Source organism: Scylla paramamosain, chromosome 19, assembly GCF_035594125.1.
Source record: "Scylla paramamosain isolate STU-SP2022 chromosome 19, ASM3559412v1, whole genome shotgun sequence".
Classification (NCBI taxonomy): Eukaryota; Metazoa; Arthropoda; class Malacostraca; order Decapoda; family Portunidae; genus Scylla; species Scylla paramamosain.
Genome location: NC_087169.1, coordinates 8,878,259 through 8,950,347, shown reverse-complemented (window position 1 = coordinate 8,950,347; position 72,089 = coordinate 8,878,259). Strand labels below are relative to the sequence as shown.

General features: G+C 40.7%; 1 protein-coding gene and 1 long non-coding RNA gene across 2 annotated transcripts; one reads left to right on the top strand and one right to left on the bottom strand.

Annotated features, from left to right (window-relative positions):
* The first annotated feature begins 31,377 nt into the window (after positions 1-31,377).
* On the top strand, positions 31,378-32,352 carry LOC135109467 (zinc finger BED domain-containing protein 4-like). The gene has a single exon (XM_064020846.1). The coding sequence runs from the start codon at positions 31,378-31,380 to the stop codon at positions 32,350-32,352; it is 975 nt and encodes a 324-aa protein (XP_063876916.1).
* Positions 32,353-34,418: 2,066 nt separating this feature from the next.
* On the bottom strand, positions 34,419-46,816 carry LOC135110057 (uncharacterized). Its single transcript, XR_010273067.1, has 3 exons — positions 46,723-46,816; positions 36,967-37,133; positions 34,419-34,578 (listed from the first exon to the last, which is right to left on the bottom strand). It is a non-coding gene; the product is annotated as an uncharacterized LOC135110057 (long non-coding RNA).
* Positions 46,817-72,089: the final 25,273 nt, after the last annotated feature.

Below are 72,089 nucleotides of genomic sequence, written 5' to 3'. Positions count from 1 at the left end.
CTGCACTCGACAACCCGTTCGGGCCATACTGTGGTGGATTACTTCAGGACGTGGCGAGCGCTTCGCGTAATCATCTGTAGTATCTCGTGGTATGAGTGAATGTGTGGATGAGTAAATGACTGTCTGAGTGGAAGGAACCGAGTACTGGGGTGGCCGAATCTCGTTTCAGAGAGTGACGGAGTGACTTAAGGTTAAGTCCTCACACCACAGGAGGTCAAGAGGCTGGTTGGGGTGGAATTTCTTTTCTTTTTCCTTGAGATGAGAGAAAGAGCCGAGTTATGTCTCCAAGGGACATTGTGGTGATATGGCCCACAAGCCATTGTATGGGAGAGAAGGTCAGAGTTATTTCCCGACAGAGATCACGTGCAGTTCATCAGTCTGGCTTGGTTGTGTGGTGGTGAGGGGAGGTTCTAATTACTCGGATGTGAAGGTGTTATTTTATTTATTTTTTTTTTGGTAAGGAGAAAAGAGAGAGGTGAAAAATTCTAGAACGGATGAAAGGCTCGTGTAGTGCTGAGAAATTAATTATGTATATTTCTACTTTTTTCCTAGGCTAAGACCCATGGAGTGTGCGGGGGTGACCAGAATCTCAGTACCATGTGACTAACCCCTCCCCTTCCCCTCCTCTCCTCAGTGTCCTTTTGTCCTTGCTTTTCCCCCCCCCCCCTCTCAGCGTCACTGTGTTGACCACTTCTATAACAAATTTACCCCGTGAATAAACGTAATTTCTCCTGCTTGGCCAGGTTATAGAGGCGAATTTTTCATCTAATCCCAGAGAATGGGGAGCCCTTAATACGATAAAATTAATTCTATAATGGTAAGGTCTTAAACCAGCCCAAACAAATCCCAGATAATTACGCCGCGCCAATGAGGTTGACGAATCTGATAAGTCTTCTTTGCTTCGCTGTCCTTGTTACCACTGTTGCTACGCAAGCCGGGAAGAGATACCAGACTTTGACTAATTCCCCAATTGATTTCAAAAGTCCATTGAATTAAACTTCTTAAAGTAACAACTATAAAGTAAACAGTAACTTAATTATTCATATTTTTCATCCCTGAACTCACAACCTAGTCGCTTCCCCCCTACTAAAAACAAAATTATAACTTAATAAATTTCCCCATTGGAAACCTTTATCCTTAGTTTCCCGCCGATTCCCTCACAACTTCACAAGCAAAGCCAGTCTCTCTCGGATTCTCCTCAGGTGAGCATGCGGTCTGATAATCTCCCCCTCCATTCCTGTAATATTAAGTAAGTGTTTATTTAACAATAATTTTACTAAAGCCAGTCTCTCTCGGATTCTCCTCAGACCCTCTTGGATTCCCCTCAGATATTCCTGTTGATAAACTATTTCTGAGTGGATAGATATTCGCATTTTTTTCGTTCTGTTTTTGTTGGTTTTCTCCACGGGACTAGTGAAACCACCTGGTTCGAGATCACCGTGTGAGACTGTCCTCAGGTCTATACATACTTTTTGGGTATATATATTTGTTATTTATTTATTTATTCTCTGGTCTCCCCCACAACTCAGTAGTCGCGAAAATATCTCCATCGTAGTTTTTATGTAATTGAAGAATACGCTACCATTTATTTTGTATTTCTGAATTATGTAACTGAAGAGTACGCTACCATTTATTTTGTATTTCTGAATTATGTAACTGAAGAGTACGCTATCATTTATTTTGTATTTCTGAATTGCTTTCTTTTTATTATTATTATTTCGGATTATTCCATTATTTATTAAAAATCATAAAAGTGTCAGTATTTGTATTTCTCTTAATCCAGTGATAGGATTTTGTAATTATCGTGTGCCACAAGGGAACATCACACCCCTTAGAGGGCACTAAACTTTCACTTGTAGCTCTTTTTTTGTCAACATCATTACTCCACCACCCTGTTTATTTTTCTATTCTTCATCCACATGTACTTCATCAGTATTAACTGCAGTAACTTCATCACTTAATTTATATTCAGTAACTCCCATAATGTCAGGCTTATTTTGTCTTAGAAAACCATTTAACTCTTCTTGACCAATGACAATGGTGTATGTCACCTTTACCTCTTTCAACGCCTCTCCCTGTTTCCTGCAAACCACTTCTTTAATTTCATGTCTACTGCTTTCCAGTAGAATTTCTTTTTCTCTTCTTCGGTTTGTTCCCCATTTTTTGCCTTTGCCTGATTCAACATATCGTTCATTTTCTTTCTTTCCTCTTCACTTAAGTCTCTTCTTATCCATATTTGTTTAAAGTCGTCTTTTTTTGACAGTTTCCAGGCATTAGACAGAACTGTTTCGGCTGCAATCTGGGACCTAAACCTAACTTTGATTGGCCTGTTACCTCCTTGCACATATTTGCCAATCCTTGTCACTTCAGTCTCTTCCACTGTGCTGTCACCTTCCTCAACAGCTTGACTAATCACTTTCTTGACTGACTCTTTATCAAATTTCTCTCTTTCATATTTGATAGGTTTCACTTCATCCTTGACATCAAACACTAATCCACACTTTTTTTTTTTTTCTCTCTACTGTGTCTCTAACAAACTTCTTTTTATTGATTACTTTCACCACAGAATTTTCCATCTCTTCTTTCAACTGCATTTCCATAATGTCTTTAATATTCACCTTCTCATCCTGGTGTTTTTTTTTTTTGCCCAATTCTGTTGCCTTTTATTAATTTCGTTGATGTTTTGTGTATTTACACTTACTGTCCTAACGCAGTCCTTAACTTTCTCCGCGTAACTGCCATAGCTTTTCCTTAATTCACAATTTTCTCTTTCTAGAGAAGCTATCCTAACCATCAATTCATGCACAGTATTCTCGAGCATCAGACACTTTCTAAACACGGTCGTTCTTGGCATTTCTGTTTCTTCTGGTCTAAAGAGTAAGTCCTTCATACCTGGACTATTACATACTTTTTCTGACCAACTCCATTCCGTCTTCGTCTTCGTCGGCCATTTGTTTACGCTCATCTGTTCCACCTGTCGCTCCGGCACCACCACCCTCTGTCATCTCTCTTGTTTATTTAATTTTTTTTTCCGAATACAAGGCGGGACAGTACATATAGCATAGCTCCATGCCTTAGGCCCTGGAGATTGTGTTTATTCCAACTTCTATCTGGCAAAGCTGTATTTCTTCTGGATCCCTCTCACAACACGTCTGCTCAAGGCGTGTGCCACACGGTGTGTGTGTGTGGCTGCTTGCGTGACAAAGGTTCATTCATGCAGAATACATTGATATATATTTTCATTTGTTGTTTAATGCAGTATGTCTCTTTGAGTAACTTTTGCTTATTACTATATTGGTAACAGTAGAGTTTCTTATGAATTTGTGTTGTCATTACATTTATTTTCATTAAGTAAATCATGGTTTGTCCTGTTCCTACAAATGGTGATAATGGTGTCGCCTCCATGAGACACTTTGCCTGCAGATGGTGCACACATTACCAATTTATGTGTCTGCCACACCTATATACATGTGCTAGTGGTTGGAATGCAGGCTTCTGTCGCCAGAGACAAATTACTTGGTAGTTTGAGGCAATATTGAGCCATTACTTGCGGCTGAAACTGGCTAGGCTAGATGAAAACTGTGGTCTCTCATAAAGCCCTCAACAGTCAAGTGACAGTGTGGGCTCTCCCGAGGCAAGTGTACACCCTGTGAATGTACACACTTGAAAGCCACCGTGACTGACGCATTGCCCGTCCACCAGGTGGTGTGCCCCATCACTGAGCAGCAGCTTGGGGCAGCAGTTCAGACACCACTACAGCCTCGCCCCAAACCTGGTGACTGCTGTTATTTGTTTCACAATGTTGTAAGTGCTATAATTGTATATTTTATCGAGTTTTCCGCATTAGTTCACGTTTGTCTTTGAACCGTTGTTATAATGACCTGACCTTTGTTTAGTTTTGTGTGGAAACACCACTTTCCAGAGGCAGCTAGCTACAAATGTGAATCTGAAAGACAGATTGGAGTTTTTGAAGTTATCATAATTATCAACAAAACAGCTGAAATATTTGTGAAATGTTTTCAGGGCTTAGAAAAATCAGGTTGATGTAGAACATCATCAGCAAGCTCAGAAAACGAGTGAAGGGATTGAGGTAGACGACCCTGAAGAGTCCACAGCAGCTGAAAACTCCATTTCTCCATATGCAAGCCCTGAAGTGCAGGAGTTTATCAGAGGACAGGTACAGTAAACCAGTAAATCTGCGCCTGAATAACAGAAATAATTATTTTTAATTTTTCACAAGAAATAAAGTGAAAAGTGACAGTGATGAAAAAAAATAAGTAATGAACACAATGTCACAGTGAATGAGTTCTTTATAAACATTTTTCAAAGGTAGAGTGTTTTCTTTCTTTCTTTCTTTTTTTCTTTTTTTTTTTTTTAGTAAGAATGGATATTTATTTGTAAAGAGATACAGTCAGTCCTCTGCCGGTGAATGACGAGAAAGTATCGAGTCTTGAATCTGGCTTCCTGTCTTAGTAGCGTTCTGTATTTCCCAGTGATTTTAGCACTACTTATTCACACATGACTTACTTATTCACGTGTATCATTAAATCCCAATGCACCAAAGCAATATATTTCACGGTCTTCACTTCCGTCACTTATTCTTCGTCGTCCTCCTCCTCCTGCGTCTCCTTCGTTAGCGTTGCTCTCGCCTCGTGGCCACGGGTAATATCGATCAAACGATTGCCCTTCAACGTGGTGAGAGTGGCAGGAGTGGAGCAACGCTCTGCCTCCCTGTCACGTCCACCACACTACTACAGGAAGCAGAGGAGGGGACGGTGTATTCACGTGTAAAGTGTCACTGGTCACGTTATAATCCAGACAAGGAGTCATAATAATAATAATAACAGTCTGTCCCAACACCCACATAAAACAACAGTTACACCATTACATACATCACATTTCCTTCTCGTCTCCACAGTGATTTTTCCTCCTCCAGAAATCCCGTTCCTATCTCACTGTCCCTTCACTCGCTTATCTACGTTGGCGGATACTTCTTACTTGCCGTGGGAATATTTACCAACATTCACGCAATATTACATGCCACACGGAACGGGAGAGTCAGGCAGGTCTGAACCCGGTGGGTGGAGAGGGAAGAGGGGGAAGAAAAAAAAAAAAAAAAATGGAGCAGAAAGCTAGTAAATTAAAGCTGTGGTTAAAAGAAAAAATGAAATACTCATATATGCACCATTATTGGACAGTCTACTAATTATTATTGAATGGAACTTGTGGTATCGTTATTCGGTTCTATTTATTTATTTATGTTCACGTATTCGTTTGTGCATGTGAAGATTGTTCCCTTGCTTGTTTTTGTTGTTATTGTTGTGGTGGTGGTGCTGGTGGTGCTGTAGGGTGGCGGTGGCAGTGTGGGGGTGGTTATCCTCTTCTCCTTGTTCTTTTCCTTTCCTCCCCTCTCATCACCTCACATAACCTCACCTTTCCCCTTCGTCTCCTTTCCTCTCCTTCTGTTTCGTTTCCTCTCCTCACTCGTCCAATTCCTGTTTCACCTCATCACCGCAACACCGGAAGCTTTAAAAACATCGAATAATTGATATTAACACGAAGCTTCAAGAACTGAATACTTAGAAACACTACCGCCGCCATTAGCGCTATTTATAGCTGAACCACTTAACTCTTGTCCACGCACCCTTATGTGTTATCCAGAAGCAGGACAAGCGGGCCTTTAGTGGCGTAAATAAACTAAAGGAACACACTTGAAGCACACGTGGGGATCAATTAGTTGCAGGTGGCCACCTCAAGGTAATGCATGAAAGGTACTGAACATTTGGTCTCCTTCCTCGTGTGTCTTTGGCTCAGGTAGTCAATGCTCTGTGTATTAATGTGTGGTGTTGTGCATCTCCCGCTTTTCGATGCGTGTGTTGAAGCTACTGTACCATCCTCATGTACTCACTCGCACGCAAGCACACACACTACGAACGCACGAACACACAGGTCAATACTTTCCTTTCCTCTGAAGGCACGAGTGAAGCGAACGATGGTGACAGTGATAATGGGGATAATGATAACAACAGCTACGAGCGAAGCGAAGTTCACTATGGAGGTTGTTGTTTCATTTTGAGCGGCCCTGTCCGGCCGGACCGTAACGCTATTCAAACGCTAATACCTCCGAAACTACGCGGCCGATCCTAACGAAATTAGCACCACATGATAGCACAACCTAGCAATTTTACTTGATAATTATACTCGTAGATCTCATCTTTCTATTGGATAATGTCAATGGATTACTTGCAAAAAGTACAAGGGTGTCGAAAATGAGATTTTTTTCAAAATTTCTCAATTTTCACCTCTCTCTCTCTCTCTCTCTCTCTCTCTCTCTCTCTCTCTCTCTCTCTCTCTCTCTCTCTCTCTCTCTCTCTCTCTCTCTCTCTCTCTCTCTCTCCCTCAGCAATAAGGGACACACACCACTGAACGCACAATGAAATTTCCTATGCAACGGTATACAACACAACCATTGGGCTCACGCAGAGTTTTGAGCGAGTGATTTTTTTTTTTTTTTTAATATTAGGCTAGTGCGCGATGTGCCGGGGGCCTGAAAGTGCATCTCTCTCTCTCTCTCTCTCTCTCTCTCTCTCTCTCTCTCTCTCTCTCTCTCTCTCTCTCTCTCTCTCTCTCTCTCTCTCTCTCTCTCTCTCTCTCTCTCTTATTGAAATAACCTTTCTACTGATGCATTACTGATAGCTTCGCTCGTCATTCGCCTTTCGAGGCGTTTTTATGGCAAGATTCGGCACTTCCAGTAACCCAACTCCTTTCACACATCATCCACACTCTCATTCACACAACCATTCATTGTGGTCAGGGAATACTAAAGTAATTTACGAGAGCTTACCACGTCCTGAAGTAGACTAATACAGTGTGACCCATGTTGACTGTTAGTTACAGTAAAAGTCTGCGAAGTAAAATGGTAACAACCTCTCTCCTCCCTCATTTACCTTATCTCTGAGCCTGGTTTTGTTACTATTATCTAGGTCAGGGCGTGATAATGTTAAAGTAGATATTATAAACTTTACAGACTTCTATTCATTCCACAACCTTCACTACCCTCTAACACTCCTCTATATAGCGTCTTGGACGGTGACGAACCCGAGGAGGTAGTACTTCCGTTTCTAAGTCGGCTTGAAACACTGTGTCTTGGGGTTCCATCACATATTTTTCACTTCCACCGAACAGTTTCACTTTCTCAGCCGCTCTTTGTAACATTTGTCCTGTAAATGGGTCTTTTACTACATAACCTCCACCATCTCTCAATACTTCCATTACTTGGTATGGACCATTCCACTTCACACAGTTCCTTACACATTCCCGACTCATTTACTTCCCGTTTTATCCATACCAATACACCCGGGTTTACCTTTTGTTCTTTGCGTTTTCGATTAGCAACTCTGCGATATTTTCTAGTCATTTTCTTCTGTGTTTCCTTAATAACAAAGCGAGTGATGTCAATATCGTCCTCTTCACCAGTTATAGTGAGTAATCTAGTACCCACCACTCTTGGGGCATGTCTCGAAAAGAATGCAAAGTAGGGTTGCTGAGCGTTACTGGTATGAACAGCAGCGTTCATCGTGGCTTGGCACGTTTGCAGTAACCTGGGCCACCGAAGAGGATGACCTTGGCATAGTGTGGCCAAGATGGTCTTGAGGGTGCAATGGAGTCTTTCAGTGATCGCGTTCCCTTGGGGATGATTAGGTGTCGTGTAGTAGAGCTTGATGAGGTGTTGCTGACAAAATTGCTGTAAGGCCTAGGATGTGAACTCGCCTCCGTTGTCAAGGACGATGCTATGTGGGGCTCCAAAGTCTGTTATGTACTGTGCTAGTGCCTCAATGAACCCTTGTGTGTGTTTGGATTTCAATGGATAAAATTTCACATACCTACTGAAATGATCTACAACACTAAGAACATATCTGTAACCTTGACTTCCTGTGTTCATGTCAGTCAGGTCAATTCCTACTCTCTCTAGGGGTTTTCCTACTGAAGGTAATTCTTGGAAAGGTTGTTGTAATCCTGTTTGTCCTTTGAATCTCTGGCAAGTTACACATTGTTTTACATAGTTAGAAACATCAACCTTCAAATTGCACCAGCAGAACAATTCTTTAGCCTTCTTTATGGTTTTCTTTTGTCCGAGATGACCAGACCTTTCATGTGCTTGTGATATAGCTTTCTGTTTTAGACTATGAGGGACTACCAATGTATATTGTATACTGCCATCAGTTGCTTCCTTTACATAGTATAGAATCTCATCTTTTAGAGTGAATTGTTCCAAGATAGTTTTGTGACATTTCTTTGTTGGGATTGAGCCTCCTTCCAAATACTCAATCATTTCTCTCCACTTTACTTCTTCTGGCATTTTATAAATTCTTCTGAAGTGAGACCTATGATGGTGGTGGTTGGACAACGTTGGACTATGCTGACTGGTCATGAGAGTTGATCTGCCACATAATTGTACTTTCCCTGTACATACTTTATTTCATAGTGATATTCTCTCATTTCCATGATCCAGCGATTCATTCTAGCTGATTTTATTTTCCTCTTGAATATACTAATGAGGGGTTGGTGATCAGTTAGGATGGTAAATTTAGTACCCCATAAGTAATGATGGAAGTGGCGGCAAGATAATACTACTGCTAGAGCTTCTTTATCTGTTGCGGAATACCTGCTTTCAGTTGAGTTTAATTTCTTAGAGAAATAACCAAGAGGTTTAGTCTCGCCATCATTTTGAGTTTGACTTAGGACACCTCCTACGTGGGTATTGGTAGCATCAGTTGTGACAATTTATGGTTGGTGAGGTTGGGCTCTCACAAGAACAGGGGCCTTAGAGAGATATTCTTTCAGTGATTCAAAAGCAGTTTGACATTATTCAGTACACTTAAAAGTTTGAGTTTTCTGGTGAGATTAATTAGAGATGTGGCAATCTTTGCATAGTTAGGGATATGTTTTCTATAAAACCCTGTCATACCCAAGAATCTCCTGACTTCTTTTCTTTAGTCGGTGGTTTCATTTCAAGAATTGCTTCTACATTCTTTGGGTCTGGTTGACTGCCCTCTTTAGATATTTTATAGCCAAGGAAAGTAACTTCATTTTTAGCTATTTCACATTTATTCAGATTTAGTTTAACACCATTTTCCTTAAGTAAAGTGAAGGTCTTTCTCAGTCTTTGAGTAACTGAAGAAAGATCGGGGGCCCAAATTATGAGGTTGTCCAACTAATTCTTAATCCAGCCTTCCTTTAGCAAGGGTGATAGAAGAGCAGCCATGTGACGTGTAAAGATGGCTTGGGAACAACTGAGTCCAAAAGGAAGTCTCCTGAATCTATATAAGGCTGTAAGGTCTCTGCTATTCTCATCAAGGAAGATTTGAAAATAGGCTTCATGCATGTCAAGGGTTGTTTAGAAATTATGACCAGCTGCTTGGTCTACTAGCTCCTGTAACCTCGGTAAAGGATAAATATCTGTGGCGAGATATTTATTCACATGACGGTAATCTAGACACATTGCTTTACTCCCGTCCGGTTTATTGACCAAAAATATGGGCAAAAGCCAAGCAGATGTTGACTTTTCTATGATTTGTCTGTCCTCCATGTCCTGTAACATTTCCGCTATTAAGCTTTTTGCTTCCTCAGGGTAACGATACCGAGGACCACGGCTAGGTTGTGGATCAGCTACGTTAATTTTTGCTGGACGTCCTTTCATTAAGCCTAATTCACCTTTGTCTAGGATGAATAATTCATGGTTGTCTAGGGTGGCTGATTTAAGTTCTGCCTTTTGGTATCGAGTCAGGTGATTCCATTGTCGTTATCTTATTAATTCAGTGAGACGTTCTGTTCTACTACTATTTTCTTTAGGTTGCACTTGATCATTTGTGGGTAGTAAATCATTGTGAATTTCTAGTAGAGGACGTTCAGATGGTGTTTGGATGGCATTAACTGTTTCAAAATTAAGACTTTCGAATGTTCTTAGTAAAGTTCCTTGTTTAACTTCCTTGACACCTTTTGTGTTGTTCATGAAAGGCAAATAAATATTACCCCTTTCATCTACTTTAGTGAGGAATGGCAAGCTGTCAGGATTTATTTTGGGATGAGAATGAACTAGCAAAGTCTCTCCTGGTTTCTTTGGTACTGGGATAGGTAAGAATTATGTTTGGTAAGGTTCTATCCTTATAGATTTGGTAATTCTGATGTCCTTTAATTGGTCATTTTGATCTAGGGTTAGTGGGATTGCTCTCACTCTTTCTACTTTACTTCTTTGTCTCTTGATGTGACAGACAACATAGGGAGCATTTCCCCATACTATGATGTTTTTGTTTCCGTTCCAAGTAAATGGGGCTCTTGATAGAACGTCAGTACCTAGTAATAGATCTGCATCCAGGTAACTGTTTGAAACTACAGGGAACCATTGTTTATGTACATGATCTTCTCCGACTCCAATTTCTAACCAAACCATGCCAAGAATTCTTAATGGTGATCCAACGACTCCCTGCAAGTTAGGAAGGGCACGTCTTTTATTTATTTCACTTCCCATTTTATTTACTGTTGCTTCCTTGAGAAGGGTGTAACAGCTACCAGTATCAACTACTGCCCTCACGATTTTATTATTAACAGCTATGCTGATAGATGGGGAGGTATGAGCTTGAGCTAGTCATGTTGTCTTTGGTTTTCCTGGGTAATATTTGTTTCCTCACCAACAACCATATTGTTGACAATCAAAGCAGGAACCTCTAGTAGATTTCCTCCAACATTCTCTTAGATTATGTGAATGAGAGTGGTAGTGTGAGCAGTAACGCTCATTTTGGGGTTGACGCGGAGAAGTTTGTAATTTCCCAATTTGTTCTGTTAAGTCCTTGATCTGTTTGTTTATTTCATCGACTTTTGAGGATTATCTGGATGTAGCATTTGATTGAGATCGATCATTAGGACTTACAGTGTGAGTTTCGGGTTGGATGTCATGAATGAATGGATAGTCTTTCTTTTCTGGTTTAACTCTACCTAGTGTAGGTGTATGAGTAGCCTCGAGCCACTTGTCGTTCATGTTCTACTCTGTCGACAAATTTATTTAGTGGATAATCCTCATCCAGGAATCCTAGTCTGGCCTTAGCTTCTTGAGGAAGACCTTGCCATAATTTTCTTTTGATAGTTTTGTCACGATTAGGGAGTTTTTCTTTGGCAAATCGTGTTTCTAGGATAGCATAGCGACATATGAAATTATTAACAAAAGCCTGTGGTGATTCAGACCAATCATAACATTCAGAGTCAGTGTCTTGCCATGCTCTATCAAGGTTGACTTCTTTACTGAATTGGTTGTTAAAAAGCCCTTTGAGGCTGTTCCAAGTATTACAGTTGTGTAAGGTTTGATGGTTATGAATGAGAGCTGCTATCTCGGTAGTAAATCTTCCTCTCGCTATTTGTACTCTCCTGACATCAATCTCACTGCATTATTCAACTCAAAGAAAATCTGGAGCTCAAAGAAAATCTGGAGCTGAGTAGTTGCATTGAGTCCCTGTAGTTGATGTAGTTCTAATACAGGAATGTCACAGGGTTTAGTTGTCGTTATCTGACGCGGGGGAGTTTGCAAGTTAGCACCTAAACGTTGTAGTACTCGGTTTTGTTGCGCCACTATTTGTTTAAGGCTGTCTATTTCTTGTTCCAACGTACTGATGTTATGTTCTTTTTCTTCTATTTTTATTGGACTGGTTTTGAGGGGGTTAGAGTTAGTTTCCTCCATTTGATCCCCAGAACTTGCCCCCCACTGTGAGAATACGGGTTGATCATCCATTTTTCACGACTGGTTGCGGTGAGATGTAGATTACGTAAGTTTTGCCTAGAGGTTCGATCCTCATAAACCTCCGACACGAGTATTCTTCTGGCTCCCATAAACTTATCGACCACCACTCCTCACTCACCAACCTCGTCTTCCCCAATGAATCCTTTAATTATCTTCTTAAAACTTAGACTCAACTCTCACTCTGCCAACTCTACTCCAATGCACTCCATCACCACTTAACTCTTCTACAAAGCTCACACTTTTAAAATGAATGTTAAGTGTTTTAAGTGATCTCTTGATTTTGTTGTTTATCCCACACTGAATTCTCTAGTAAATTTCTGCAGGAATATTTCTAGAACGAATTCTAGGTTCAACTTGGCAGATATACACTATAGAGACTGGCAGTTTGTTTCAATTTCTTGGTAAATTTCTTTGATGTGGTTGAAAATTTCTAATGGGTTAGCATCAACATTTATGTCATTACTACCGATCGAAAGGATCGTTAGATCATGTTCCCATTCCAAGACTTTGTTCACACGCGAGTCTTGAAAAAAATCGCTGGCCTTAGCCCCAGGTGCACGGAAAATTCTAATTTCAGAGTTTGGGAACTCAAAATTTTTAGGAATTTGACTGAATAACACTCACTCCTGGTGAATTACAACAGCTGTACATCCCACCGCTCTTGCCACCAGTGTAATACCCCTCCCCTGTGTGACACTCGAAAGCCAGCGGTTATTTATTATTTTTTTACTTTTTTTTTTATTTAATTATTATTTTTTTTCTAACTAGAAGGTGAGGAAATATCAACACTCGGTGATTTATGGTCTTTATTTTTCCTTCACTTGTGGTAGCGTTAATACTAATTCACACGTCATTCATATTACATCAGGTAGCATAAAGTATCCTTTTAGTAGCGCTGAAGATTTAATTACAATAGTGTAAATAATGGCCGAGCTAATCACTTGATACACCTCACACATTCACCAGTAACAATAATGGGCATTAGTGTTTGGGTATTACATGAGTATACAGTCTCATTCACCTGTCGAGGGTGGTATTATTCACGCACGTGACTCGAAAAAAAAAATTATATTAATAATTCACTGGTGTTTACATAAGAATAAACAATTTCCTTCCTACATTTTTCTATAACTCTGGTATAACAGTGCCTAATGAGCATTCCGAGGACCGAACCAGGTGGTTACGTCCCCGTATGCTAACGAGCAATACTACGCAACCTTAATAATCCGTGAACTAAACACTCCGTTCTCACACTATTAAGTATACCTAACCAAACACACACATGAGGGACGCACAGACAGACTTTTCCTTTACTTCCACTGGCTTCTCTGTACTGTAAGCAAGCCAAGATCTCTCTGTGTGATGTACTGGTAAGAAAATATATTTACAAATGTGAATAGTAATTACTTCAAACTTCGAGCGACGTACCTGTAGTGTAAGCAAGCCAAGATCTCTTTGGGCGAGAAATCAGGCCGGCAGCCCGGCATCCCCACGCTACGAACCTTCCGTAGTTTTCAGATTCTTCTCCAAGGCAATTCGCAAATGATTTGTTTCAACCGTATAATAAACGTTTACATTACTTTACTCATATCATGACCTGGTGTATTTGTTCTCCTGAGTAACAAGGTGAAAAATTCTAGCCACAATCTAATACCTTGTATAAAAATAATGCCTTTATTCATGAAAAAAAAAAAATCGATCACCCATTTCCCGTGGGCGCCAATATGTTGTCTGTCTGTATGTATGTCTCGGGGATGTATGCATGATGTAATAACGACTAAATCTTACCAATAATTCTTATACTAACTTAATTCTACTTATATTAGCCCTAATATTACGTCCCGACACTACATATCTGGTTTTCCTGGCCTATCAGGGCTGGAACGGTGCCTTCTGATTAAGGACTTAAAATTGTATTTTGCATTTAGGAACCTGCAGTAACGGTTCTTTCCTAGCCTCAGACAGTGGCAAGGATTCGAACCTGAGGACCCATCGTCCCTAAAACAAGCGCGGCACCACGCATTAGGAAAGAATATTGTTAAGTTATAGCTAATGTTTAGATGACAAAGAGTGATGTTAATTTCTTACTTGCCCAAGAGGTTCAATGGAGCGTGCAGTTAACATAAGAACATAAGAAATAAGGGAAGCTGCAAGAAGCAACCAGGCTTACACATGGCAGTCCCTGTATGAAATATACTACGTATTTCCATCGATCATCCACATCCATAAACCCGTCTAATCTTCTCTTAAAGCTCCCTAATGTTTGTAGCGGGACACAAGTCACCGCTCCTAGCACTCCGTTTTCTGTTATATTCACCCTTCCGTTTTCACTCTCTCTACTGCACAGGCTTTTGTCTTTCATCTCTTCTTTCCTCACTTTATACATATTTCTTACTTGTACACATTCTATGCACGCTCTTTGACACATGTGTTACACATCTTCTCAACACATCTTATTACTCCTTTCTTCACACAGACATACACACACACATACACTCTCTTTTTTCTATAATTTTGTGTGTATCGTTTGTTATGTTAAGTAATTTTTGTATATATTGTTCATGTTTTTGCTGAATAAACAGAGATTACCCAGGCTAAGTTTCCTTTGCCAGAACTACACTGTTATGACACTGGAAATTGTTACCCTTCAAGGACTAAACATTGCTATGACCAAGAGTCATAGTTGGGAGCCTACACTTCTCGCTTGAGCAACTTCCGGGCGGCCAAGTAGCACCTCACCTTCGCTACATGTTCTAGCACTAACAACATGATTACTGAGTCCGTTCCGCTCATCTACCACTCTATTTGAGGACCAGTTTTTTCCTATCTCCTTCCTAAACCTAAATTCTATAAGCTTGAACCCGTTATTTCTTGTTCTACCCTGGTTGCTGATCTAAGAATTTTGCTTACATCCCACTTGTTATAACCCTTATACCACTTAAAGACCCCTCTTAACCTATATCTTTCTAAAGAATCTAAATTTAACAGCTTCAATCTCTCCTCATAAGGAATACTCCTCATCCCCTGTTGTATTGCTTTCATTTTTCACTCCATATCATGTAATGTCAACTTTTTCTGCTTTTCAGTTTTGTGTGTCAGAAGACAGTGCATCTAAGACATTAGCTAAACTTGAATCCCATCGATCACTGCTTAGAAGCGGTTACCCCAGTTTCCTGAGTATGTTTTGAGAAAACCTGCTCAAACCTGTTTAGGAAAAAAAAAAAAATCTGAGTGAAAATATATATATATATATATATATATATATATATATATATATATATATATATATATATATATATATATATATATATATATATATATATATAACAATTACTGTTATTATAAATATAATTCATTATTTCATATATTCATCCAACGTGTACCATGGCCAGCCAGTCCTCTCTCCACCTTTCAAGGGAATTTCACACCCACTTCCAGTCCTTAGGAATAACAGTTGCGTACATGTGTTCGTCTTCCTTCCTGGTCATTTCTCATCCTTTTCTATCTCAAGGGAATTTCACATCCTACCTCCAGTCCTTAGGGACAACACCTGCGTTCGTTCTCCTCCCCTATCTCAAGGGAATTTCACACCCTTCTTCCAGTCCTTAGGGATAACATCTGTGATCCACTTAGCTCAGATAAATACAACCCACATGGTAGCAAGCTCTCAGTTGATTCGAGAGTCAGAGTTCAGTCCCAGTTAGTCACTCAGTCAAGAGCAGCAAGTCTTGGTCCCTCACTCAGTTCCGCTTAGTCACAGTTGGTCTTGAAAGACGCTGCTCAGTCATCAATCGTATCACTTCAGAGAGATACAGAACAATCAATCGTCACATTACAATTTCGTCTTTAAACCAATGTGTACAATCAATCATCTATTAAATCACGAAGAACTCTCATCATCGTGTCTTTTATTCGCACACATCAACCATATCAACCTTATACCCACGACCTCCATGCTACCAGAATCACCGCTTCACTACCAGTCTACCAACGCACCAAGCATCATTAATATCAGAGCTGTGGCAATCAAATTAACCCAATACAGTGGAGAATCAATCCTGTCCCTCTTTCAAACAACTTAGAACAGTGGTGGCAAGCGGTGTTGTGATATCAAAGACACGCAAAGGCTTATAAGTACATACCAAGACAAGAATATCATGCAATATCGCACGCAAGTTGCAAGGCTGATACGCCACGTGCTCTCTTAGTCTCAGGTCAGGGTTCCTCAGTCTCAGGTCAGGGTTCCTAGTGAACGGACGTGTTTAGTGAGCAGTGACCTGACGCTAATATAGCTGGCTAGTGTAGACATGGCGCCTTGTGCTGCTGAGTCGTCTGGTTGTGTTAGTTCTCCTGTTCTCGAGGCCTTTGTTGCGAAGGTCTCAGAGGTGGAGGCTGAGTTCCATCAAAGGATCTCGGAGGTGCAGGCTGAGTTTCGTGAGAGGATCCCAGACCTGCAGGATGAGTTCTGTGAGAGGATCTCAGCACCTGTGGGAGAGTCGTGCCCCACCGTCACCTTACCTAGTAAGGCGACGGAGGAGCAGTGGTCGGTTGTGTGCAGGGGAGCCAAGAGGGTGAAGGTCCTCAGGGCGCCTTGCGTGGAGACGAAGAATTCCTTCAATGTGCTGGAGGTAGTGAAGGAGAAGGAGGTGGCATGGCGGGAGGAGACAAGGAGGGGGCAGATGCAATTACCCTGCCCCAAGGTAGAGTGCTTGTGTTTGGTGATAGTCAGGTTAGGCACTTAGACAGTGCGCTCTGTGCTAGGGATAGGAAGCGTAGGGTGTGTTTGCCGGGGGCCGGGATAGGGAAGGTAGCTGATTGGCTAGACACGTGCTTGGAAAAAGATGGGAACAAGCCCATTGTTTTTCTCAGTGCAGGAGGGAATGACCTTGGTAAGGTCAGGAGTGAGGAGCTTATCGGGAGGCTTCGACAGGCTTTGGACAGGATTAGGGACAAGGGAGGGATCCCCATGGTATGTGGAGTCTTGCCGAGGAGGGGAGTTGAAGCTGAGTGGCTGTCCAGGGCTATTACTGTGAATCATAGGCTAGCAAATCATTGTAAGAGTAATGGATGGACGTTCATCGACAACTGGGACCTTTTCTATGGTAGGGAAACCTTGTACGCCTTTTCTATGGTAGGGAAACCTTGTTTTGGCCGAAACACTCGAGGTAAGTGCACTCCAGCGCTTTTTTCGTTAGTCGGGAGGGAAGAAGGGATAGTGCGGAGAAGGCGAGGGGCAAATTAGTTAAATCTAGAAAGGCAGCTAGCTCAGGGAAGGTGAGAAATAGCTTAAGTGTTTACTACATAAACCGTATAAGTATTCTGAATAAAATAGACTTGCTTAGAGGAATGGCGTGTGTAGAGAAATTTGATATCATTGCTTTAACTGAAACTTCGTTAGATATGTCAGGAAAAGTATTTAATCCAGAGGTTAAGATATATGGTTATACAATGTTTTATAAAGATAGGGAAAACAGGAAAGGAGGAGGCGTCGCGTTATACGTTAGGGACACATTACAGTGTTGTATTAACAGTAGAATTAAAACAGATAACAAAGCAGAGTCGATATGGGTAGATATTAAGGAAGGATCGCAGTCAGTAGTACTAGGGGTAGTTTACAGACCACCGACCAGTACAAAGGAAATTAACACCTCACTGTGGCAGTAATTAAATTGATCAGGCAGGTACAGTCAGGCATGTGTGGTAGGAGATTTTAATTTTATGAATATCGACTGGAGTCTGATGGTGGGTAACAAGGAAGCAGAAGAATTTCTTAAGGTAATTCAGGATAATTTTTTTAAAACAGGTAGTCGTAGAACCCACAAGGGTGAATAATATTCTAGATTTAATTCTTACTAACAGGGAGGAAGCAGTCATGCAGGTAGAGGTTGGAGGACAGCTAGGTAACAGCTAGGTAACATAGGGAAATTAAGTACAATTTAGAATGGGAAGAAACTTTTAGAAGCAAAAACACTAGTAAAATACCTGACTTTAGGAGAGCAGATTTTGAGGAATTAAAAAGGTACCTCCAAGGAGTAGACTGGCAAGGGATGCAGGGTGAGGTCAGGTCAGGGACGGAGTTCAGAGAGATAAGGCAGGATGAGAGAGGTGAGGTGAGGCGTGAGGGTGTAGGACAAGAGGAGGGAAGATGTGTCCGGAAGGGGCGGAGGAAAGAGGAAGGGGAAGATAGGTGTGAGTATGTTGGAATGTCAGGTCATGCTGAAATGAGAGAGGTGAGGTCGAGGCGAGTAGATAAGGGAGTGGAGAGGATGGTAGGGGCCGAAATGAGGGGATTAGGTGAGGTAAATGTAGATGAATTGTATAAATATTTCGTAGATAAAGTTCATACAGGTCAGTTAGCAAATATCCCGTATAGGACAATAAGATCACAAAAAAATGACCCTAAATGAATGACTACTAGGTTAAAGCATTATATAGGGCGTAAGAGAAGTATATATAAGAGATTAAGGGCAGGTGAAGAAGTTTTAAGGACACAATAGAACAGTCAGGAAGTTAACGAGGAAAGCTAAGAACAATTATTAATTAAAGGTAGCCAGCCAGGCGAAGACGGACCCCAAGGGATTTTATCAGGTATACACGACGAAGAATAAGGATACTGTAGGTCCATTAAAGGCAGCAGATGGAGAGCTGGTTAGTTCTGGGAAGGAGATTAGTAAACTTCTGAATGAGTATTTTCTAACTGTCTTTACCCAGGAAAACATGCAGGATATGCCAGATAGTGAACAGGTGTTTTGATCTTCTAAACCAAACTTCTTGTCCTATCCATTTCTACGCTATTTGTACCACCTTGCACTTTTCCACGTCTTTTCATAGACGTCCAACCCTTCAGGAGGTAAACATTTCACACAGGAAAGCCACAGAACGCTTGACTTCTGATCTTTCTAAAATTTCTGATTCGGACAGAGCAAACCTGGTATTGTTCAATGCCTCAAAAACTCAATTCCTCCATCTATCAACTCGACACAACCTTCCAGACAACTATCCCCTCTTCTTCAATGACACTCAACTGTTCCCCTCTTCTACACTGAACATCCTCGGTCTGTCCTTTACTTATAATCTGAACTGGAAACTTCACATCTCATCTCTAGCTAAAACAGTTTCTATGAAGTTAGGAGTTCTGAGACGTCTCCGCCAGTTTTTCTCACCCTCCCCAGCTGCTAACTCTGTACAAGGGCCTTATCCGTCCATGTATGGAGTATGGTTCACATGTCTGGGGGGGGGGGTTCCACTCATACTGCTCTTCGAGACAGAGTGGAATCAAAAGCTTTTGGTCTCATCAACTCCTCTCCTCTAACTGACTGTCTTCAACCTCTCTCATCGCCGCAATGTTGCATATCTAGCTATCCTGTACTAATATTTTCATGCTAACTACTCTTCTGATTTTGCTAATTGCATGCCTCCCCTCTTCCCGCGGCCTCGCTGCACAAGACTTTCTTCTTTTTCTCACCCCTGTTCTGTCCACCACTCTAACGCAAGAGTTAACCAGTATTCTTAATCATTCATCCCTTTCTCTGGTAAACTCTGGAACTCCCTGCCTGCTTCTGTATTTCCATTTTCCTATGACCTGAATTCCTTCAAGAGGGAGGTTTTAAGACACTTATCCTTCAATTTTTGACTACCGCTTTTGACCCTTTTTATGGGACTGGCATTTCAGTGGCCATTTTTTTTTATCGGATTTTTGTTGCCCTTGGTCAGTGTTCCTCCTACATAAAAAAAAAAAAAAAAAAATGAGAATGAGAAGCTGACAGATATTTCCATAACTAGGGAGATAGTGGAACAAGAGATAGGCTAAAAAATATATCCCAGAATACTTAAGGAATACAAAGAGATTATTAGTGAGCCGTTAGTTTCTGTTTTTAGGAAATCATTGGAGTCGGGTGAGGTACCAGTAATGCAGGCTAATGTAGTACCCATCTTTAAGAAAGGAGATAAAACTTCAGCGTTTAACTATAGACCTGTCAGCTTAACTTCAGTTGTAGGTAAAATATTAGAGTCAATAATAGCGAGGAACATTAGGGAACATTTAGACAATCATAACTTGATAAATAAGTCACAGCATGGCTTCACGAAGGGGAAGTCTAGCCTGATAAACTTGTTAAGGTTTTACAGGAAAGTGTACGAGGCAGTAGATAATGGTGATAGTTATTATATCTTATATCTAGACTTTGGTAAAGCATTTGACAAGGTACCCCATCAAAGGCTCCTAAAAAAGGTTAGGGCACACGGGATAAATGGGAAGGTGTTAGGCTGGATAGGGTCATGGCTTAGTGACAGGGGACAAAGAGTTGTAATAAACGGCTCAAAATCTGAGTGGGGTCATGTAATTAGTGGGGTGCCACAGGGATCAGTATCAGGACATTGTTATTTCTAATATATATCAATGACTTGGATAATGGAATTAGTAGTGATGTTAGTAAATTTACGGATGTCACAAAGATAGGTAGATTAATTAGGTCAGAATCGGATGCCATCGCCTTGCAGGCAGATTTAGATAGAATGAATGAATGGACGGATAGATGGCAAATGCAATTTAATATCAATAAATACAAAGTACTTAACGTAGATAGAGGAAACCCACAGAATAGGTACACATTAAACAACCAAACTCTGGTAGGTACAGGGTATGAGAAAGATTTAGGAGTTATAGTTAGCTCTGTTTCTCTAGGGAAACAATGCATAGAAGCCAGAAACAGGTCAAATAGGGTACTAGGATTAATTTTTAGGAGTGTTAAAAGTAGAAGGCCCGAAGTAATATTAAAGTTATACTTGGCGCTGGTCAGACCTCATCTAGACTACGCTGTGCAGTTCTGGTCCCCACATTACAGGAAAGATATAGGTCTATTAGAATCAGTACAGAGGAGAATGACTAAAAGGATACTGGGGATGAGGAGTATTCCTTACGAGGCGAGATTGAAGTTGTTAGATTTACATTCTTTAGAAAGACGTAGGTTAAGAGGGGACCTGATAGAAGTCTTTAAGTGATATAAGGGTTATAACAAGGGGGATGCAGGCAAAATTCTTAGGATCAGCAACCAGGGTAGAACAAGAAATAATGGGTTCAAGCTTGAAAAATTTAGGTTTAGGAAGGAGATAGGAAAAAATTGGTTCTCAAATAGAGTGGTAGATGAGTGGAACGGACTCAGTAATCATGTTGATAGTGCTAGGACACTAGAGAGCTTTAAGAGAAGATTAGACAAGTTTATGGATGGGGATAATAGATGGAAATAGGTAGGTATATTTCATACAGGGACTGCCACGTGTAAGCCTGGTCGCTTATTGGAGCTTCCCTTATTTCTTATGTTCTCTCTCTCTCTCTCTCCCTCCTGGCCGCTCCCACGAGACTCATCCCTGTGGCCTCACCCTGCTCCTCGCCGCACCTCAGCCGCCACACCTTGCCACCGCGCTGGTCGTCGTTCCTGCTTCCCTCCCGAGGAGTGTGTGTCCCTAGGCTGCCCCCTCCGGTCCACCCCTGTGCTCACGGACTTGGCTCCTTCCCCCCAGCCAATCCCTACTCACCACCCTCTACAGTCTACACCAATCCTCACGGCCAGGCCTCATCGCTTCTCTCTGCCGGACCCGTCTAAGGTCATATCCTCGCGTCTGCCAGCTGTGCTCCCACAGTCATCCGCTGTCGCTTCCTCACCAACATTTAAGTATCAAATCCGATCCAGATTATTCTTGTCTTTTCACTTTTCCTTCTTCTGTTCTTAAATGGTGCCTATCTGTCTATTTATCAAATTTTTCTGTTTGTATGTCTGCCTATCCTGTCTATCTGCCGTCTGTCTCTCTGTCTGTCTGTCTATCAGTGTTTATATCATTCTCTTCTCTTTCATTATTATTGTTGTTGGCTGTGTTATTATTTGTGTATTATTTTGTGTTATATTGTGTGCTGTGTTATCATATGTGTTTTTATATTTCTGTGTCTGTTGTTCCTTAATTATCTGTACACTTCACGTCGCTCATGGAAACACGCTCACAGTCTACACTTTCTCCCTCATTACCTGCCACAGTGTCTACTGAAACCACCGCTACATCTCACATCACCTTCATACACGAATCTCATCACTTTCTTAATTTTTCTGGTACTGGCACAGACACTGTTCATCAGTTTATTAAAAAAATTGAGGAAGAATGTACTCGATGATAAGGAAAAAAATCTCCATTTTTAAAATCACGCATCTGTCATCGCATCTGTCGAGTCTCGCTGGCCTGTTGGTGAAGTCAGACAGATTTCCTTCTCTCGCCACCTATGATGACTTTACCACTCATCTCAGAAATAATTTCCAGAGTCATTCCAAACTCTGAGCCATCCATCCTCTTTTCAAACTCTCCAAATCTATCTCATAGCACGTCCGCCCATACGTTGATCCTTACCAGGCAGAAAATATTGCTTCCTCTCTGAGCTCAGAATTGATAATTCAGTTCCAAGACTCAAATTGGTTTACAAATGACTCACTGTCATCAAGATGGGTTGAAAAGGCTCATAGCTTATATCTTGTTCATCTCCTTCCTTGATGCTCCCAATTTCCAGGTTGCAAGTGACATCGAATTTCAGAAATCAAACTACATATATGATGTCTGCGAAGTAATTTTTGATAAGCGTCCCCTTCCCACCTCTGAACCTGTTCAGGCTCTCGCTGCTTCCTCACCTGACTCACTCAATTCTCATCACCCACCTTCCCGTTCTTCTTCTCCTTCTCCTGGACGTTATATTAGACGTACATCCCCTTCATCTCGTTATCAGTACACTCAATCGAAATGAGGATCAAGAAATGTCACCTGCAACCGTTGCAAGCTGCCAGGTCATGTTCTTGCATAGTGTAGAGTTGTTCTCGATAGTTCAGGAAGACACTCATTCAATCCTGAAGCATTCTGTTCCTTACACAAAAGAGTAGGTCACTTCTTACAAAACTGCAGGTATTATCACTCAGTCACAGGCTCCACAAACATCGTCGGAAAACTCTTCGCGCCTTTCTCTGACCAATCCACCATATCGCCTATCCTTAAGTCTTCTCTTTACTATGTAGCTAAACATCGTACAAAACACAAGGTATGCTTCACACATCCTCCTAACTCAGCACTTGCTTCAATTAACATTAGATATGCTGGATTATTCGATGTTATTATCAAAGATGTTACGTGTCACTCTATCACACAAAGCCTTCTTTAACACGGGTACTGCAGTTAACCTTATCAAAATGGATGTATTTCAGTAACTATCTTCCTCTTCTCGGGATCACATCACTACATTACCTCCTGATGTCAATCTCAGTGGTATATCTGGGAAAACTATCTTACCTCACGGGAAAGTACTCTTATCACTGTCTTTATCACCCCAGAAACCAGACATATGTGATTATTTTTATATTGTATCTGATGTATCTTTCAAAGCTGATCTTCTCATAGGCTTCAACACCATGTGCAAATATGACATCAGTCTTTTCTCTGCCATCAATGAAATCGCTCAAAAGGGATACTTATATTCCTACTGTTCTTCCCTCTGATACTTCCTCTCTTGCTGGTGTAGTGACATTTGTTTGCTGCAACTCTTCCTTCTACTAGCGATCAGATGTTAAGTACACGGGATTCTTGTGTTATATCATCTAATTTGCCTGTCTCACAACGTCATTCTCAATCGCCTTCCCAGTCAGACCGTGGTTTAACTCCTTGTAAACACATTTTGCTATCAGATCCGGTAACGCTATCTGAATGTGCTTTGTATGTTGTAAACACTAAGGTTAAGTCTGCTGTATCAGGCACTGATATCCTCTGTTATGTACAACAATCTCCATGCAAAGGTGTTGAGTTAGAATCCGTTCTTATCACTATCTATGAAAATAAATTCTGCAAAATCGGGCAGAAAAATATCACATCTATGCCTGTCAAGCTCAAAGCAGGTGTTCTACTCGGAGAAGCCTTCTCTTACTCTGAGAAGGTTGTAATCTTGGATGATTTACCTTCTTCTTCTATCAATAATATATCTGCATCTGACAGCCATGACATATCTTCTCTTCCACCTATCATATATGATCTCATATCTGTACTTGATTTCCCAGAATCTCAACATGAATTACTCGCTCTCCTAGATTCTTTCAGGAATGTCTCGCTTCCTTGGTGAACCTCTGGGCCACACTGACGTCATCACTCACGCTATTCATCTGACGCCTGGGTCCAGACCATCTTACACCCCCAGCTATAGGGTGCCACGCAGTCGTCGTGTTCTGCTTGACGAAGCAGTGTGAGGTATGTTACTTCATGATGTAGTAGAACCTTCCTGTTCACCTCATAACGCTCCCTTGTTACTCGTTTTAAAGAAACAATGCGATTGGCGTGTCGTTGTCGACTTCAGAAAACTTAACGCATCTACAATTTCTGACCGTTATCCAATGCCGAGGTTGGGTGGGCATCTGCTTCACTCTCGAAGACTCAAATGCGGTATTTTCTACCCTAGACTTATACTTAGGATTCTTCCAAGTTGAAATAGGGGAAATTTCACGGCCATATACTGTTTTCACTACCTCCTCTGGCCAATTTATGTTCAAACACATAGCCCAAGGTCTACGTAACTTGCCTCTAACGTTTCAGAGATTGATGAATTTTGTTCTCTCAGGTCTTATCGGTAAAAGTGTGTTCTGCTTCCTTGATGACGTTATCATTGCATCAGTCTTTACACGATCTTTTTCACACGCTGTCTCTCGTTTTGTCACGCTTTCAAGCTGCTGGCTTAAAGATCAAACTCACCAAATGTTCGTTTCTCAAACAGTAAGTCAATTTGCTAGATCACAAAATCGACAGAGATGGTATTCACACTTTAAATGATAAGGTAAATGCTATGAAAAATTTCTGTTCCTACTAATATTGATCATATCAGGCAATTCATCGGTCTTGCTGGATTTTATCGCGAGTTCTTAAAAAAAGAAAAAAAAAAATCAGCCTTATTGCTCAACCTCTCACTCATTTGCTCAAGAAAAATGCTGCATTCATCTGGTCTGAAAAGGAACAAGATGCCTTTGATCTTCCCAAAACTGTCTTACGTCCTTTCTTACTTTTCCAAGTTTCGAGAAAGATTTCATCTTATACACTGATGCTTCTGGCTTTGGAATCGGTGCTGTTCTCATGCAAAAAAAATCACTCGGTAAACATCACGTATTATCATATGCTAGCAGACTTCTCAACAAGGCAGAACAAAATTTTGTCACAAAGTGTGAAAGTCTCGCTGTGATCTGGGCGTTACGTCATTTCCGTGAATTTATCTAAGGCTATAAGATTCATGTCCACACTGATCATTATGCTGTCACAGAGACCTTCAAAGGCAACAACTTCACAGGTCAATTTCATCGTTGGTATCTCACGATTCAAGAATTTAATCCAAGATTTTCATATTTTCCTGGTAAGGCAAACTCAGTGGCATACGCACTATCATGCAATGTTGCTACTTTATCTGTCATGACAGAAAATTCTGCCATGCCAACCATGGATAAAATAAGGAAACATCAATGTTCAAATGCCTTCTGTTCTAGTGTTGCTTATTACCTCAAATTTGTGATGAGACAAATCTTCCTAAGTTGCAAGTGAGTACTGATACGTTTTTCATTTAAGACGATCTCTTATATAAGTCGAGTGATATCTCTACTGATGATTCTAGTGAGCGTTTATCTCAGCTCGTGATACCTAAGTCGTTAGTGAGTATCATACTTCAGCATGTTCAAGACTCACCCCACGCAGGATATCCAGGTCGGGACAGATGCCTAGCGCAGGCAAAACGATCATATTTCTGGCCGACTATGAGAAAAGATATCTTTTAAAACTGTGCGCTCTGTCCTCAGTGTGCTTCACACCGTCCATCACTCGCTCACTACACATATAGGATCCATTGTTCTTTGAGCCACACTGTGTAATCGAATCTCTCCATGGCCCCAAAGTAAAAATTCTAGATATCAAAACCCTATGAGAACAGATCGTCCGTGTCGATCATTTGAAGCGTACGAACAAGAGATTCGATGATGAGTATGCACATCAGGTATTATTAAGTTCTGATTTAACAGATCCTTCATGTGATTTAAGCTTAACCACGCACACACACACACACACACACACACACACACACACACACACACACACACACATCTTACAGACTGTAACTTTGTTCCCATTCTAAGGTTTAATCATCCAATTTCAATATCATGTATATATGTGTATATATGTATATACGTATATATGTGTATATATTCTCTTTACTTATATGTGTTGTATATGTATTATATTATCTTATCATGTCTGTATGTTATTATTAAGGTTCTTGTTCCGTATTGTCTCTCTGATGTCATGTATCATCTGTCGATTGTTCCCATCCTACTGCCTAATTGCTATATTCAAATGCAAGGGCCCATTTTTCGTGGAGGAAGGCATCTGTATCAGTCTCAGCAATTACTATTATTATAAATATATATATTCACTATTTCATATATTCATCCCATGTGTACCATGGCCAGCCAGACCTTTCTCCGCCTCTCAAGGGATTTTCACACCCACTTCCAGTCCTTAAGGATAACAGCAAACATGTGTTTGTCTTCCTTCCTGGTCATTTCTCCTCCTTCTCTGACTCAAGGAAATTTCACACCCACTTCCACTCCTCAGGGATAACACCTTCGTTCATCCTCCTTCTCTGTCTCAAGGGAATTTCATACCGACTTCCACTCTTCAGGGATAACATCTGCTATCCACTTCGTTCAGATAAATATAGCCCACATGGTAGCGAGGTCTCAGTTGATTTGAGAGTCAGAGTTCAGTCCCAGTCATTCACCCAGTCACGAGCAGCCATTCTTGGTCTCACATTTAGTTCCACTCAGTCACAGTCAGTCTTCAAAGACGCTGCTCAGTCATCAATCATATCACTTCAGAGAGAGAGAGAGAGAGAGAGAGAGGACAATCAATCGTCACGTTACAATTTTGTCTCGAATCCGATGTGTACAATCAATCATCTTTTAAATCAAGAAGAACTTTCATCATCGTATATATATATATATATATATATATATATATATATATATATATATATATATATATATATATATATATATATATATATATATATATATATATATAAGCTGTATTTCTTTTATGAAAGGGGAAAAATAAAATAAAGTATGTCTAGCGTAGAGGATGTGTTTCTTTTTATGAAAGGGGAAAAAAAACTGAATAGAGTATGTTTAACGTAGAGGATGTTTCTTTTTTAGGAAAGGGGCAAAAATAGGGTATGCTCAACATAGAGAATGTTTTTTTTTTTTTTAAGAAAGGGGAAAATTGAAATAGAGTATGTTCAATGTAGAGACTGTGTTTCTTTTTATGAAAAAGGAAAAATAAGTCCTACATCTGTGAAGGCAACGAGAGTAAGCTATTAGTAAATAAAACAAAATAAAATTCAAACTGAACTAACCCAATAATAATTTCATATGTATATTTTGATGTTTAGGGAGTTTTGTAAACAATTTACGTTCATAATAATACTTAACTGCATGAGTAGGCTATTGATTTTTAGCATGCACAAATTATATATTTTTTTTTTCTAATTTGATAATAAATTGAGTTATGCAAAACTTGAAACTAATCTGATTCTATGTAGATTGTTGGCTGCAATGTCAAGCTTCATCTGGAGCCTTTCCAAGATTAATGAATTCTCCGAGCCGTCAGCACAATGTGTGGTTTGTAATAAAAGAATAAGAAGAGGCAGTGGGGAGCGTAAATCATTCAGCACGACACCTTTGCACAACCACGCCAAGGTTTTGCATAATGGAGAATACCAGGATGGAGGAGGCAGTAGATCTGGAGGAAACGATGATTACTCCCAGTGAGGTCTAAAGCACTGTTCAGGGGGTGCTGTGAACTTATCATTAAACCCAGCTGTGACCTCACTGAACGTTTCCCTTTGTGTCTCACAACACAAGGGGGCAGTCACAGTCTGCCTTCTAAAGACAACTCTCTTCCTCCACACAAAACTACAAGCACCTAATAACACACACACCCTTCACTCAAAAATTTTAAAATCACCATGGCGACTCCTACACCAGCCTCGGAGTCCCCATCTGGGGAGGGGACCATAAATTCCCCAGGTCGGACTGCCTTTCTGTCGACGACCCTAAGTGTCTTTGACACCCCCCTCAACTTTTTCTTCATTAACTTCTGCAACATTCACGGTCAAAGATCTAATTTTCAATCTGTAGAACACCACCTCTCCTCTTCTAAACCTTACCTTCTTTTCCTCACTGAAATTCAGGTGTCTCAGGCAACTGACAGTAGCCCCTTTTCTGTTCCCTCCTACTTTCTCTATCCTCATTTTCGATCCAAAGCTGGATGCTGCGTTTATGTGCATAATGACTTAACCTGCTCTCGTGCCCACGCTCTTGAATCTTCCGAGTTTTCCACCATCTGGCTACGACTACAGAGTCACTCTCATACTAAATTTATCTGTGCTGTATACCTCTCACCTAACTCCTCTGACTATAAGAAATTCTTTGACTACTTAACTTCCAAAGTGGAGCACATTCTGACCCTCTTCCCTTTTACAGAGATCTCCATTCTTGGAGACTTCAATGTTCACCACCAGCTTTGGCTTTCCTCTCCCTTCACTGACCATCCTGGTGAACTAGCCTACAACTTTGCTATCCTCCATGACCTAGAGCAATTGGTGCAACACCCTACTCGTATTCCTGACCGTCTTGGAGATACGCCCAACATTCTTGACCTTTTCCTGACCTCTAATCCTTCTGCTTATGCTGTCACCCTTTCTTCTCCGTTGGGCATCCCCGATCACAATCTCATATCTTTATCTTGTCCTATCTCTCCAATCCCTCCTCAGGATCCCCCTAAGCGAAGGTGCCTCTGGCGTTTTGCCTCTGAGGGACGTAAAATACCTAATAATAAAGGAGGCAAAATAAATAATAAGGAGGCAAAATACCTGAGGAGGTATTTTGCTGATTTTCCTTGGAATGACTACTGCTTCTGTGTTAGAGACCCGTCTTTGTGTGCTGAGCGCATAACAGAGGTGATAGTGTCTGGCATGGAGGCGTACATTCCTCACTCTTTTTCTCGTTCTAAACCTTCTAAACCTTGGTTTAACACAGCTGGTTCTCGTGCTATACATAATAGAGAGGTGGCCCACAAAAGGTACTTAAGCCTTCCATCACCAGAATCTCATGCACTTTATATTTCTGCCCGGAACCATGCCAAGTCTGTTCTCCAACTAGCCAAAAACTCCTTTATTAACAGAAAACGTCAAAACCTTTTTAAGATCTAACTCCCCTCGTGATTTCTGGCATCTAGCCAAAAATATCTCCAATAACTTTACTTCTTCTTCCTTCCTTCCTCTATTTCAACCAAATGGCACCACTGCTATCACATCTATTTCTAAAGCTGAACTCTTCGCTCAAACCTTTGGTAAAAACTCTACCTTGAACGATTCTGGGCTTGTTCCTCCCTCTCCTCCACCCTCTGACTACTTCATGCCACATATTAAAATTCTTCGCAATGATGTTTTCCATGCCCTCGCTGGCCTAAACCCTCGGAAGGCTTATGGACCTGATGGGGTCCCTCCTATTGTTCTCCGAAACTGTGCCTCCGTGCTTGCACCTTGCCTAGTCAAACTCTTTCAGTTCTGTCTGTCAACATCTACCTTTCCTTCTTGCTGGAAGTTTGCCTACATTCAACCTGTTCCTAAAAAGGGTGACCGTTCTAATCCCTTGGACGATTCTACCTTGGACGATTCTGGGCTTGTTCCTCCCTCTCCTCCAGCCTCTGACTACTTCATGCCACGTATTAAAAATTCTTCGCAATGATGTTTTCCATGCCCTCGCTGGCCTAAACCCTCGGAAGGCTTATGTACCTGATGGGGTCCCTCCTATTGTTCTCCGAAACTGTGCCTCCGTGCCTCTCCGAAACTGTGCCTCAAACTACCGTCCTATTGCTTTAATTTCCTGCCTATCTAAAGTTTTTGAATCTATCCTCAACAGGAAGATTCTTAAACATCTATCACTTCACAACCTTCTATCTGATCGCCAGTATGGGTTCCGTCAAGGCCACTCTACTGGTGATCTTCTGGCTTTCCTTACTGAGTCTTGGTCATCCTCTTTTAGAGATTTTGGTGAAACTTTTGCTGTTGCCTTGGACATATCAAAAGCTTTTGATAGAGTCTGGCACAAAGCTTTGATTTCCAAACTACCCTCCTACGGTTTCTATCCTTCTCTCTGTAACTTCATCTCAAGTTTCCTTTCTGACCGTTCTATTGCTGCTGTGGTAGACGGTCACTATTCTTCTCCTAAATCTATTAACAGTGGTGTTCCTCAGGGTTCTGTCCTGTCACCCATTCTCTTCTTATTATTCATTAATGATCTTCTAAACCAAACTTCTTGTCCTATCCACTCCTACGCTGATGATACCACCCTGCACTTTTCCACATCTTTTCATATACGTCCAACCCTTCAGGAGGTAAACATATCACGCAGGGAAGCCACAGAACGCTTGACTTCTGATCTTTCTAAAATTTCTGATTGGGGCAGAGGAAACCTGGTATTGTTCAAAGCCTCAAAAACTCAATTCCTCCATCTATCAACTTGACACAACCTTCCAGACAACTATCCCCTCTTCTTCAATGACACTCAACTGTTCCCCTCTTCTACACTGAACATCCTCGGTCTGTCCTTTACTTATAATCTGAACTGGAAACTTTACATCTCATCTCTAGCTAAAACAGTTTCTATGAAGTTAGGAGTTCTGAGACGTCTCCGCCAGTTTTTCTCAGCCCCCTAGCTGCTAACTCTGTACAAGGGCCTTATCCGTCCATGTATGGAGTATGCTTCACGTGTCTGGGAGGGTTCCACTCATACTGCTCTTCTAGATAGGGTGGAATCAAAAGCTTTTCGTCTCATCAACTCCTCTCCTCTAACTGACTGTCTTCAGCCTCTCTCTCACCGCCGCAATGTTGCATATCTAGCTGTCTTCTACCGCTATTTTTATGCTAACTGCTCTTCTGATCTTGCTAACTGCACGCCTCCTCTCCTCCCGCGGCCTCGCTGCACAAGACTTTCCTCTTTCTCTCACTCCTATTCTTTCCACCTCTCTAACGCAAGAGTTAACCAGTATTCTCAATCATTCATCCCTTTCTCTGGTAAACTTTGGAACTCCCTGCCTGCTTCTGTATTTCCACTTTCCTATGACTTGAATTCCTTCAAGAGGGAGGTTTCAAGACATTTACTCATCAATTTTTGACCACTGCTTTGACCCTTAATGGGACTGCCATTTCAGTGGGCATATTTTTTATTGGATTTTTGTTGACCTTAGCCAGTGTCCTACATAAAAAAAAAAAAAGAAAGGACTGCTACAAAAAAAAAACCACAGAAGCCTCTGAAGGATATGATGTATCCAAGAAAGGCCTGGTAATGGAAAACAAAAAAAAAAAACCCAGTTGTCATTACAGGAAACGTTTGACGAAATGATTTTGTGAGACATAAATGATGCTAGGTCTAAAGAAGTTCACAAAAATTCTTCTCATGATGGCATTGGATAACCAGCCTTTTAGCATGGCTGAAGATGATAGCTTTATTGGTCTTATAGCTTATTTAAAGCCACATTATGTCATACCTAGCCGAAGATTCTTCACTGAGAACGTTCTGCCAGACCTCTATGAAGAACTACGAAAGAATATTGCAGCTAAGGTGGCAAAAGTTGACCATGTTAGCTTCACATCTGATATCTGGACATGTCCATCATCTCATGAAACGTTCCTGTCTCTCTCTGCTCACTGGATCACTGTGGAATATGTAAGGAAGAATGCAGTCTTCCATGCGTCCCACTTTTCCAAATCGCATACAGGTGTGAACATCGCTGACAAGCTCATGAACATGTGGGAGGCTTGGAATCTAGATGCTCAAAGAAGACGTGTACTCGTTAGAGATGGTGCAACGAATATGTTGCTTGGAAGCAATCTGTCTGAAATCGAGTCTATTCACTGCTCAATACACATCATCCAATTCATCATAAACGATGCCATTCTCTCTCACAAGAAAGATGTGTTGGTGAAAAGCCGTAGATTGGCTACACACTTCAACCATTCTGCTAAAGCCTGCAGTGAATTCAAAGCCATCCAGTCGCAGACTGAAAGTGAAATGGGAAAGGCACCACTAATACTACTGCAAGATGTTCCGACTCGTTGGAACAGTGCATACCTTATGCTGAGGCGGATGGAAGAACTGAAGAGGCCTTTGCAGCTTTACCTCTCTGACCATGATGAGCTGCCAAATTTCTCTTCCAGTGAGTGGCAAATTATAGAACAAGTTGTCACCAACCTTCAGCCCTTCTCCCAGCTTACTATTGAAATGAGTGCCGAATCATGCCCTCTCTCCACCGTTATCCCAAGTGTAAGCACCCTGGCAAGATTCTTTGAAAAGACCGCTGACAAAGAAGGCATCAAAATAACCAAGCAGAGACTCCTGTCTGCACTCCGTACTAGGTTATTCTGTGCTTCTAGACTAGAAGTTCTGCTATTGATATCATGAGGTCTCGGTCATATGTTCTACCAACAGTGCTTGACCCACGCTTCAAAGTACAACTCCTGAATGACGAGGCACATAGGAAGACTTTGCTCCTTGATGAGCTGTTTCAGCACCACAGCCTTCATACTACGACTGTGGAGACGGTGGAGAAAGCTCGCCACTTGGTTTTCCCATTAACGAAGTACTTGGAAGTAAAAGCGAGGATGACTTCATGGCCTGCTTCCAGGAAGTTACTAGCTCATACGAGGAGGTGAATATTCCAATGACTATCCCCCAGAAAGATATCGCAGCTGAGTCAGCCAATGAAGTCGAGCTCTGCCGCCGCACTCCACTGCTGGAAAGAAGCATATGTCCTTTGCATTACTGGAAACAGGAGGAAAAGTTCCCACTGCTGAAACAGCTAGCTGTAAAATTCCTTTGCACACCTGCATCATCAGTGTACTCTGAGCGTCTCTTCTCGGAATACGGCAGCATTTTTGAGGAAAAGCGCACAAGACTGTTATCTAAAAGAGGAGAGATTCTCCCCTTTCTCCACCACAATGGTAGAAAATTTTCCTGATTAGTGCTGATTGAATTTTGTGTAACATAGTCCCATAGATCACCCATTCTGTCTGTCACTGAATAAAGGATTGTTCTGTCACAAATATATTTCTCTTTAGCTTAAATATTAATCAAATGTTATCTTTGTCTTTTCAAGGTAATTGTTAACTGTAATTTTGGTTTTGTAATTATCTGGTTTATCCGGCATGGATACCGAATACCGAATACCGAATATCCGGCCGGGTCTCCGGTCGGATAGACTATCCGGTGCACCCCTGATATATATATATATATATATATATATATATATATATATATATATATATATATATATATATATATATATATATATATATATATATATATATATAGAGGCAACAAGAGGATAAGAAAGGGAACATCAACATCTACTATAAAGCAACTTTCTCTACCGCCTACGAAGAAGATGAGAGGGCCATCACGCAGATTGTGAAGAGGAACATCAAGCCTTCCGACCCTGACAAACAAGTTAAACTGATAATTTATTACAACACCAAGAAAAGCAGCCATCTTAAAAAAAAAAAAAAATAAATAAATAACCACTCAAAAGAGAAAGAGAGCCTTTAGAAGTCACATGTCATATATAGGTTTACGTGTAACCAAGGAAACTGTGAAGTCCTTCCCTCCACCTATGTTGGCATGACGACAACAAGACTCTCCCAACGACTAACTTTCCACCTCGCAACAGGAGCACCCAAGAAACATCTGAAGGAGAAGCATAACATAAACATCACAAGAGGAATGCTAGTAGATAAAACGGAGATCCTAACTACATGCCCAGACACCAGGCGTCTCCCCATCTTAGAAGCACTATATAATTATAAAAGAGACAAACCCTACATTAAATCAACAATCCGAAGACCTACAAGCATTACCAAGCGCGCGAAGACCCAGCTTGGATAGCAGCCCAGCACAGCCCGCGACAGCCGTCAGCCAATCAGAGACCAGGACGCGCAGCGGGGTGACAAGCCTACCGGTATAAATACACCCCCCCCCCCCGCAATCAGCTTGAGCCATTCTCTCCGACACCCTCAACACGGATAGACCTTCGCTACTGAAGAAGGGTCAAGGACCCGAAATCGCGATCTAGCGAAAATGACTAGCTTCGGCGAAGTCATACAGCCAATTAAAAAAGAATATAAGACAATCATAAGTTATAAGGAAAATATCTTAAGAAAAATAATAAATGCTCAACTAGCTATCACATTCAATGATATATATATATATATATATATATATATATATATATATATATATATATATATATATATATATATATATATATATATATATATATATATATATATATATATATATATATATATATAATTACTGAATTTCTTTCTTAACCTGGAGAGGAATTATACCATGTGCTTACTTCATATGAGGCTTTATTTGCTATTTCAATTTCATTAAAGCAGAGACGTAACATGAACTGGAAACAACAATTGAATACTCATCAAATATCATGTCATTTCAGTGCACTATATTTTACTATGACAGGAAATGTTAGTTTATAGTTTACATTCAACTGCCTGGTATTAAATTTGTATTATGGCACAAACTTCAGAAGTGCTCAGATTCTTCGTAACCGTGAAGTTGAGAAGAACACAATCTCTAGAAGAAAGATCTGTAGCGCCAGGAGCATTCCTGTATGACAGAAAAAAAAAATGTTAATGATTAATGATTTAATAATGCCTATTATCACCTTTTCGATGTCCAACTGTTGGTGGCAGAAAGCTTGCCTTGATCACCTCAATCTCTTGCGGTCAAGAATAAACTCCACACACTCGTCAGCTTTTAGGGCTTTCTTATATCTCTCGAAAAGAGTGACTAGCTGTTGAGAAATGTATGGCATCTCGCACTATTTGCTTAAGTTACCTTGCACCAGATTCAAAGATGGCTTCTGCAAATGTGGGTCAGAGATGTTCTATTTCAGTGCATTGTTATGCGCTATAAAAAGCATTTTCAAATAAAAAGTAATAAAATCGATTATTTGTAACTCATTTTTTTTTACAAATTCCTCTTTTGGCATGATAGTGTTCAATATATATATATATATATATATATATATATATATATATATATATATATATATATATATATATATATATATATATATATATATATATATATATTAGAACAGGTTCCGAGTTATAGATAATTTAAGCAGGGGTACACAAGACTTCCTTCCTTATTTATTGCACTGTTTCACCTTCAGAGAAGGCATCATGAGGCTGAAAAGTTTGATAAAAATAGGCACAAAGACAAAAATCATAAAATATGAAATTAAAAATGGGATGAATAAATAAAACAGTAACTAAAAGGGAGACACGCAGGCAAGTAAAAAAAAAAGTAACAAAATAACCTTTAGGCAGTAGCTTAAAATTATATAAAAAAAAAAAAAAATAAGAAAAAAAAAAAATTCAAGCAGAATAAAGGTATGAAGCTACGGATATACCTTGTGTGTTCTTGCGTGTGGTGTGGTGAGGCCTGACAAAGACTGGCGTTTAGAGAGCGAGGTTAGTTCACTACAAATTATCTGAGTAGTTTAATCAAGAGGAACATTAGTAAAAAGTGACAATATCAAAATTAGCCCTGTATTTCTTATGTATTTAAAGAAATCATAAGAATTATTATTATTATTATTATTATCATTATTATTATTATCTTTTTTTTTTTACCCATTCGACGTTAGTGGTTCCAGTATGGGGAAAAAATATTTAGAATAAGTTTACCTTAAAAAATCTTGCGCTCGCGCAGGTAAGCCACAGAACGCCTCACTTCTGACATCTCTAAAATTTCCGACTGGGGATAAAGCAAGCTTACTCTTGTTCAGGGCCTCAATAACTCAGTTCTTCCATTTATCTACTCGATACACCCTTCCAGATAACTATCCACTCTATACGTATATAGCTCTTCTTCAATGACACTAAACTGTCCCCCTCGTTTACAATGAACATTCTTGGTCTGTCCTTTAATAATAATCTAAGCTGGAAACTTAACATATCATCTCTAGCTAAAACAGCTGCTATGAAGTTAGACGTTTTGGTCCATATCTGCCAATTTTACTCACCACCACTGCTGCTAACTCTGTAACAGAGATCTTATCTGTCCATGTATATGCAGTGCGCTTCACATGAATGGGGCTCTGCTCGTATCACTCTTTTAGGCAGGATGAAATCACAAGGATTTCATCTTGTAAAATTTCTATCCGTTGACACTCTATCTTCGGCGTCTCTCTCATCGCTACATTATTGCATTTTTCGTTATCTTCTACCGCTATTTTCATACAAACTGGGTACCTGCTCCTGCTGCCTCGCTGTACAAGACTTTATTTTTTTTTCATCCTTATTCTGTCCACCTGTCTAATGCACGAGTTCACCAGTATTCCTGATCATTCATTCATTATTCTGGTAAGCTATGGAACTCCCTGCTTGCTTTTGTATTTTCTCCTTCCTATAACTTAAACTCTTTCAAGAGAGGAGTTTCAAGATTTTTTGTTACCCTTGTCCAGTGATGTGCTTCCTTTAAAAGCATGCCATATTTGAATTTTTAAATATTTTCAATATTTATATGTAAAAAGCCATTGATCTTGCTAGTAAATTCTTCATACAGAAATTTGTTCTATAGAAGTGGCTGTTGAAAAAAAAAAAAAATAAATAAAATAGATAAATAAAAAAACAAAATAAATAAATACACGAATTAAAAAAGTCAATACTGATTCAGTTGATATCTCAATGTGTGTTTATGTTGTCATTTTTTTTTCATTGTTAAATTGTGAGCAAAATGTAAATTCAGCTAATTGGGTAAAAAAAAAAAAAAACTCAAGATATCTAAAATGAGAAAGAATAGAAGGATAGAAGGATAAAGATAATCACGATAATGACGTCGACGACGAAGATGATGTCAGTAACAATAAGGAAAAAACATAGATTAAGTTGAAAAAAAAGAATAAAAACAAAAACTTGACGAGATTAAATAAGAAAATAGAGAGAACACATGAGTAAGATTCATTATCCTGGATAACATTCTGACCTCCACTGCAAACAGAGACAACACCGAAGAAGTCTTTCAGTTCGAGGGGCCTCAGCTGGATGTCACTGGTTGTGGAGCTTGTAACGGGCTCCATGCAGTGCGAGGCATTCCCAAGGGCAGCACTGTATAGACGTAGCAGGATGCCCGATTCCCTTAAGGTGCTGATCCTGTATGGAGCAAGAGGGTACTAATATTCTTTCATTTTTCAGAACACATTTTCTCCATTATCATTAAGTGTAACAACGTCTTCATGATATCAACAAGGCTTATTTCTCTGTGGTGAAATGTTAAAATAGCTCAAATGATATCAGGCTTCAAACATTATTGATTAACAAGAGCGCGCGCACACACAGATAAACAGACATAAGTTGATCATATAAGTATGTATCATACAAATATACAAATATAATATATTGTAGATGTAGCAAGTGAGGTGTGGTGCGGGTCACATTTCTCCGATGGGGCTCCGTATTTTACCTTGATTTTCAGCAGCTAATCCACAACTGTCGCCACAAAATTAACTCATAGGATTCCTGAGTGCCCCAGTTAAGTGCAGAAGTGTACAGTCAAGTGAACTAAATAAAAGTGGAAATAGTTTCGATAAAGTGATATAACAAACCGTGACCTGAACTCACTCCATGGCGTCTCCTGCCTCACCACCCATATCTACACGCTACATATGCACCCCCAGACATCCAATGGTAAGCTGTCTCTCCACAACCCCACCAAGGAACATCTCCTCTCCAATTACATTAAAGTGCAACTCTAAAATCACTGCTGTTCTCTCGAACTAATAAATGTGTGGCCTACGAAAGACTTTTTAGTGGAGATAATTGTAAAAGGCAGCACAGGAAAACATGGCGACAGTGGAAGCTAGTCAATCTGACCCTGATCCAAAGACCTCCACGGAAACTGGCAGCGAACAGCAAACACCAGGACAGAGACGGGTGGCAAGTAGGGATGGGTTATTCGTATTCGGTATTCGTATTCGAATAAATTCGAATACAGTATTTGGGTAAGTTCGTATTCGTATTCGAATACTTGTCATCTGACATCAAATTATTAGCATCCATATTCGAATACTTGGAAAATTATTCAGATTCTTCGAATAATATACCAAATAATCTTAAATCCATCATCAGAAATAATTGTTATCGTTCCTTCGAAGTTACAAATCTTCGTTCCTGTTTGTCCGACGTGTAAGATACAAGTTCACTATATATATATATATATATATATATATATATATATATATATATATATATATATATATATATATATATATATATATATATATATATACATATATATATATTCGAGGCAACCAGTGTTTTGCTCCCCTCGTAGTCCCAGTAGGCGGTTGCCCATGGAGTAGGCAACCTGAGATAGTAGGACATACGAAGAGAGCAAGCGGTGTGAGACTATATTTGGGGGCACAAGTAAATTAGTATAGAGGGGGGATATTAGCTATACACCTCACAATTCTAACTATTGCACCAGCTTATACGTGGGACTTGGCTTAGGCTAATCTCGGCGTCTAAGTCGGGTGTATTTACCTTTGGGGCCCCACTTGTGAGCGTTGCTTGTGTTGGCGTCCATCTTAGAATGAGCCAGCATCCCCTCCTTTGTCTAGTATCCGTGCATGGTTCTTTTTATCATAGTCCAGTGCCATCTTTGTTTTAAATGAGACTGACTGAGACTGCCTGTTGCGTGTTCCTGTTTGTCTCTGCGACCAGAAGATATCTTTTGTATGTGCTTCGTGTTTGACTGTCTTCCGTTTCTCTGGATTCGTTACTGTTAGGGGGGCAGAGTCTGTCTTCTGAGTAATCGAAGATTGGTTGAATTCGAAGCAAAGTGCCATAGTATCTTACTGAACAGTAGGTGGACACTGTTATGGGTTGTTTGCTTATAAATGCCATGCATACTTGTGTAATACCTGTGTTGTCTCTTCCAAGGAAGTGTACTTGCGAGTCCTTTCTCTGCGAGTGTGATAAGTTTTTGGTTGTATTATTTATTATTTTTTTTCCTGTGGGTGAGACGGTGGCGACTTAGAGGCATTTGCTGTGTCCGGCCATGGCAAATACCTGGACTCGTTTCTTTTGCTCTGGATTACAGGAAGTAATTTGGGGGAAGTTGACCCGAGTGAGCGGCAGCTGTAAGAGGGACTGGGTTTGTGACCATAAGAAATTTGACAACCTCATACAGAATTATAGTCTATAGGCTATAGCTGTTTGCGACTGGCGAATTGCCTGAATTCGCACTGCTATTTGCTCCGCACTAGGCTACAAAGTAGTAACTTAGGGTAAGCTAACCCGAATTATAGTCGGTTCAGAGCATGAAACAAGGCGTGACAGATTCTGGAATTCCCATGAGTGCAACACTGCCAGTTCATCTGCCAATCATCGAATTAACAGTCTGTCTCCCTTCACACCTATATATATATATATATATATATATATATATATATATATATATATATATATATATATATATATATATATATATATATATATATATATATATATATATATATATATATATATATATATATATATATATATATATATATATATATATATATATATATATATATATATATATATATATATATATATATATATATATATATATATATATATATATATATATATATATATATATTATTTATATTATACTTATATAGTATTTATTTATTATCAATTTCAATCTTATGAAGGGAGGTTTTGCAGCCACTGAAGGATATTTTTTTCCTTCACTTCTTGATTTTTTAGCAGAGTCGGGACTTCATGCCTTTCATAAAATGCCAACACTGATCCTCTTACAACACATTTATCAAAGTCGTCTAGAGTGGTGACAGGTGCAGAATATCTCCTTTTCTTTCGTGACAAAAAGACAGTCCTTTCTGGTGATATCCTACCTTGTTTCAAGCAGGTTCTTTGAACAGTTTTCTCGGAAACGTTGATGGCTTTTGCAGTCCATGCAGTTGCTTTTGAAGGTCGGATAAGGATATTATTTTTTTCTGTTTTTTTTTTTTTTTTTTTTATGAAGGAAGAACACTGGCCAAGGGCAACAAAAATCCAATAAAAAAAAAAAAATGCCCGCTGAAATGCCGGTCCCATAAAAGGGTCAAAGCAGTAGTGAAAAACTGATGGTGTCTTGAAACCTCCCTCTTGAAGGAATTCAAGTCATAGGAAAGTGGAGATACAGAAGCAGGCAGGGAGTTCCAGAGTTTACCAGAGAAAGGGATGAATGATTGAGAATATTGGTTAACTCTTGCGTTAGAGAGGTGGAAAGAATAGGGGTGAGAGAAAGAAAAAAGTCTTGTGCAGCGAGGCCGCGGGAGGAGGGGAGGTATGCAGTTAGCAAAGATCAGAAGAGCAATTAGCATGAAAATAGCGGTAGAAGACAGCTAGAGATGCAACTTTGCGGCGATGAGAGAGAGGCTGAAGACAGTCAGTTAGAGGAGATGAGTTGATGAGACGAAAAGCTTCTGATTCCACTCTGTCTAGAAGAGCAGTATGAGTGAAACCCCCCCCCCAGACATGTGAAGCATACTCCATACTCGTACATGGACGGATAAGGCCCTTGTACAGAGTTAGAAGCTAGGCGGTGAGAAAACTGGCGAAGACGTCTCAGAACGCCTAACTTCATAGAAGCTATTTCAGCTAGAGATGAGATGTGAAGTTTCCAGTTCAGATTAGAAGTAAAGGATAGACCGAGGATGTTCAGTGTAGAAGAGGGGGACAGTAGAGTGTCACTGAAGAAGAGGGGATAGTTGTCTGGAAGGTTGTGTCGAGTTGATAGATGGAGGAATTAAGTTTTTGAGGAATTGAACAATACCAAGTTTGCTCTGCCCCAATCAGAAATTTTAGAAAGATCAGAAGTCAAGCATTCTGTGGCTTCCCTACGTGAAATGTTTACCTCCTGAAGGATTGGACGTCTATGAAAAGATGTGGAAAAGTGCAAGGTGGTATCATCAGCATAGGAGAGGGGACGACAAGAAGTTTGGTTTAGAAGATCATTAATGAATAATAAGAAGAGAGTGGGTGACAGGACAGAACCCTGAGGAACACCTCAGGATTTAGGAGAAGAATAGTGACCGTCTACCACAGCAGCAATAAAACGGTCAGAAAGGAAACTTGAGATGAAGTTACAGAGAGAGGGATAGAAGCCGTAGGAGGGTAGTTTGGAAATCAAAGCTTTGTGCTACACTCTATCAAAAGCTTTTGATATGTCCAAGGCAACAGCAAAAGTTACACCAAAATCTCTAAAAGAGGATGACCAAGACTCAATAAGGAAAGCTAGAGGATCACCAGCAGAGCGGCCTTGACGGAACCCATATTGGCGATAAGATAAAAGGTTCTGAAGTGATAGATGTTTAAGAATCTTCCTGTTGAGGATAGATTAAAAAACTTTAGACAGGCAGGAAATTAAAGCAATAGTTTGAGGGATTAGAACGGTCACGCTTTTTAGAAACAGGTTGAATGTAGGCAAACTTCCAGCAAGAAGGAAAGGTAGATATTGACAGACAGAGCTGAAAGAGTTTGATTAGGCAAGGTGCAAGCACGGAGGCACAGTTTCGGAGAACAATAGGAGGGACCCCATCAGGTCCATAAGCCTTCCGAGGGTTTAGGCCAGCAAGGGCATGGAAAACATCATTGCGAAAAATTTTAATAGGTGGCATGAAGTAGTCAGAGGGTGGAGGAGGGGGAGGAACAAGCCCAGAATCGTCGAAGGTAAAGTTTTTAGCAAAGGTTTGGGCGAAGAGTTCAGCTTTAGAAATAGATGTGATAACAGTGATGCAATCTGGTTGAAATAAAGGAGGGAAAGAAGAAGCAAAATTATTGGAGATATTTTTGGCTAGATGCAAGAAGTCACGAGGGGAGTTAGATCTTGAAAGGTTTTGACACTTTCTGTTAATGAAGGAGTTTTTTGCTAGTTGGAGAAGAGACTTGGCATGGTTCTGGGCAGAAATATAAAGTGCATGAGATTCTGGTGATGGAAGGCTTAAGTACCTTTTGTGGGCCACCTCTCTATCATGTATAGCACGAGAACAAGCTGTGTTAAACCAAGGTTTGGAAGGTTTAGGTCGAGAAAAAGTGAGGAATGTACGCCTCCATGCCAGACACTATCACTGTTATGCGCTCGGCACACAAAGATGGGTCTCTGACATGGAAGCAGTAGTCATTCCAAGGAAAATCAGCAAGAACGCCAGAGGCACCTTCGCTTAGGGGGATCCTGAGGAAGGATTGGAGCAATAGGACAAAATACAGATATGAGATTGTGATCGGAGGAGCCCAACGGAGAAGAAAGAATGACAGCATAAGCAGATGGATCAGAGGTCAGGAAAAGGTCAAGAATGTTGGGCGTATCCCCAAAATGGCCAGGAATACGAGTAGGGTGTTGCACCAATTGCAAATTGAAAAGTTGAAGGCTAGTTCACCAGGATGGTCAGTGAAGGGAGAGGAAAGCCAAAGCTGGTGGTGAACATTGAAGTCTCCAAGAATAGAGATCTCTGCAAAAGGGAAAAGGGTCAAAATGTGCTGTACTTTGGAAGTTAAGTAGTCAAAGAGTTTCTTATAATCAGAGGAGTTAGGTGAGAGGTATACAGCACAGATAAATTTAGTTTGAGAGTGACTCTGTAGTCGTAGCCAGATGGTGGAAAACTCTGAAGATTCAAGAGCTTTCTCTTGAACGAAATACTTCTTGATGTAATAAAGCATTTCCATTTCCTTGCTATGCATTACCCTGGAACGCGAGCGAGTCAGAATTGTAGCTTCCATCAAAATCCCTTTCCACTGCTTCTTCTCCTCCCTCACCACACACACACACACACACACACACACACCTGCGAGGGAGTGCTAATCCCTTTTGATGATACCCCACCACCACCACCACCACTACTAGGACAACCTGGCACCATGGGAAAAAAATAATTACCATGTCGTAGAATTTATACAAATCGTAGTTATAATCCTCAACATCGACAGTCATCATACTATGTAGCTTCCTTTACTATATACAGAATACACAAAATATCACTTTCAAATAGGACACGGATGGGGATATAAAAGAGAGAGGCCCATGTATGAAGGTTGATTTGTCAGCATGGCTAGAGGTAAAACATCATACTAGCCCCACCTTGAACAGATTTCTTGCTCTGAACAGACTATAGTGGCAACTGCAAGAGGGACTGGGTCTGGTCACACACACACACACACACACACACACACACACACACACACACACACACACACACACACACAAAAAAAAAAAAAAAAAAAAGTAAATAAATAAGTAAATAAAATAAAATAAAACATATATATATATATATATATATATATATATATATATATATATATATATATATATATATATATATATATATATATATATATATATATATATATATATATATATATATATATATATATATATATATATATATATATATATATATATATATATATATATACTGACCCATCGATCACAACCACCTTCCCACACCCCTCAATTTATTTTCATTATGCACTGTTATTTGTTCCACACTAGCCTACAAGGGTGGTGACTTAAGGAAAGCTGACCTGAATTAGTGGCAGCTGTAAGAGGGGCTGGCTGTGGTCATAACAATATATATATATATATATATATATATATATATATATATATATATATATATATATATATATATATATATATATATATATATATATATATATATACGAGTATATATATAAGTTAATGAAGAAAAAAAGGAGGAGCAGAAGAGAAGTGGTACTCTATGTACTGAAAATTAGATCTAAGGCCGTAAATGTTGCAAAAGGTAATGAATGAAAAGTTCAAGGGTGCATCAAGACATTTATGATCGATGGGACAATATACCACTTCTCCTCTGCTCCTCCTTTTTTTTTTTTTTTCATTAACTTATGCAACATTTGTGGCCTTAGATCTAATTTTCAACCAGTAGAACAATACCTCTCTTCTACAAAACCAAATATTTTTTTCTGATCGCCAATATGGATTCCGTCGTGGCCGCTCTACAGGTGATTTTCTGGCTTTCCTTACGGATTCTTAGCCATCCTGTTTTAAGGATTATGGTGAAACTTTCGCTGTTGCTTTATATATATATATATATATATATATATATATATATATATATATATATATATATATATATATATATATATATATATATGACGAAGCTGATTTTTTTTGCTGATTTTCCTTGAAATGACTACTGCTTCCGTGTCAGAGACCTGTCTTTTTGCCCCAAACGCATAACAGAGGTGATAGTGTCTGGCATGGAGGAGTACATTCATAACTCTTTTTTTCGGCCTAAACCTTCCAAACCTTGGTTTAACACAGCTTGTTCTCGTGTTATACATGATAGAGATGTGGCCCACAAAAGGTACTTAAGCCTTCCATCACCAGAATCTCATGCACTTTGTATTTCTGCCCGAAACCATGCCAAGTCTGTTCTCCAACTAGCCAAAAAACTCCTTCATTAATAGAAAGTGTCAAAATCTTTCAAGATCTAACTCCCTTCGTGACTTCTGGCATCTAGCCAAAAATATCTCCAATAACTTTGCTTCTTCTTTCCCTCCTTTATTTCGACCAGATGCCACAACTGCTATCACATCTATCTATAAAGCTGCACTCTTCCCTCAAATCTTTGCTGAAAACTCTACCTTGGACGATTCAGGGCTTGTTTTTCCCTCTCCTCTACCCTCTGATTACTTCATGCTACCTATTAAAATTTTTCGCAATGATGTTTCCCATGCCCTCGCTGGCCTAAACCCTCGGAAGACTTATGGACCTGATGGGGTCCCTCCTATTGTTCTTCAAAACTGTGCCTCCGTGCTTGTACCTTGCCTAGTGAGACTCTTTTAGCTCTGTCTGTCAACATCTCTTACCTTCTTGCTGTAAGTTTGTCTACATTCACCCTGTTCCTAGAAAGGGTGACCGTCCTGATCCCTCAAACTACCGTTCTATCTAAAGTTTTTGAATCAATCCTCAACAGGAAGATTCTTAAACATTTATCACTTCACAACCTTTTATCTGTTCTCCAGTATGAGTTCCGTCAAGGCTTCTCTACTGGTGATCTTCTGGCTTTCCTTACTGAGCCTGGGTCATCCTCTTTTAGAAATTTGGGTGAAACTTTTGCTGTTGCCTTGGATATATCAAAAGCTTTTTTGATGGAGTCTGGTACAAAACATTGATTTCCAAACTACCCTCCTTTGGCTTCTATCCTTCTCTCTGTAACTTCATCTCAAGTTTCCTTTCTGACCGTTCTATTGCTCCTGTGGTAGACGGTCACTGTTCTTCTTCTAAATCTATTAACAGTGGTGTTCCTCAGGGTTCTGTTCTGTCACCCACTCTCTTCTTATTATTCATTAATGACCTTCTAAACCAAACTTCTTGCCCTATCCACTCCTACGCTGATGATACCACCCTGCACTTTTCTACGTCTTTTCATAGACATCCAACCCTTCAGAAAGTAACCATTTCACGCAGGGAAACCACAGAACGCTTGACTTCTGATCTTTCTAAAATTTCTGATTGGGGCAGAGCAAACTTGGTATTGTTCAATGCCTCAAAAACTTAATTCCTCCATCTATCAACTCGTTACAACCTTTCAGACAATTATCCTCTCTTCTTCAGTGACACTCTACTGTCCCTCTCTTCTACACTGAACATCCTCGGTCTGTTCTTTGCTTATAATATGAACTGCAAACTTCACATTTCATCCCTAGCTTGAACAGCTTCTATTAAGTTGGGTGTTCTGAGACATTTCCGCCAGTTTTTCTCTCCCCCCCCTCCCGCTGCTAACTCTGTACAGGGGCCTTATCCGTCCATGTATTGAGTATGCTTCACATGTCTGGGGAGGTTCCATTCATACCGCTCTTCTAGACAGGGTGGAATCAAAGGCTTTTCGTCCCATCAACTCCTCTCTCCTAATTGATTGTCTTCAGCCTCTCTCTCATCACCGCAATGTTGCATCTATAGCTGTTTTCTACCGCTTTTTTCATGCTAACTGCTCTTCTGATCTTGTTAACTGCATGGCTCCCCTCCTCCCGCGGCCTTGCTGCACATGACTTACTTTTTTCTCTCACCCCTATTCTGTCCACCTTTGTAATGCAAGAGTTAACCAGTTTTCACAATCACTCATCCCTTTCTCTGGTAAACTCTGGAACTCCCTGCCTGCTTCTGTATTTTCACGTTCCTATGACTTGATTTCCTATAAGAGGGAGGTTTCAAGACACTTATCCTTCAATTTTTTAATATCGCTTTGGACCTTTTTCTGGGGCTGGCATCTCAGTGGGCTTTTTTTTTTTTTTTATTATTGGATTTTTGTTGCCCTTGGCCAGTGTCTTTCCCACATATATATACAAATAAAAAAAAACATAAACACTATTTATAAATTAGAGCATAATATGCTTTTTTTTTTATTAAACTAATTAAATCTTGTCACAACCATACACATCTTCTATTCTGATTTTATCTAATTATCTTGGGTTTTCCTATCTTAAACCGATTACATTTTCATAACCATATAAAGCATTTCTCCTTAAAATTACTTCATATCCACATATTTACATAATGATTTTTAGTTCGTGCACTATATGGTACACACATGCCTCTCCTACATAGTTATACATAAGTGATATACAGTTCAAAGTTGTTGAAGTTTAAAGGAAAAAAAGTACTATGAGATCTGCAGATGTTGCATGACTGATCAGTCCTTAGTTAACTTACACTCTGTTGACCTTTGGGATGAGAAGTGAGCCCTTAGGAAAGGCGAGACTAACGCTTGTGCCAAGGAAGCCCTCCTTTATTATGTAGAGCGAGCAGTAACCATTCTGTGGAAAATGAGAGAACACTATGCAAAACTGAACTGGAATCTAAGTTTTAGTAACGTTTATAAAAGATATTACCCACGAGATAGTTGGGTTACAAGTGACAATTGGTTGCGTGAAAGAAGACAGATTCGATATTTCTCTTCAAAACCGAGGACCTACTTTTTTTTTTTTTCTCTCTGTATGTCAGAATTCTTGCTGCATGCTTTATGAAATCTCTTTTTGTATTATGTGTGTAAAGAATTGATACCTAGATTGCAAAACTCGGAATGTAAAAAAAAAAAAAAAAAAAAAAAAAAAACGTAACATATAAAGGGCATTTTGAATTAAATTACTTTATCCATTAAGGAAAAAATCCTGAGCACGATGATGAGCTTAAATTGTAGACGGAAGATATAGTTATAATTAATGAAACCAAGTGTGTTGGGAAACAATATTTTATCAATATCTTTTGGGGCGTTAAGACCAGCCCCCCCCCCAAAAAAAAAGAAAAAAAAAAGAACAGCCTTTTTCTCTCTTTCCTTCCCTTTTTACTCACCCAGCCCTAGATTCACAGTTAATGATTAATAATAACATTTGAATATATAATTTACCGTTTTTCCACATTTTGCTAAGTAGCTACCCAGCTTTCATCACCTCAAATTCACTTTCTTCTTAAGTGTTTGGTAACAATAATGTCAACGTAAGTGTTCAGAAAGTTAACGTTTTAGCCGCCAAACGTGCAGGTGACCAGGCTCCCGACAACTGCTGACCTATCCCTCACCGAAAAGTACGGACTCATACTTGTGCCTGACACTGATACCAGTCTCCTGACAGCACCTTGACAATAGTTGTTACTCTGGGTCCTCCGTCGCTGCCTTGGCCACCATCTCCTTGTCCATGGTAATGAAGTCATGGTCCAGTGTAGCTGCCAGAGCTGCACACACTGCAGGAGTTCCTCTTCCTGGTCTATGTCATAGTCGTCTGGTGCCGCCATGAGATCAGAAAATCGTGATGGAGTCAGCTGCCATATATGCTTGCCCAACAGATATTTTACCGTAAATTTGTAGTGCAGCGTCTTCTTCAGGCGAAGCAGCCTAAGGTGCATCACCTCTGCAAGGGACCTGTCCTCAAACAAACCCACCAGGAGGCTGTGGTTAATCACTACGAGGAAGTTAGGGAGGGGAAACAGCCTGGCCCAACACCACTCCAACCCTAAAGCTTCTGCCTCAACTACTGGGTATCCTGGTTCCGCTGAACTTAGTGGCAGCTGCCACAGAGGGTCGGGCGCCATCTCCCCGTGAAGCAAAATGATGTATCTGGTGAGATACAGAAGCAGTGTTGCTGTAGAACCTGAAATTCCTTCTTTGGATTAATCCGTTACTACTGCTGTAGGTCTGACCTGTTGTAAAAGACGAGCCTATCATATGCCGGCTGAACTATGTAGTTGTTCGTTCTAGTAGACACACTTGCTAACTGGCTTTTTGAGTAACTTGGAAAATGCTCCATGACTGGTGTAGTGGCCAGAGATGGCGCCATTTGGGTAATCATGCCATGCCAGGATCTAATGTAAGTGATGGTAGGCTGGTCCGGCATGACAAACTCCCTTATGGCTGTCAGGCGCTCTTATTTCGGCTGGTAGTGTTTCTAACTAACATAGAAACCAACAAATTTTGCCTCCTGGCGGCAGAACCTAAATTTTTCTCTGGTTTTAAGGTGATTCCTGCTCTGGCACAACGTGTCCAAAAAACTCATAGGTATAACAGAACGCGCCCTCCACACAAGTGTCGTAGAGTAGTGTGCTATCTGTACACTTGTATTTGCACGGGATATTCTGGATGGCATCATCGAAGCGCTTGGTGTGTGCGTTAGATTATGAACAGTGCTGTATAGGCGTCCTTCGTTTCTTGAAACTGCCCTTGGGTGTAATAAAGGTAGTAAGGCGTCGACTTTCTTCATTTAGTTCCACCTGGTGGAACCCTGCACATAGACTAGCTTCCCTGAACCACCTCCTATGTGGACTCAGTACAGAGCTCAAATACGGGTGTAGAAAGTCCCTTAAGACTCCTGCACCCTTTTTACAACAGTCATAATACCAGATCAGACTAACTGAGGTCGCCAGTCTATTTTTACCCACCTACAGACAAGGGAAATACCCTAACAACAATTAACTCCCACAGCTGTGAAAGGATCAACAACCATGTCCAAGATCTCTCTAAAATTTCTGATTGGGAAAGAGTAGACTTTATATTGCTGAATGCCTCAAAAACTCAATTCCTCCATCTACCAACTCGACACAACCTTCCAGACAACTATCCCCTCTTTTTTTTTTTCAGTGACACTCAACTGTTCCTCTCTTTTTACACTGAACATCCTTAGTCTGTCCTTTTCTTATAATCTAAACTGGAAACTTCACATGTCATCTGTAGCTAAAACAGCTTCTATGAAGTTAGGTGTTCTGAGACATCTCCGCCAGTTTTTCTCACCCACCCTCCCAACTGCTAACTCTGTATGAGAGCCGTCCATGTATGGAGTATGCTTCACATGTCTGGGGGGGGAGGATTACATTCATACCGCTCTCTTTTAGACAGGATGGAACCAAAAGCTTTTCGGCTTATCAACTCTCTCCTCTAACTGACTGTTTTCAGCCAGTTTCTCATCTCCGCAATGTTGCATCTCTAGCTATATTCTACAGCTATTTTCATGCTAACTGCTCTTCTGATCTTGCTAACTGCATGCCTCCACTCCTCCCAGTGGCCTTGCTGTACTTTCTTCTTTCTCTCACCCCTATTCTGTCTACCTCTCTAATGCAAGAGTTACCCAGTATTCTCAATCATTCATGCCTTTCTCTGGTAAACTTTGAAATTCCCTGCCTGCTTCTGTATTTTTTACTTCCGCTTCTGGCCCTTTTCGGGGACCGCCATCTCTGTGGGCTTTTTTTTTTTTACTGGATTTTTGTTGTCCTTGGCCGGTGTCCCTCTTACATGAAAAAAAAAAAGTTATAACTTGCAATAACGCATATATGGTCGAGGTATAACACCTAGCTGGACAATTGCGTTCAGTAACAAATTCACCCACTGTCCAACAGCATGTAGCCTCAAGCCAAGATGTGGCGTTTACTGCCTTGTCAAGACCGTGGGAAGGAGTAAAGTTCACTACAGAGTTAATTACTTTAGTCCTCTGTAATTCAAGCACCCTCCAGGAGCCTGACGCAGTAGCATTTAACACTAAACAAGCCCATTAACAAGAGATACGACGAGTGTCTCAGGAGTTAGTCACGAGGGAGGAAAGGGTTGTGAGGTCGAAATGAAAGACAAATTAGTTAAATCTAGAAAGGTAACTAGCTCAGAGAAGGTGAGAAATAGCTTGAAGTGTTTACCACACAATTTGTAGAAGTATTATGAATAAAATATACTTGCTGGGTTTAATGATAAGTTCACAGCACCCACTGATCCAGTGCTTTAGACCTCAATGGGAGTAATTATCGTTTTAGCAAATGCCTACTGCCTCCTCCTGGAGGCACACACACACACACACACACACACACACACACACACACACACACACACACACACACACACATATATATACTCGTATATATATATATATATATATATATATATATATATATATATATATATATATATATATATATATATATATATATATATATATATAAATATAAATAAATAAATAAATAAATAAATATATATATATATATATATATATATATATATATATATATATATATATATATATATATATATATATATATATATATATATATATATATATATTGTTGGTTTGTTTCAGTTGGTATGGTTTAATTATGTTCGAATGCTTTAGTTCGAACCATAGTTAATGTACGGGTTACCAGGCGAATAAACGTGATCGGGGCTTCCTTACGGCAGTGCGTGTACAAGCAGTGCGCCTCTCCTTACCTTCCCAGCCTTGCGACCAGACACTATATTTTAGCGCAGTGAGTAGCATTCTCACCTACAATGAAGGCAACCGGAATATGTCCGCCTCCGCCATTTCTGCAGTGTCCTGGGAAGCCCTCCTGCCCCTGGACGGACTGGGAGCGCCAGTTTGAGACGTTCCTCGTAGCTGTCGGCGGCAACGACTTCACAGCAACACAGAAGAAGGTGTTGTTGCTTCACAGCATGGGTGCTGAGGCGCAGAGGGTGTTCCATAGCCAGCCACAGGCTATTAAGGCTACGGGTGAGGATGACTACGACCGCAATTCGGCAGCTAAGGTGTTTCTGTTCTCAAGTAAACGTCATTGTTGAAAGGTTTAACTTCCGACGCAGAAGGCAGCGCAGCGGTGAGTCAACGGCTGAATATGTGGCAGAGCTGCGGCGATTGGCACATAATTGCCAATTCAGGGCACTTGCTGGGGAGATGATTCGAGACCAAGTGGTCGAGAAGACTTCATACGAGGCTACGCGAACAGTTTCTCCAGAATAACAAGCTTACGTTGGATGTGGTTGTGATGCAAGCGGAAGCTTATGAGCACTCCATCACAAGAGATGGGAGAACCAGCTTGCAACACCTCCAACTTGACGCATGAGGAAGCTTCATGGGAGGTGCAGAAAACTACAGCTTTACAAGGAAAAGGTACTGTGAAGTGTGATAAGTGTGGAAAGAGAGAGCACTTGGCCCGTAACAGCCAGTGCCCTGCTCGTCAATCACAGTGCTGGTGTTGTGGGAAGCTGGGCCATTGGGCAGCGTCGTGTCATTCCTAGGCGTTCAAGAAGGTCCAGAAGCGTAAAGAGGAGGAAGCTATCCTCAGTTGCAGCGACAAGAAACACGTCTAACGTGTTAAGTTGTGATTAGTGTAGAAGGACAGGAAAGCACGCTACGCCTGCAAGTGGATACCGGTGCGTCCATTTCGCTGTTCTCTTTTTTTCCAAAAGAATATTTCAAGGGCGCCAGAGTGAAGGCGACTACAACTAAACCTTACGGGGTAGGGAGAACGCCACTCGTCGTCGTCGGCACCCTACCTGCTACGGTGCATTAACGGTCGTCAGGTGACGACGAATTTTTACATTGCTAATTCAGGCGCCACCGAAGCACTTATGGGACTTGATCTTTTGACACAGCTTGGGCTCACCATCCACCCAGCTACGGGCGAAGTGTTTGCTGTAGAACACGGGCCTGTTACAACTCAGCTTTGTGCTCTGCCAGCCATTAAAGGGTACCAGCACAAGATCGTATTAAAGGCCGACGCTACCCCGGTTCGCCATAAGCTGCAGAGGCTTCCTTTCTCAGTTAGAGAAGAATTGTCGACAGAACCACAAAACTTGGTTGAACAGGGAGTTATCGAACACATCGATACGTCGGAGTAGGTGAGCCCAGTGGTGTGGTAAGATTCGGTTGTGTGTTGACCTCCGGGAACCCAACAGCCAGCTGGTGTCCGAGGTGCATCCTATCCCTACGATAGCAGAGCTGCATGGAGTCGTGATCAGCCAGATCGACTTAAGGTGTCTACCATCAGCTTGTATTCGAGAAGGCTTCACGTCCCATAACAGCTTTCATCACTCACGAAGGTCTTTTTCTGTTCAAGAGGGTTCCATTTGAGTTGGCATCGGCGGGGGCGGCATTCCAGAAGCTGCTTGACAGGCTGCTAGCCGGCATCCCCGGGTGCCAACAATACTTGGACGACATCCTGTGTACCGGACGGACGCAACAGGAGCACGGCAAACGCTTGATGTTGGTAATGAAGAGAATGCGGGACGCACAGATAACTGTAAACTTGGAAAAATCTGTATTTTCTAAGAGATATTGATTTCTGTGGGTACCACATGTATCAGGACAGGGAATTTCCCCACTCCATTCTCACATGCGGGCTGTCGTGGATGCCCTGCCTACTACCAACATTAAAGAATTGAAAAGCTTCTTGGGGTTGTGTGGCTGTCTTTTTTTTTTTTTTCAGTTTATACCTCGTTACGCCAGCGCTGTCAGCTCAATGGGGCAGCCACTGGAGAACGACATGCCGCTCAAGTGGACATCAGAAGTGGATCAGGAGTTCATGGCGTTAAAACGCAAGATTTCCACGTGCCCGACCTTGATGGCGTACAACCCTCAGCTCTTTACAATTGTAACCACCGACGTCAGTGACAAGGGAATCGGTGTAGTACTATCACAGATGGACGACTCGGAGAAGGAACAAGCAGTTTTGTTTTGGAGCTGCCAACTAACACCAAGCGAACAGAAGTATTCTGTTACATTGAGGGAGGCGCTGGCAGCAGTGTGCGCGGTAGAGCGGCGGAAATTCTAATTATGGGTTAGGTTTTTTTAAATTGAGGACCGATCACTCGGCATTTACTAAGATCCTTTCTTCAAGGTATTCTGGGCGTGCAGGCGATAGAGTTGCTCGGTGGCAAGCTCGCTTAATCCCATACTCGTACGAGGTGGAATATGTTCCAAGAAGTAGACTCCCGGGGGCGGACGCCCTTTCGCGCTTTCCTGTGACCGAGAACATTGAAGAGGGGAAGGAGGAATACGAGATTGTAGCGCTCCTGGATGACGAGACCGCCATCACGCAGCAAGAAACTGAAGAGGTAGCTTCTGCCGACGAGCATAAGCTACCAGCCAGCAGTGTCAACAAGTAATTCGCCAGCCAAAGTCAGCCAAGCTGTATCCCCAAGTAATTCGGCCCTATTTGCAGTTCCGTCACGAGCTGAGTGAGGTTAGTGGAATCGTCCTCCGCGGCATGCAACAACTTATTGTGCCAGCAGCACTTCGTGGGCGCTATTTATAACTTGGAAACAACGCTCACCACGGAGTGGTATATATATATATATATATATATATATATATATATATATATATATATATATATATATATATATATATATATATATATATATATATATATATATATATATATATATATATATATATAATTTTATGTAGGAAGGACACTGGCCAAGGGCATCAAAAATCCAATAAAAAAATATGCCCACTGAAATGCCAGTCCCATAAAAGGATCAAAGCAGTGGTCAAAAACTAATGAATGAGTGTCTTGAAACCTCCTTCTTGAAGGAATTCAAGTCATAAGAAAGTAGAAATACAGAAGCAGGCAGGTAGTTCCAGAGTTTACCAGAGAAAAGCATCAATGATTGAGATTACTGGTTAACTCTTGCATTAGAGAGGTGGACAGAATAAGGGTGAGAGAAAAAAGAAAGTCTTATGCAGCGAGGCCGCGGGAGGAGGGGAGGCATACAGTTAGCAATAACAGAAGAGCAGTTAGCATGAAAATAGCGGTAGAAGACAGCTAGATATGCAACATTGCGGCGGTGTGAGAGAGAGGCTGAAGACAGCCAGTTAGAGGAGAGGAGTTGTTGAGACGAAAAGCTTTTGATTCCACCCTGTCTAGAAGAACAGTATGAGTGGAACCCCCCCAGACATGTGAAGCATACTCCATACATGGACAGATAAGGCCCTTGTACAGATTTAGCAGCTGGGGGGTTGAGAAAAACTGGTGGAGACGTCTCAGAACGCCTAACTTCATAGAAGCTGTTTTAGCTAGAGATGAGATGTGAAGTTTCCAGTTTAGATTATAAGTAAAGGACAGACCGAGAATATTCAGTGTAGAAGAGGGGAACAGTTGAGTGTTATTGAAGAATAGGGAATAGTTGTCTGGGAGGTTGTGTCAGGTTGATAGATGGAGGAATTGAGTTTTTGAGGCATTGAACAATACCAAGTTTGCTCTGCCCTAATCAGAAATTTTAGAAAGATCAGAAGTCAAGCGTTCTGTGGCTTCCCTGCATGAAATGTTTACCTCCTGAAAGGTTGGACGTCTATGAAAAGACGCGGAAAAGTGCAGGGTGGTACCATCACCGTAGGAGTGGATAGGACAAGAAGTTTGGTTTAGAAGATCATTAATGAATAATAAGAAGAGCGTGGATGACAGGACAGAACCCTGAGGAACACCTCTTAATAGATTTAGGAGAAGAACCGTCTACCACAGCAGCAATAGAATGGTCAGAAAGGAAACTTGAGATTAAGTTACAGAGAGAAGGATTTAAACCGTAGGAGGATAGTTTGGAAATCAAAGCTTTGTGCCAGACTCTATCAAAAACTTTTGATATGTCCAAGGCAACAGCAAAAGTTTCACCAAAGTCTCAAATAGAGGATGACCAAGACTCAGTAAGGAAAGCCAGAAGATCACCAGTAGAGCGGCCTTGACGGAACCCATACTGGCGATCAGATAGAAAGTTGTGAGGTGATAGATGTTTAAGAATCTTCCTGTTGAGGTTAGATTAAAAAACTTTAGATATGCAGGAAATTAAAGGAATAGGACGGTAGTTTGAGGGATTAGAATGGTCACTCTTTTTAGGAACAGGTTGAATGTAGGCAAACTTCCAGCAAGAAGGAAAGGTAGATATTGACAGACAGAGCTGAAAGAGTTTGACTAGGCAAGGTGCAAGCACGGAGGCACAGTTTCGGAGAACAATAGGAGGGACCCCATCAGGTCCATAACCCTTCCGAGGGTTTAGGCCAGCGAGGGCATGAAAAACATCATTGCGAAGAATTTTAGTAGGTGGCATGAAGTAGTCAGAGGGTGGAGGAGAGGGAGGAACAAGCCCAGAATCGTCCAAGGTATAATTTTTAATAAAGGTTTGAGCGAAGAGTTCAGCTTTAGAAATAGATGTGATAGGAGTGGTATCATCTGGTTGAAATAGAGGAGGGAAAGAAGAAGACGCAAAGTTATTGGAGATATTTTTGGCTAGATGCCAGAAGTCACGAGGGGAGTTAGATCTTGAAAGGTTTTGACGTTTTCTATTAATGAAGGAGTTTTTGGCTAGTTGGAGAACAGACTTGGCATGGTTCCGTGCAGAAATATAAAGTGCATGAGATTCTGGTGATGGAAGGCTTAAGTACCTTTTGTGGGCCACCTCTCTATTATGTATAGCACGAGAACAAGCTGTGTTAATCCAAGGTTTAGAAGGTTTAGGACGAGAAAAAGAGTGAGGAATGTACGCCTCCATGCCAGACACTATCACCTCTGTTATGCGCTCAGCACACAAAGACGAGTCTCTGACACGGAAGCAGTAGTCATTCCGAGGAAAATCAGCAAAATACCTCCTCAGGTCCCCCCAACTAGCAGATGCAAAACGCCAGAGGCACCTTCGCTTTGGGGAATCCTGAGGAGGGATTGGAGAGATAGGACAAGATAAAGATATGAGATTGTGATTGGAGGAGCCCAAGGGAGAAGAAAGGGTGACAGCATAAGCAAGAGGATTAGAGGTCAGGAAAAGGTCAAGAATGTTGGGCGTATCTCCAAGACGGTCAGGAATACGAGTAGGGTGTTGCACCGATTGCTCTAGGTCATGGATGATAGCAAAGTTGTAGGCTAGTTCACCAGGATGGTCAGTGAAGGGAGAGGAAAGCCAAAGCTGGTGGTGAACATTGAAGTCTCCAAGAATGGAGATCTCTGCAAAAGGGAAGTGGGTCAGAATGTGCTCCACTTTGGAAGTTAAGTAGTCAAAGAATTTCTTATAGTCAGAGGAGTTAGTTGAGAGGTATACAGCACAGATAAATTTAGTATGAGAGTGACTCTGTAGTCGTAGCTAGATGGTGGAAAACTTGAAAGATTCAAGAGCGTGGGCACGAGAGCAGTTAAGTCATTGCGCACACAAACGCAGCATCCAGCTTTGGATCGAAAATGAGGATAGAGAAAGTAGGAGGGAACAGAAAAGGGGCTACTGTCAGTTGCTTCAGACACATGAGTTTCAGTGAGGAAAAGATGATGAGGTTTAGAAGAGGAGAGGTGGTGTTCTACAGATTGAAAATTAGATCTTAGACCGCGAATGTTGCAGAAGTTAATGAAGAAAAAGTTGAGGGGGGTGTCAAGACACTTAGGGTCGTCGATAGAAAGGCAGTCCGAACTGGGGACATTTATGGTCCCCTCCCCAGATGGGGACTGGTGTAGGAGTCGCCATGATGATTTAAAATTTTTTGATTATATATATATATATATATATATATATATATATATATATATATATATATATATATATATATATATATATATATATATATATATATATATATACGAGTTAGTTATAACAGTTAGGAGGTTAACGAGGGAAGCTAAAGGCAATTATGAATTGAAGGTAGCCAGCCAGGCGAAGACGGACCCCAAGGGATTTTATCAGGATGAAGAATAAGGATACTATAGGTCTATTAAAGGCAGTAGGTGGGGAGCTGGTTAGTTCTGGTGAGGGGATTAGTAAAATTCTGAATGGGTATTTTTTAACCGTCTTCACCCAGGAAAACATGCAGGATATGCCGAATAGTGAACAGATGCTTAGAGCAGATGAGAATGAAAAGCTGACATATTTCCATAACTAAAGAGATAGTGGAACAGAAGATAGATAGGCTAAAAAAGTTCAAGACACCAGGACCAGATGAAGTATATTTCAGAGTACTTAAGGAAAGCAAAGAGGATATTAGTGAGCCGTTAGCCTCTGTCTTTAAGAAATTACTTGAGTCAGGTGAGGTATTAGTAATGTGGAGGCAGGCTAATGTAGTACCCATCTTTAAGAAAGGAGATAAAACTTTAGTGTCTAACTATAGACTTGTCAGGTTAACTTCAGTTGTAGGTAAAATATTGGAGTCAATATTAGCAAGAAACATTAGGAAACATTTAGATAAACATAACTTGATAAATCAGTCACAGCTTGGCTTCACGAAGAGGAAGTCTTGCCTGACAAATTTGTTAAGTTTTTACAGTAAAGTGTATGAGGCAGTTGATAATGGTGACAGTTATGATATCTTATATCTGGACTTTAGTAAAGCATTTGACAAGGTACCCCATCAAAGGCTCCTGAGAAAGGTTAGGGCACACGGGATAGATGGGAAGGTGTTAGGGTGGATAAGGTCATGGCTTAGCGACAGGCGACAAAGATTTGTATTAAACGGCTCGAAATACAATTGGGGTCATGTAATTAGTGGGATGCCACAAGGATTTGTATTAGGGCCATTGTTATTTCTAATATATATCAATGAGTTGCATAGTGGAATTAGTAGTAATGTTAGTAAATTTACGGATGACACAAAGATAGGTAGATCAATTAAGTCAGAATAGGATGCCATCGCCTTGCAGGCAGATTTAGTTAGATAGGATGAATGAATGGACGGACAGATGGCAAATGCAATTTAATATCAACAAATGCAAAGTACTTAGCGTAGGTAGAGGAAACCCACACAGTAGGTGCACATTAAACAATGAAACCATGGTAGGAGCAGGGTACGAGAATGATTTAGGAGTTATAGTTAGCTCTGAACTTCGTCTAGGAAAACAATGCCTAGAGGCCACCTGACACCTCGCGTTCCAATACCTCTGACAAGGATTTTTTTTAAATTTATTATTTATTTATTTATTTATTTATTTTTTACGTAAGAGGGTCACTGGCTAAAGGAAACAAAACCGAAAGGAAAAAAAAATCCCACTTGGGCGCCAGTCCCAAAAGAGACGTCAAGATAATCATCGAAAACTGAAGGATAAGTGTCTTGAAAGCAAGTCTCTTGAAAGAGATCATACCGTAGGAAAGAAGAAATACAAAAGCAGACAGGGAGACCCAAAGTTTACCAGAGAAAGAGATGAATGATTTAGAATAGAGGTTAACTCTTGCATTAGAGAAGTGGACAGAATAGGGATAAGAGAAAGAAGAAAGTCTTGTTTAGCGAGGCCGCAGGAAGAAGGGAGGCATGCAGTTAGCAAGATCAGAACAGCAGTTAGCATGAAAATAGCGGTAGAAGATAGCAAGAGATGCAACACTGCGGCGATGAGAAAGAGGCTGAAGACAGTCAGTTAGAGAAGAGCAGATAAGACGAAAAGCTTTTGATTCTACTCTGTCTAAAATAGCAGTATAAGTGGAACCCCTTCCCCCCAAACATATGAAGCATACTCGATACATGAGCGGATAAGGCCATTATACACAGTTAGCAGCTGTGGGGCGTAAGAAAAGCAGGAGGAGAGGACTCAGAACACCAAACTTCATAGAAGCTGTTTTAGCTGGAAATGAGATGTGAAGTTTTCAATTTGGATTATAAGCAAAGGACAGACCGAAGATGTTCATTGTATGGGTGACAGTTGAGTGTCACTGAAGAAGAGGGGATAGTTGTTTGGAAGATTTTGTCGAATTGAAAGGTGGAGGAATTGAGTTTGTCGTAATCCTCCAACTTACTTTTAGTATAAGTTAGAGTCTACGCAGGAACTGCACTAGTTATATATCCACCAAGTACTTCAGAGTCTAAGTCCAGATTACCGAGATTTAAGGCTAGTTTTCTCACAGTGGGGTAAACCACAAACGCAGTTCAGAAAGACTAACATTATTTATTAACCAGTAAATAAACATCCCAACAACATAAACAGGCAACAAGACATTAACCCCACTACATGATACTAGTTAATAAAATTTCAAGTAATTTTACAATAAACAAAAACTAATAAGACTTGACATTACTATTCACTGTACGTTAACTGAACTTTAATATCCAAATTAGGTCACTCAGTAATGCATCACTTTTTATCAAACACATAAAACACACAAATGCACACGTAATATAACCACGTAACAAAATATTCAAATACAACATAAAAAAATAGCACTACATGCGAAGTGCCATAGAAAATATCGTCATTCATTGAAATTCAGTATTAGATCAATACATAAGACATAAAATGAAATATATGAAAACCACAGTATACTGAACACAACATATTAAATCGAGACACACGACACATAGGAAGATCTTCTAAGTATTACTTACGACCAAGGCGAGACAGAGAACGGCAGGCAGTTTCATGGTGGTCCTGAAAGTGACCACCTTTCAAAAACTTGCTAGCACTCACTCTTGGAGTCTAGTTAAGGTCTGAGGTAACCGTTCGCTGATTCGCCTTATATTCAGTTTTAACGACATAGACGTCGACCTACTTAGACTGCTACCTATTGCTACATACAGAGTTATCCTTTAAGGTCTAAAATCTGACGAGTTAGTACACTCGTCTCTTCCTTCAATACTCACGATCACCAGAATACTTACATATAATCAATAAACAGGGTTCATAAAAATCATGTCTCACTGGAAGTCTGTGGTTAATCACCCTTACACACAAGTATATATAACTAAAGTACATGAGCAAAATTATAGTTACGTGATCACACTATTAGATATTCATATTATATATTAGATACTCATTGTTTATAGGTTCATTAATCATGCTGTTTTTAACCTCTCTTAGTCTTCTACTTATCGTTCGGGTAAATCTATGTCCAAGGGTGCCTGTGTACCGACATAAGGACAGGCACTGTCTTGTTCGTGGATGGGGATAACGTAAGTGGGTGACAAGGCCTGTGGCAAGGCCTCACGAGGGGTCACGCCGGGGGCGTTACTATGGGCGGCGTGGGCGCGGGCTTCGTTGGGGCAATGCTATAGGCATAGGTGCCGTGATCACGACAAGTTTTTGAGGTACTAAACAATACTAAGTTTGCTCTATCCCAATCAGAAATTTTGAAGAAATCAGAAGTCAGCCGTTCAGTGGCATCCCTACCTGAGTTGTTTACTTTCTGAAGGGTCGGACGTCTACGAAAAGACGTGGAATAGTGCAGGGTGGTATCATCAGTGTAGGAGTGAATAGCGCAAGAAGTTGGTTTAGAACATCATTAATGAACAATAGGAAGAGAGTGGGTGACAGGACAGAACCCTGAGGATTACCACTGTTAATAGATTTCGGAGAACAGTGACCATCTACGACAGCAGCAATAAAACGGTCAGAATGGAAACTTGAGATAAAGTTACAGAGAGAAGGATAGAAACCGTAGGAGGGTAGTTTGAAAATCAAAGCTTTGTGCCAGACTTTATGAAAAGCTTCTGATATGTCTAAGGCAGCAGCAAAAGTTTCACCGAAATCCCTAATAGAGGATGACCAAGACTCAGTAAGGAAAGCCAGAACACCAGTAAAGCGGCCTTGACGGAACCCATATTGGTTATCAGATAGAAGGTTTTGAAGTCATATATGTATAAGAATCTTCCTGTTGAGGATAGATTTAAAAACTTTAGATAGGCTGGAAATTAAAAACAACAGGACGGTAGTTTGAGGGATTAGGACGGTCACCCTTTTTAGAAACAGGCTGAATGTAGGCAAATTTCCAGTAAGAAGAAAAGGTGGATGTTGATAGACAGAGTAGAAAGAGTTTGACTAGGCAAGGTGTGAGCACGAAGGCACAGTTTTGGAGAACAATAGAAGGGACCCCATCAGGTCCATAAACTTTCAAAGGGTTTAAGCCAGCGAGGGCATCGAAAACATCACTGCGAAGGATTTTAATGGGTAGCATGAAGTAGTCAGAGGGTGGAGGAGAGGGAGGGACAAGCTCTGAATCATCCAAGATAGAGTTTTTAGCAGAGGTTTGAGCGAAGAGTTCAGCTTTAGAAATAGATGAGATGGTGTCATCACGTTGAAACAAAGGAGGAAAAGATGAAGAAGCAAAGTTATTGGAAATGTTTCTGGCTAGTTGCCAGAAGTCACGAGGGGAGTTAGATCTTGGAAGATTTTGACACTTTCTGTTAATGAAGGAGTTTTTGTCTAGTTGGAGAACATACTTGGCATGATTCTGGCCAGAAATATAAAGCGCATGAAATTCAGGTGATGGAAGGCTCAAGTGAGCCACCTCTTTATTATGTACAGCACAAAAACAGGCTGTCTTAAAACCAAGCTTTGGAAGGTTTAGGTCGAAAGAAAGAGTGAGGAATGTACGCCTGCATGCCAGACACTATCACCTCTGTTATGCGCCGTTATTCTCTCCTAAAGCTTTCAAAGACCATCACAAATCACGTTATATCCCACACTAATCCTTACAAAGTGGAAAGTATCGCTTCATCCCTTAGTACAGAATTAATTGCTCAACACCTGAATTCACATTGGTTTACAAATGACTCACTGTCTATGGATGCGTTGAAACGTCTCATTGCTTACTTGTTGCTCATCACTTTCTCGAATTCTCTCAAAATTTCTCAAATTTTCAGGTCGCGAGTGACATAGAAATTAAGAAACAGACTATCTAAATGATGTTAGCAAGAAAATTTAAGATAAGCGTCCTCTTCTCAGCTCTGAGATTGTTCATGTACTCAACACACACACACACACACACACCATACTCCAACCCCCTCCCCCCAAAACTCCTCACCCATCATCCTAACATTCTTCGCCGACTCGTGGACGTTCGTACACCTGACGTTTACCTTCTTCACAAAGACATAAATACACAAGGTCAAAGTCAAAATCCAGAACTGTCATCTGTCATTGTTGCAAGCTCACCGGTTACGTTGTCGCAGATTGTAGGGTAGTTCTTGATAGCTCGGAGAGACACATTTAACCCTCTAGCATTCTGCTCATTTCACAATAGGCTAGATAATTCTTTACGAGAATGCAGATAATATCAAGGACAGTTTCATTCAGCAAGCCTGATCGTCGGGAAACGTTATGTCCGGTTTTCAAACCAATCCATCGTAACATCATCATCCATATTCAAATCATCACCTTATGTACCAAAACAACGTAGAGGGAATAAGGTATGCTTCATTCATCATCCAAATTCAGCACTTCATTTTGTCAACATTAGATATGCTGGACTCTTTAATGGCCTTGTTACGGATGTTAAGTGTAGTTCTGAATCTTACAAAGCATACTTTGATGCGGGTGCTGTTGTGAATCTTATCAAGATGGATGTATTTAGGTGATTCTTCTTCTCCGGATTACATCATTTTGTTAACTCCTGACATTAATCCTAATGGTATATCTGGGAAGATTTTATTATCTTACGGTAAAGTCCTCTTATCATTGTCCTTATCACCTCAGGAACCAGACATACGTGATTATTTCTTCATCGTATCAAATTTATTGTTCAATGCAGATGTCCTCATAGGCTTCCACACCATGTGCAAATATGATATAAGCTTATTCTCAGCCCTCAAAGAAATCGTTCAAAGGACTACTGGTAATTCTACTCACTTTGCTGGTGAGGTGATGCCAGGCGCAACTCTTTCTTCTTCCAGCGACCAGACATTATCCACACGGGATACATCATCTAGCTTGCCTGCCTCACAACATAAATCTCAACCATCTTCTTGGTCAGACCATAGTGTAACTTACTGCAAACACATTTTGCTACCAGAACCAGTCGTACTAACCGAACATGACTTATATGCAGTGAAGGTTAAGTCTGCTGTATCAGGCACTGATATCCTCTGTTATGCACAACAATCTCCATGTAAAAGAATTTGTTCTTAACTCTGTCGATGAAAATGGATTCTGTAAAATAGGTTACATCTTCACCTGTCAAGCTCAAGGCAGGAGTATTACTAGGAGAAGCTTTGCCCTATTTAGATAGAGCAGAAGTCTTTGATGACTTACCTTGAAACTCAATCAATAGTATATCCTCATCTGATAACCCTGACATGTCTTCTTCTCCTCCTACTACAAAAGATCACTTTTCTAATTTAGGTTTTCCAGAGTCTGAACAAGAATTACTCGCTTTTCTCAACTCTTTCAGGAATGTTGTCTCACTTCCTGGAGAACCTCTCGGACACACGAGTGCCATCACACACTCCATCCATCTGACACCTGTGTGGCTACAGGGTGCCACACAGCCGGTGAGTTCTTCGAGATTAAGCTGTTCAAGGTATGCTGTCTCAGTATGTCGTAGAACCTGCTTGTTCACCTCTCAACGCCCCTTTGTTACTCGTTTCCAGAAAGCAAGGCGACTGGGGTGTTGTCGTAGACCTCAGGAAATTAAAAGAGTCCACTATTTCCGATTGATATCCAATATCCAGGTAATCTTCATTCCTTGAGTAAGTCAAATGCGGTATTCTTTAACCTAGATTTGCAATCTAGATTCTTTCAGATCGAACTCGAAGAAAGTTCGCGGCCTTCACTATTTTCTCTAGCCAATTTATGTTCAAACGCATGGTTCAAGGCTTACGAAACTCGCCTTTGACGTTTCAAAGATTAATGAATTCGGTTCTCTCATGTCTCATCGGCAGAAGTGTATTTTGTTTTCTCGATCATGTCACGCTTTGAAGCTGGTGGTTTAAAGATCAAACTCAGCAAATGCTCATTTCTCAAGCAAGAAGTTAATTTTTTTTTAACATAAGGTTGACAAAGCTGGCGTTCACACTTTAGATGGTCAAGTAAAATTTTCCTGTTCCCACTCATGTTGATCAGATCAGATGCTTCATTGTTTTTGCTGGATTTTGTAACCAGTTTATCAAGAATTTCAGTCAAGAACTCAGCCTCTTATTTATTCGCTCAAGAAAAAATTATTCATTCATCTGGTCAGAGAAGGAACAAAATGCTTTTGATGAACTCAAAACTGTCTTGTGTAAAGCACCAATCCTTACTTTCCCAAACTTTGAGATGGACTCCATCTTATGCACAGGCACTTCAGGCCTTGGACTAGGTGTTTTCTTATGCAAAAAGACTCTCTTGGCAAGCATTGCATATATATATATATATATATATATATATATATATATATATATATATATATATATATATATATATATATATATATATATATACTTAGTATTCCTATTGGACTTACCTCTAACATCGTTTATTAATTTACCTGTTCGAGTTGCAAGACTTGATATATTGGAGAAACCACGAGAAATCTAAAGTAGGATCAGTGAACTTAAAGGTAATTCAATAGGTACACAGAAACAATTGGCTCGCCCCCCCCTTTTTTCAGCAATAAGAACACATTCACACACACATAATCATCCGTTCTTGGAGAAGGATTTTAGTATGTTACATAAAGCTGACGCACATACAAACACTAAAATATTAGAAGCTATTTACATTAAACACCGGAAACCTGAATTAAATAAGCAACTGACTTCACCACAATAATATATCTTTTATAAACTCTGCTCGGAGCTTTGGAGATACGGGTTCGTAACTAATCTAGTTTTCACACCGCCACTCTTTGTCAATCCTCACCACACCACAAGCGAGAGCACACAAAGTTTGTCCAATGCTTTATACCTTTATTATTTATTTATTTATTTATTTATTCATGGATAAGCTGTAGGTGGTAGGTTACTATGTCATTTTTTTGTTACTGCTTGCCTGCCTGTCCCTTTTGGTTGCTGTTGTGTTTTTAATATGTGATATTTTATTATGATTTTTATTTGTACTTTTTTCTATCGAATTGTTTAGCCTGATGATGCCCTTCTTTAAAGGTGAAACGTTGCAGTAAATGAAGAAGGAAGTCTGGTTTATCCCTGCTCACCTCATCTGTAACTCGGAACTTGTTCAAATATATATATATATATATATATATATATATATATATATATATATATATATATATATATATATATATATATATATATATATATAACTGATTGTGGCTTACTTGCTGACACATTCACATCGTGGAGAAAGAACACTACAAAGACAGTGTGAAGTAGATAATACCAATAATGTTTCTTTATCATCTTATTAGCTTTTAAAAGTTGGCTTAGGTCCTCTAAGACTGAAATAGAGCACATATAAGATCTGTCATTAATTAATTTGATTCGGAGAAATACTTGAGCTGGATTTACAAGTGTCGATGCTGGATAAAAGCAAATAACAAGCACATCATTCCTGCTTTTGGTGCAAAGAAAGACTACTCGTAAGTCGAACTATACCTTATACTTTGATTTCAAAGTGTGCCTCTTATCTTAATCTTGATCATCCTCTGTATGATGATTCTCATAAAAGAAAGCTGCGTAATTTCAAAGGTGAGGTAGGAGAAAATCTGATTTCGGAAGTATGTTGCTTAAAGTAAGGGGCGTCATCTGGTCTTCAAAAGTGGAGGTGACATTAAGGCAGATATGGTGCCTACAATTATTTTTTTTTTCGTTTATTTATAACTTTATAGGATGTATGAGTGACACACAGTGTGAGTACGACTTACCTTTATTGTGTCCGAGAGATCACCGAGTTACAAGTATCCTGCTTGATGCTAGTAGAGCTGGCCCAACATATCGTACATCTCCACTCCAAGATATATGTAGATTACACACATGGACAATATATCTGACTAAACAAAAGAACCTAACTGAACACATAATACATAAAGGCAAGCAAATTAAACATAGCAAAATAAAACCAAAATGTATCCTCACAATCCCCTATAACTATGTGGTATAGTCCTTGCATGCCTGCAGCGAAATGTAGCACTTACTGCCCGTCTTCATGACGAATATCTCTTGTGTTGTTAAGCCGCCACCATACTGTATTCGACATGTGAATGCGCCCATGGGCTTCAGGCTTACGTTCGCCACGTCTCGCAGGCTACCTCGGCGGGCAAGCGACGCCGGCTCGATGCCAAGTGACTCCAGCAGGTCCGGCCCGGCCACGCACACTTGAGCTCCGGTGTCCGGCACTACTTGTATTCTGGCCGAAGTTCCCTTTCCCTGTGCAACACTGACGATCACCCAGAGTTGCGACTGGCTCTGTGCGCTTCCTGTAGCCGCTATCACTACACCAGAGGCCTCCGCATCCTTGGCACCAACCAACCCTTTCTCCTTACTTTTGCACTGCCTATGAATGTGTCCAGTCTTACCACAGTCGTAGCACACACGCGTTTCCGCAGTACACGGGCCTTTCCCCTGCCTGTGTCTAGCCCCCACATTTACCACAGCGGGGTTGAGGGTATTCCTCCTGGTTCCAGCCGCCTTAGGCGTGCTACCTTCTTGCGGTACGTCTGGTAGCGGTCTCGTAGCAGCCGCCGACGCCACATGTTCCCGCCCCAAGTTCCCTCCAAACTAGCGCGGGAACCATCTTTATGCGCCGCCTCGAATACTACATAGAACTTACGCTGGGAGTCAACATCAGTAAACATCTCACACTTACGAAACACCTCCTCTTTCAACGCCACACTCCCCAAACCACTCACTAATTTACGTAATAGCATGTACTCGGCCAGGCTGCTGTGACAGTGAGGGCATTTAAACTCACAGTCCACCGCACACTGAGCCGACCGATTAAAGTACTCACTGATGGATTCACTGGGCTCTTGGTTCGCACTGAAGAACCTGCACCAAGTGGCAGCTTGATTGGTTGCCTAAATACTGTCCAAGGCTTCGTTAACCGCCAACTCTTGCCACTCCTCAGTGAACCTGGCGTCGAGCGAGCGTTGCAAGGCGGGGGTGCAGTAGAGGCGAATGTGCTGGACCGACTCTGCCGGTGCCAACCCGTTCAGCCCCAGCCACCACTGCTTGGAGCGTCTCCACGACCGGAATGCTGCCGTGGACATCTCCATGTCACACTTTTCTGGGGCAGATGACCTGGGGGCTGGCTGATGATGACCTGGTCGGGCTACCATACGTTGCTGAAGGGCGGTAATGGTCTCCGTCTGCACCAGGAGCAGCCTGTGTGCCTACTCCATGGCCGTGGGCTGCTGAGGAGACCGACGGCTCGACCTAGGTGTCTGCGTAGTGTGGTGTCCAGTCATGTTTTACAGTGTAGGTCCGTAGGTCACTGCGCCATATAGGAGGTATGAGTGACACAGTGTGAGGACATCTTACCTTTACTCTGTCCGAGAGATCACTGAGTTACAAGTATCCTGCTTGATGCCAGTACAGCTGGCCCAACATATCGTACAAACTTGTTTGTTTTATTGTTACATTTTTTTTTAGCCTATTACGCCTAAAGCTAGCATTATAGAGCCGAATTTTGGTCACGAATTGATCGCAGTCATTGATCGTGAAAAAATTCGGCTAGTGTCGCCGAAATGACCACGATTTTTACTGTCCTCGACAATTCGGAGGCATTTCGGCGACTGTCCACGATACTGTTGTGACAATTAGGGGACAATTCCGGAACATTTCGCAGTCTCTGGCGTCCATGTCGATTTTGAAATTTGAAATTGTAACGGTCTTTTTGTTACCGAATATTCGGCGTATTGCCCCTAAATTGTCCCCAAATCATCAGGAATTTTGATTTGATTGATTAAATCAAAACCCCTGACGTTTTGGGGACAATTTTCCGACAGTGACAAGATTTTTGACACCTGTTCAGCTGTTCCCCAGCAGAGGCATAAAACCACGGCCGTCCGGAATGCAACACACACTTCACTAGCCGCTGTAAACCACATAGGAGGGCCTCCTTCGCCCATTGCAACCCTCAGGAGCCATCCCCTCCACCGCCACCCCCAGGAGGTCCTACCTTGCCTCTCACCTACTCCAAGAGTTCCACCATTGCCTCTCACCACCCCCAGCATGAACTATTTTGTGTTGTTGCATCATTTGGTCACTGAAATAGCACTCACATATACTGTGCTATTGGAGCAAGAACGAAACCGAAAATGAGCCAGGGATGTAACTGTTGGAAGAGGACGACGACGAAGAAACCGATGAGAAGGATATGGATTGCTGAGTGGCTCCTGGAAAGGCTGCAGCAGGGGGCTGCCCCTGGAGAAAGTGCTACCCAACATTACGAAGGACACTACCAATTGGTGTGAACCCCTTGAGTCTGGTCTGAGGCTTGCCATTACCTTACGGTTCCTAGCGATAGGCGACAACCTATCCCCCATAATAATGAAAGTCGTTTGTGTAAAAGCAAAATTAAGACAGCAACTTGTCATTCTAGGGTAGCTAGCAGACTGGAGGTTGGGAGAGTGTGAAGTGTGTGGGGTGTGGTGGACGGTAGGTGTCCCGGTGTAGGTGTAGGCTCACTCGAAACCTATCCAACACTCGGAATCAGCCTACACCGGCGTGACACATGATCACTCGCAGCACGAGCAGTCATTGGCTGGCACTTCCCGCGCTGCTGTGGCGAATTACTTCTCTCCGGCCCCAGCAACTGGTACCTATCACTCAAGCGCAAAAGGGCGTGCAGGATCATCCTTGGCCTTGCCTACACCACCTATGAAGAAGCCCTGACCACCCTGAGTCTTTCCAGACTATCCACCAGGCACCGAGAGGCTCTATTGAGGATCGGTAAAAATTAAAAATAAAAAGTAGTGGTCTCTTGAATCCGCCTTTAAATGTCAGTCTCTGAAATCGTCGGGGTTCCTCCTCCTCCGCCTCCACCTCCGACCTTACACAGTGTGTGAGATAAAAAGGGAATGCATTGTTGTATATTCATCAGTCAGAGATGGAAGGAAAGCTTTTTACGTACAACATAGGGAAGATCACTAGTAACCCATACTGTGGTAACAAAGTGGCATTATGTCGCATAGTGAATGCCATTACTTATAATAATTACGAGTTTTCTGCCTCTGTTGCAGAAAAATACCCATACACCAATATATATGAAAATCGAGTTTGCGCTGTACCAGTTTAACCGAGCCAGAGTTTCGTCCCGTGATGAAGCGGGTTGAACAAAAATCTTATGGAAGGATAACAACCTGTTTATCAAATGCTTGGTGGAGCACTATGACCCAAGTGACTCTGACCCCCCCCCCCCCAAAAAAAAAAAAAAAAAAAATGAGAGCCTGAAAAACACTGATCAACATTATGTAGGAGGCGTGAGATAAGACTGCTTGACGACTCAAATGCAGAATCTGAACGCATGCGTTGTCGAATTGGCGAAGATTATTTCTCACATGGGTGTAACACATTTAATATGTACCAGCTGGTACAGGTTATGGTTTCAGTGAGGAAGTTTGACAGAATAGCCGTATTTTGGAGAACACAGAAAAATATGCGCAATCAACAAGTTTAACTTAATAATACCTAAGAAAAATAGTAGTAGGAGGAGGAATATCAGTAAATCTCGAAAGAGCCTCTTGGAGTGGACCCTTCACGGGCCAGCATCAACAACAACAACAACAACAACAACGCCCTCGGTGTTGTTATTGTTGTTGCCTCCTGTAATTCAACTTCAAATAGAGACTTTTCCGCCTGAGGTACACCAGCAGCAGCTGCAGCAGCAAGAGATTGGGATTCAAAGGCAAAGTTTCCCTCTGCCTGAATTAAGAGAAGGCGACCTATTCAACTTGTTGGCTAATCATCATCCTGAGATCCGATAGAGTGTGTAGAAACAACAACAACAACAATCCCGAAAGGATCCGAGGGAATATCCCAGGGAGGAGGATGTTCACTTTCCGAAACAAAAGAAAACATGTTAGATTTAATAACACTAGTTATACATAGTATATATATATTTTTTGAAATTTGCAAGTAGACAGGTCAGAAATGGTTATTGGTACATGCAAGCTTCAACAGATAGGTTTATGAATATAATTAAGAAAGTCAGTAATGTTTTAACCCATGTATTACAGAAAAAAAAAAGCATTGTAACCTAGATCCATTGTTTGTAACAGGCTGCAGAAACAAAATAATCCCGAAAGGAGGAGGAGGATGTTTTGTAGAGCAGGAGCCCCCTTCTAGCCTCGCTTGCCAGCTCACAGGGACATGCAAACTCTCCCACAACAGGGCGATTCCCACCAAGGATGAGGAACATATCAGGATAGTTCAGTGAAGCGTCATTCACTCTGCCACGATGTCACACATTCTATGACGTCAAGTTGGTGACGCATGCTGGAGATTTTCGCCAGAAAGAATTTTCTCCTCGTTCTTTTTTTTTTTTTTTTTTTTTTAAGATGTACATATCTCTTAAAGAGTTAATAGTTATACTGTAGATGTGTTTTTAATTTGATGTGGTATTAATATTAAATAACAATAAATAAAATTTTACTACGGGAGAGGCTACTACACACCCGCCCTAGACCCTAGTCATTATTGATATGGTCACAAATCTGTAAACATTACGTCATTGACTGACTTTCTGAGTGAGTCTTCAACATTCATGTCTCTCACCCATCCTTTGTCTCAAATCTAATAATTTCCCATTGGTCTACTTAACCTTTCTTCTCAACATCATTACATTTCTTCGGTGCCCCTTTTTTTTTTTTTCAAATAACTATCCTTAGGACTTGGTGTTAGTGTCCGTTAATAATTATAATAATTTAAACACATGTGTGACCAGTTTTTACTTTTATGAAAAAAAAAATAAATAAATAAATATTTCAGGTTAACAGGGATATACCGTAACCTTGTATATTCGGTGTTGTACTCTGCAGGCATTTTGCTATGTAGAGAAGTTATTTGTCAGATTTTTTTTATTTATTTTATTTATTTTTTTTTATGTTTAGGCTACTGTTTTTACTTTGTCAGCATGAAATGTATTTATATGAGGAATGGTGACGAAGCAGGTGATCTGGAGTGTCCGCGGCTGTGTGAAACACCAGGGACAGTGAGGCCTTTGTCGTGTGCAAGTGTCCAATTTTTGTCTTTTCCAACTCTTTTCATTACAAAACAATAGACAATGTCCATTATTCCTGTCCAACTATGCTTTTGTGGCTTTACAATGATTTTTGTCCCAAAATAGCTAAATTTGACCTTTTTCACCATTTTTGAACAAAAATTCAAATGACAAATTTATTTTAAAACTTCTGAAACTATTTTTTTTGGGGGGGATTAAAAATGAACAGTTTTTCTTGATTTGCGTGAATACAACAAATCACTTTTACATATGAGTTCCCAAATATATTTCCCATCATGTTTTCATTGAAGGATCCCTGATATCTCTGTTCAAAGTTCATTATCCAAGGTGTAACGCGAGTTTCTGCAAATACTGAAAGAAGTGAGGGAACGTGTAATTCTAAGTAGAAAATGTTCTATACACATATGCATTTTAAGGCTTTGTTTACCCGTCAGAGGAGTTGAAAATGTATAGGACTCGCGGGTGTGCTCTGCGTGTAGCTATGAGATGACGGACACAAGGTTGCATTGTCGCAGCCTTGGAGGTGCCACTTGGTCAAATTACGAATGGTTTAATCTTATTTTCTGCAAGCTGTGGAATATTACAGTATAAAAAGACAAATGGTATTAAAAAGCATATAATTTACCGATGAGCATTACACGACAACATTATGGCGGTGATTAAAAGTACTCCAGTAAAATGTTACATGGCATCATCACTCAGTTGTTTTCAAGGTCGCTCGGACTCGGTGCCCCCCTCCTCCCTCGCTTGATGTTATTCTATGAGGATGATACATTTTCAACTCTAACGGGTAAACAAAGCCTTAAAATGCATATGTGTATAGAACATTTTCTACTTAGAATTACACGTTCTCTCACCTCTTTCAGTATTTGCAGGAACTCGCGTTACACCCTTCAAGGAGAATATGCTCCCATATTCTCCTTGAAGTTGTCGAGATGAGCATCTGGGATATGGACCTTTAAGGACATTCTGCAGCCCATCTCACCATAGCT

Bases quoted from the DNA above. Each gene is read 5' to 3' on its own strand.
- LOC135109467 (XM_064020846.1), top strand. From the start codon at position 31,378: ATGGCTGAAGATGATAGCTTTATTGGTCTTATAGCTTATTTAAAGCCA.